We start from the raw sequence: 63376 nt of genomic DNA, 5'->3' as shown, positions 1-63376 counted from the left end.
TAAAAATAAAAAATCAGTTGTTCATCACACTCAGATTCCCCAATGAATTCGACCAAATTAAAATTCCATTACCCAGAAGAGAGCAGCTAGGCCAACTGAACTCTAAACCTTCCGGGTTTGGTCGAAGTTCAAATCTGAAGCCCGGGCGGAGATTCAGAGCCCATTGCTATGCAGAGCACAGAGCACACTAAAGCAAGACAAAGATAGTTGACTTAATTCTACAATCTGCTCCCTTCTGTCTAAGGGAAGCCAAACTACTCCCTTCGTAATTAATGGAACAAAGCACCAATTAAAGAGATTGCACCTGCTCTTCCTCTTAAGCTATACTGGCACTGCATTTTTTCATTGCTAGGACTGCACAAATCACCATTTTAAATAGCAGGTGTGCATGGAATAATGTTAATGTCAGCTTCTGGAGCACCCCACTTTCTGGTCTTTAAAAGAAGGACCAACCAAACAGCTCCAATGCAGCTGTTGAAGCTTCAGCAAATTGTGCATAGGAATGTAATGGACTTTTAAAGAAGCACATGTGATGTTTTGCCCCAAAGCATACTAAATTCAATGTCACTGGGAGGGCAGGAGGCAAGACCTGCCCTCATACATTATATTGAGAAAAGGACTAATGTGTTTGTCATGTATTGGTAACAATAATAATACAAATTCATTTCAGATTATAATTATGTGTTGGGACAAAAGCTAAGCAAAAAAATTAAAGAACAATGTGTGACAATGGCTGCGTGAGAAGAGCAAGTTTTCCCTTTTTTCTACCCTCTGTTGAAGCTGATTTTATGGAAAGGTGTGTGAAAGCAGCAGTAAGGAGCTGGGGGTTAAACTAGCTGAAGGAGGAGAGGAATGTGATGCGGAGTTACTGGTGCAGTGGAACCGATTGTGTTGAGCATACACTGCATATTAAGTAATTCTGAGTTAGATGGGTATTTGTTATGGGTCTGGAAGGAAATGTAATTGCTGCACAATGATACAGTAACTAATGCCTTGTGTACCCTGTGAAATTAAATGCTAATAGTACTCCCACATAAATGAGTGTCTGCTGTGTTACATGAAGCAGTGATTGATCCAAAATAATAACACAACAGTGGTTGCTTGAAATTGCTTCTTTATAATAAGACTGTAAATCATATTTGTGGAGCTCCATACATACTTGGTCAATGCCTCAGCAGAGTAGTCCTCTCTCAAAGGAAACAAAGCCGATCAGCGCAAGCACATAGGACTGGTCTGCTTTTGTAGGTGAAGGAGATTAATGTTACTGTTATTTAAAAAGATGTGCCCTCAGATTTCTCCAATGTTCACAAGTTGGTGATTTAACGTCCTACCAACTTAGAACAACATGGCAATTCTTAATAATACTCCAATAAAGAAGAAGAGATCATTTGTTATACGTTGCATAAAAAACGGTTTCCTAGAAAGGAAGGATTACATGATACTGATTTATCTGTTGGTAAAAACGGTTCTGAGAGAGAAGTTACTGACACTCAATTGTCTATGAATCCCGAAACTAGACAAGACTAGACTAGACATGCCCGCTCATGTCCCGCCTGTACTCCATGGCCAATCAGCATTTTCTCCTCCTCCATTGTAATCTTTGATATATTAAATAAAACTAGAGATGTTTTAACTGCACCCCACCTCCGATGAACCAACTCCTTTCACATACACCCACCCACAGACTTAAGAGGGAAGCGCCGGTCCCATCATATCACGCAAAACCTGGCTTCTCGGTGCTGTCGCTATCTGCATGCAGTTATAATATATAGTTTAGTATCACGTGTCATTTTAAATTAACACTATAGTTTGGGAAAAGTATGTTTAATTACCGTCATGGACTACATCAACTCAACAGCCGGCGACAGTAGTCAGAAAACAGGAGGCAGCAGCAGCAGCCCCGAGAATTTCAGCACCGTAGACAGCGACCCGTCCGGAGAGCCGGCATGGGGACCTGCTGTTCAAGGCATGGTGTTGGCAATGTACGGCACCATCATCGCCGTCGGTGTCTTAGGAAATGCCATCCTGATTAAAGTGTTTCTGACGGTCAGGACCATGCAGACAGTGCCCAATATCTTAATTGCGAGCTTAGCTATTGGGGACCTGCTGCTGCTCCTCACCTGCGTGCCCGTAGATGCCACACGCTACTTCGCCGACACCTGGCTATTCGGCAGAGTCGGCTGTAAGATGATCTCCTTCATCCAGCTCATTTCAGTGGGAGTGTCTGTGTTCACCCTGACTGTGCTCAGTGCGGACAGGTAAACCCTGCATTTAATCGATAAAATATGTATGTATGTATGCGTGTGTATTTTAAACTTTGTTTTTCTTTTTGTGTGGGCTTCCATGTCCATAATGTATTTGTACATACATTTAGAACAAGTGGAATTCCAAACGTAAGATGTACCCAAAAAGCTTGACTATCAAGATTGTATAGATAAAGTAACGCACACTGCAAAATAGGGTATGGTATACATAAACACCTGGTGTCACTGGCCTTGATTCGTCTGTGTAATCAGGCGGACAGGTGGTGTATTCAGATTAAATGGTGGAAACTACTGCTTTTGTTTAATATCGCCATAAAATGCGTATGATTAAGTTTAGTAAACGATTATATTTTAGGAATTATTCTTCATCGAGTCAATTGATTTTCAAGCGATTCATCCCTGCATTGGAGAGTATCTTCAATCCAGTATATGACGCATAGCAGTATCCTACGTATGATGACATCAGTTCCACTGTGGGTCTGTTTCACTCACCCGCTGGCAACCTTATTGTAGATTTTTTTTTTTTACCACCGAATGCTTATTTGCTTCAGTTCTGACCGTTAAACTTTGGTTTAATATCACTTTCAGCAAGTGAACCAGCACAGTGATAACAACAAAAAAACGGGGACAAATAAGCGCTATTGCAAAAACTAATATCATCCATGTTAGGATAATCATCAGGGCTGTTACAGGTAACTGGACTGTTATTAATGTATCCACCACCTAATATAAATCTTACAGCACTGATTATTATAACATAGCCACAAATCTGACAACAAAAGAAATGCTCATAGAATGACATTGATTGGGGAAAATATTAGCTAAAGGGTATGGCCTCAAGATATATTTTTAATGTTCTGTCCACTGGGAGGTGCTGTGCACAATACAGACATACCTGTATAACCAAGGTTTACACTACCAGTCAAAAGTTTTAGAACACTTCAATTTTTTTTTAAGTTTTTATTTAATTTACGCACTTTAATGTCTCAATGTACTCAACTGACAAATAATGCTTAAGAGGGTGTAGTAACACAGTATATAACTTTGAAATGTACATTATTTATCAGTTTTTGGTAACCTAAACTTTTGGTTATTCACTGGACTTAAATTTCAATAAAAACTGGAAAAATTGGGGTGTTCTAAAACTTTTGACCGGTAGTGTATATATAAACAAAACTCTCAATTTCAGATTATAGTAAGAAACGCAGATGCAAGGACTTGGAGGTAAATTGTTGCATTTGTTTGTATTGTCTTTTTCCCTCCCCCGTCTATTTCAGATACCGAGCTATCGTCAGGCCCATGGACCTGCAGGGTTCCAATGTGGTGATGCGGACTTGCGTCAAGGCGTCTTGTATTTGGGCCGTGTCGGTGTTAATCGCCATTCCGGAAGCCGTGTTTTCCGACCTCTACTCCTTCTCTGTGCCGGGGTTCAACCAGACATTCGAGACCTGTGCGCCTTACCCCGTGTCGGAGAAGGTTCTGCAAGAGACGCACTCGCTGCTCTGCTTCCTGGTGTTCTACCTGGTCCCGCTGGGCATCATCTCCGTCTACTACTGCCTCATTGCCAGGACACTGCTGCAGAGCGCCTGCAACATGCCTGGCGAGGAGCATGCTCACATCCGCAAACAGGTGGGCTGCATAGAAACAATGTGCATGCCACTCACTGTATGTATTTGCTGTGCTAATTGCATCACTGTCCCTGGTGTTGCAGATGGAGTCTCGTAAGCGGTTGGCCAACACCGTGCTGGTGTTTGTGCTGCTGTTCGCGCTGTGCTGGTTGCCCAATCACGTGCTGTACCTGTACCGCTCCTTCACCTACCAGTCCTCAGTGGACACCTCCATCGGCCACCTGCTGGCCACCTTCCTGTCTCGCACTCTGGTCTTCAGCTCCTCCTGTGCTAACCCTTTTGCCCTGTACTGGCTCAGCCACTCCTTCAGGCAGCACTTCAACAGGCACCTGCGCTGCCACTGCTTGCATCATCACCCCCAGCAACAAGGAAACCTGGAGCACAGCACCACCACGGTCAACAGGGCTACCATACGCCTCACTGAGGTCAACAGCCAACTGGACACAGGAGCAGGGCAAGCCAGGGAGCAAGAAGTGGGGTTCTGAGAGATACAGAGTACAAGGATTTCTACTGCACCTGTTTAATTAAAGTGCATGGGGAGGGGGGGGGGTGTATGACTTGTCAGGATGTGAACAATGAAAAGAGAAATGACAGGCACTTGTAGCAATATCTGCTGATGAATAATGCTGTATTTCAATTTTCAGATGCTTTTAGTTAAATCTAATTACAGTCACTGGTGTTTAACAGACTTTAGAGCTTCCCCTCCAACACACACACACACACCTACACACACACACAGACTTGTACTGAGTCCCAAAACAGCCCATCACCCCACCCTGTGAGATAGTGTGGCAATCCAAAGCACAGAAAATGAACAGAGGCATCCAATTTCAAAGGCTCATAGATCACACTCCTACACTGTGCAGATCAGATCTCTGTATGGAATAGATCTTACCCACACCAGTCCCACAGAGTATGTCCCCTGGCTGTGTTGCAGTATTTCAGTGTCATTCTCAGTGATGGAGTGTGTTGCGGCAGGATGATTATTGGCCGTGTTGACTGTGGAATTGCACAATTTATAACAGTGCCCTCAGAGACGATAAGAAGAGTGCTGCCAGTGGAGGACGAAAACAGAGTGATGCTCCTCTGAACAGCGAACAGGACAGTGTTGGACATCATTCTTTACAAGAACAAACCACTTTGCCACTAGCTCCCTTTCACAGAGGAGTCAAAGCTCGTATCTAGACTGATAGGAATCTGCCTGCACCAGGGCATCCTGCATTGCAAGCTACTTAGCTGCTTTTGTTTTGTTGTCCATTTAAGAGTGTGTTTGTGGAAAGGAGAATGTTTACATTATTATTAAATATTACATGTTTATAGAGGTGAGGTAATAGTGCTTATCTTTGTAATATTTAGAAAGTAACAATTTTACTTATCTTTGATTGCACTGTTATAATGTTTACATCAAATATTAATGAAACAAGAAAATGCATAACCAATCTATATATCTGTATATGTATATCAACATTATTTTGTGTTTTGTCTGAAGAACTGCTAATACTTTTGCAATGACACTTCAGCCGCCTTCTCTACCAACAGCTATAGTCTTCAATCAGTCACTGTGCCTGGACACTGAGCTCAGAGTGTTTTGGTTTTCCTTAGAGGAATGAAAAGCAGCAGGTTTGTGTCAGCATGATATAATTGACATATAATGTGAATTACAGCTTTTTGTTCAAAGGCATTCAGAATAAATGATCTGAAACACCAGCCTGTTTAACTTCACTATAAATGAAGCAGTTGCAATAGCAGCTATGCTCCTGGCCAAATTTAAACTCCCCATGAAAGGCACCGAACACTAGCAGCACTGCACAAAAGGATGGACTTCAGCATGTGGTTTTCTAGCTTTAATTAAAGTCTCACTCCTTCATATATTTACAGACACTGCTGGGAAAGACAGGGGGCATAAAAAACTATTTTGACAGACTCATTCCTGAAAAGAACACTCTGTGGTGTTCATAGCAGGCTCCCCTAATCTCACGCACAGGCAGCGTGCATGCTGTGTTGTACATTACACAGCAGTCAGGCTCTGAAATAGAGGCTCAGGACTCTGCTGTTGAAGTGCGGCCCAAGACTTGATGAAGGGCTTGTGTGCGTACAAACCAGTATAGTGCGGGTTTGTGTTCTCCATCACACTGAGCCAACCATAGGAAGGTAAGGCCCCGGCACTGTGAAAGGCTTGACAACAGAAGAGGGTTGAACTCAGAAAGAAAAACATGAATCTGACTTTGTTCCCATGGTGTGCCAAAGCATCTCAATGGGACTATACTTTCACTCAAAAGGCTCTAAACATTTCAGGCAGAGATTCAATATCATTGTTACCTGAACCCCACTTAAGGAATGGACCTTTTAACTGAACTAATAGATTAATTCATTTTACCTTATTGATCTTTTCTGGCACCATTACACATTTGTACATCTCCTACACTTTCAATGCTGTTAGGGTGGGGATTACAAGATTAATCTCCAACATGTACACCGTTTGATAGTGATAAAACATGTATGTTATGGAAACGACGGGTAAGTAATTCCTCCCAAATGTTAACAAGTTGCCTTCACGTTTACCCTGAACGTTGCTGCCACCATGTGTCACTCATGTGAGGAAACTGCCTGGTAAAAATAGACTGGAAAACCTCGTGTCAAAGATCCTATGTATAGATGGAGGATCTGTGTCATGTTGCAAAACTGCACCTCTCTTTCATATTCAAGTTGAGAGGAAGAACAAAAGGAAAACATAATGAAAGCAACGTATTAATATTTATTACAGTAAGTTCATATTTAGTTCATACCATTAATAGAAAACTTACAGTATTATGATTTAGGAACACTATGATTCGACACAAAACATTTTAATATTTATATTCAAATGTATAATATTTTATTGTGTGGTAGTTATAAAAACAACACCGACAATATAATGATTGGATATTGCGTAAAAAAACAAACAAAACAATTGACCCGATCACGGATAGTGAACTCGATGGTACTTTGACAGGAAGTGCTTGTCTAACCCGGAAGTCATTGTGAAGCTCAGAGTGCCATTTGTGAATTTTGCAGTTGCCTTTTTGGAAAAAAACACCAAGGTAATCCAAGATCCCAACAACACTCCCGTGACGTGAAAGACGTTACGAGTGACCGGAAGATTGTCACTACAATCCCGTTAATGTTTTGTGCAGTTTGTGGGTCATTTGGGGGCAGTGTAAAGTGGTCATTGGCTTCGGTTAAATGCATTCTCACTGATCACAAAACGGATTAAATCTGTAACGGTATTTTAAAAGAGTTTTCAGTTAAACAAATGTTGATATAGGCAAACCATTATATATACAATTGAATAGGCATCACACATGGTCGATTGATAATTCAACAGATGGCTGCGGCTACCCGTTACTATTCTAAATAAAGCCAGTACGCTGTCTGTGTCATATTAAGTGCATGTATATTACTATTACTAATACTAGTGTTACATTGTTTCCAAATCTGTATGTGGACGTATAGGGCGAAGCTCGAGTAATTTCTGAGGCTGCCCCGTTATTGTCCTCATGGTACTGCATTGCTATTTATAAGTGTGCAAGTCTGATGCATGCTATTACAGTCACTTACACCGTGGTGGTACAGTGTCGGCACTGTGCAGTTTAATCTTTGCACCGAGCGAGAATAGTGAGCCTTCAGCTTTACCTCAGGAGAAAAGCCCGTTTGAAAAAGTGCACATTTTCTGTGTGGACAGTGTGCGCTGGTCTGATTGGCGGTGTGGTTTGTGTCCGGTCCAGATGAGCGGCGATTCGGACGGGAATAAGGACTTCCATGAGCAGCTCCGTCTACAGCAGCTGTACGGACAGAGCCGGGAGGAGGGAAATGACCCCTACACGTTTGTGGACCCCGAGGACGGGACCGTGTACGACTGGGATCACGACAAGAAGGCGTGGTTTCCAAAGGTCAGTGGGAGTATTATTGATATCATAATTCAATAATACATCTTTGATCCTGCATGCAGTAACAGCAAGTCAGTCGCCATCGCCCGAGCACCACACTTATGTTTTTAATGTCTTGTTTTTTGCCCGCTGAAATATGTCAAGTTTAAATGAATGTTACACTATGCTGAAGCCATCTTAGAAAAGGAATTCTGTACATGGAATGATTAGTGTTGTAGCCAAAGGATTTTATTTATATGCTCGTTAGTCCTGTGTAAATCAGAATCATAGAAAGATTTGATTCTGAAGGAATGTTGTGACTCTGGTCTAATTGTATGCATATTTTTCCAAAACCTCCACCCTCTCCCTCTTTTTCCATGTACAGATAACTGACGACTTTCTGGCAGCTTACCACGCAAACTACGGCTTCAACCAGGAGGAGCCAGATAAGCCCTCTGCCTCCGGGGCGCCCAAGACACAGCCTGCAGCTGAGGATAGCAAGGCCAAGAAAGAACAGACAGAGGGCAGTGAGGCGGCAGAGCCCAAGGACGGCAAACAGAAAGGAGAGAAGCGGAAACCAGACCCAGGTAAAAGAGTTGGCATTCATTCAAATCCCAGCTTTGGGGGGTGACCTAAATGTCAACCATCTGTAGCCCAGAGATGGTCTGGGAAACTAATTTGTATTTTTTATTTTCTCCAGGTTGGTTTAGCATCGACCAAGAAAAGAACACGAATGTTTATGTGTCAGGTAAGCTGTCGGTAAATGCCTTCCTCCAACTGTGAGATTTTTCAATCCCAGATGGCTCTGAATACTAACCCAAGCTACCTCCAGGGAAGTGCACACTCCTGGTGTATGTGTGCAAGCTCCTAGATAATAAGAAAGCACCTGATATGGCCCTGTTTGTTGTACTGCACTCCAAATTGTGTTTCTCGGACAAACAAGTGGCTGCCTTCATGTTGATTGTACCTGGCAGGATCTGAGATGATGAAATTCAACATGGCCTGTCCTTATTATAACACTGAAGTTGGCATTGCATGTTTTTAATTTTGCCTGCTGGGATAAGGATGTGAATATACAGATTGGTGGGTGGGTTTAAGAAAGTAACTTTCAGGAAAGAGCAAGAAAGAGGGACTTGGGGTCATCCATTACGGTTTGTATTCATGTTTCAGTACATCTGAAACAGCTGGTGCTTTTACAGTAATGTTTCATACCAGTCAGTCAGTAATTGCATAAGAGCACTATGTCTAATATGTGCATTAACAATCTGATGTTATCTTCCATTAAGTCATTTAAAAATCTAATACTCTTATTAAAATGCTTCATGGTAAAATATGTGCATCTCTCAGGAGAAAGTACAGGACATGACATAAGTGTTCACTAACAGATTTGTCGTCTTGTAAAAAATTATATATATATAAAAACAAGGTTTACCAAGCCATGTGGCAGACATACACCTGTATTTGATTTGAATTATGAAAGACACACACTGTATTTTGTTGCCCCTGTTATTTTACAAATACACGCTTTCAAAAATAGACATGTTATTAGATTATATTTATTATTTAACTAAATGCAAAGTGAGTGAACAGAAGAAAAATCTACATTAAATCAATATTTGTGTGACACCCCTTGCCTTCAAAACAGCATCAATTCTTCTAGGTACGCTTGCACACAGTTTTTGAAGGAACTCGGCAGGTAGGTTGGCCCAAACATCTTGGAGAACTAAGCACAGTTCTTCTGTGGATTTAGGCAGCCTCAGTTGCTTCTCTCTCCATGTAATCCCAGACAGACTCGATGATGTTGAGATCAGGGCTCTGTGGGGGCCATAGCATCACTTCCAGGACTCCTTGTTCTTCTTTACGATGAAGATAGTTCTTAATGACTGTCGCTGTATGTTTGGGGTCGTTGTCATGCTGCACAATAAATTTGGGGACAATCAGATGCCTCCCTGATGGCACTGCTGGACATCTTCCAATTGCGAAGGGAAGTAAGCATGATGTGTCTTTCATCTGCTGCAGTAAATTTCCTTGGCCGACCACTGCGGCTATGGTCCTCAACGTTGCCTGTTTCTTTGTGCTTCTTCAAAAGAGCACATCTGGAAACCCCTGTCTGCCTTGAAATGTCTGCCTGGGAGAGACCTTGCTGCTGCAGTATAACTACCTTGTGTCTTGTTGCTGTGCTCAGTCTTGCCATGGTGTGACTTTTGACAGTAAACTGTCTTCAGCAGCCTCACCTTGTTATCTGAGTTTGGCTGTTCCTCACCCAGTTTTATTCCTCCTACACAGCTGTGTCTGTTTCAGCTAATGATTGTGTTTCAACCTACATATTGAATTGATGATCATTAGCACCTGTTTGGTATAATTGTTTAATCAGACACCTGACTATATGCCTACAAAATCCCTGACTTTGTGCATGTGTACCTAGAAGAATTTTGAAGGCAAAGGGTGGTCACACCAAATATGGATTTGATGTAGATTTTTCTTCTGTTCACTCTTCTTTGCATTTAGTTAATTGATAAATGTAATTAACATGTCTATTTTTGAAAGCATTCTTACTTTACAGCATTTTTTCACACCTGCCTTAAACCTTTGCACAGTACTGTACTTTGGGTACACAAATGTGTGTGTGTGTGTATGTATATGTATACATCTCTATTCATACATACACAGGTATGTAATCAGAATGTGAATGAAATATGTCCCATACTTCCGCTTTCCCATAAGGCCTGTTTTTCCTGTTTTCTATTTTTGGCAAACTAAAGCAGCACACATTTTAGTTCCTTTCTCATTTTTTCCTGTTATTAATTGATGGATTAATTTCTGTGTCAGGTTTGCCTCTGGATGTCACGCCAGATGAGTTTGTGGAGGTCATGTCCAAATGTGGCATCATCATGCGAGACCCAGTGACCGAGGAGTATAAAGTCAAGCTGTATAAAGACCACCAAGGGAATCTGAAGGGTGATGGACTTTGCTGCTACCTGAAGGTTGGTGACTGAGGTCTCATTATTGCTTGAGAAATTATCTCAACCAGTTATAAGGCACTTTCATGGGTGCCATCTAAAAATGTGGTGCAATAACCGCACAGGAGCAAGAGCACGCCTAGCGTGTTTAGGACAGGTCAGATTGACACTGTTTGATTTTAACTAATGGGGCCCTTACAACATAATAATACAGGACAGCAATCTGACTTTTAACCTCCAGAGGGTGCTATTAACATTTCTAAGATTATCATCCCTTCACCCCCCCTCCTGTATCCATAAGGAATCCCATCAAGATTACAGGTATCCTAGACAGTAATCACTGTCAGCACTGCCCAGCTATTCTGTCCTGTGCTTTAAGAGCAGGACTGTTGGAGTAAGGTTGTGCCAATCATAGCATTACTGAGAGTAATTAATCAATCAGACCTTAGTGAGTCAGTGGTGCCAAGGGAAAAGAGTGGAAGGGGTGATGATTGACTACCTGCAGTGTGTTGTTGTTGAGCACTTTGCTGTAGTGCTCCTCGATGCATGTGTGTGCTGTGCTGTAGCACTCAATCTGTATGAATGTGTTGTGCGATGATCAGGGCGTGTGTGTTAGGTGTGCCGCCATGCTCATTCTGTGTGTGTATATATGTGTGTGTGTGTGTGTGTGTTGTACAGAAGGAGTCAGTGGCTCTGGCAGAGCGGCTGCTGGACGATTCTGAGATCAGGGGGTACCGGCTGCACGTGGAGGCGGCGCGCTTCGAGCTGAAGGGGCAGTACGACGCCAGCAAGAAGAAGAAGAAGAACAAGGAATACCGCAAGAAACTCCAGCAACAGCAGAAGTATGGGCCCCCACTGCTCTCACACAGCCTGGGCTGAAAGGAGGACTAGCAGTGCTGATACATGCACACGCACACTCACACGTCAGCACACACTCACACTCCCAACCCATCTTCACCTGTGAGCGGTAGTTTTTTTGTTGATGTAGAATTATACCAATCTGGGTATTTTGTTCTTTGTTTTTTCAAGTGCTGAGTCAGACAAACTCACATCACATTTGCAAGTATGGGAAATCTTAAGAGATTTTTGATTTAAAAAGATGATCTATGCAGAATTTATAAAAATGATTTCAGAAATCAGGCCATTTTATTTCTTAGAGTTGCAATGTCCCGAGCATTGCATTCTCTAGAACTCTGTGATGGTAGAACTAGAACTAGAACTCCTTCAAGTGTCTCTTTTTCCGAAAGGAGTTTGGGAACCTGCACTCCTAGACTGGGCAATGGCTCTTCTGGAGAGAGGATTACCACAGGCAGAGCGAACATGACTTTGATGGCAAAGAATAAAATGTACATTGACATGTGAAGAAGTTAAGATTCATGCAGTGTGCATCACAAGTGCTTTTAACAGTTCAACAGAGTTTCAGGTATGGATTTCTTAAACCACTTTGAAGTGCGATTCTTTAATTGCCATCTACCACTGTGTTAATTGATTCTTTCAGGCAGCTTGACTGGAGGCCAGAGAAGAAGCCAGGTGAAATTCGGAAGAGGCACGAGCGAGTGCTTATCCTGAGGAACATGTTCCACCCCAGTGACTTTGAGGTGAGACCTACAGACACACACACACACACACACACAGACAAATGTATGTATCTATCCTTCCTTTTTGCCCCATTTTAGTTACTAGTATGCAATAATTTGGTAATGGCGAAATGGGGTTTAATGTTGTGTGGTGTTTTAGATTAATATTTTTCAAATATTTCCTTCAGCTCAGTTAAGACACAGCAGTTAAGTGTTTTCCAGAATAATTGATCACCAGAATCCTTGCCTGCAGCTGTGTGTGTCAGCGTGCTATGGAAACGGCTCCTTTGCTGCATACCAAGATGCTGCGAAATATGCAGCTTTGTTGTACACAGTGTCCTATAGCCGCCCAGCGACGTCAAGCTTTGCGGTGCATTTAGACACAACCATACACAAGTGATATTATCATACAAGGCTTAAAAGTAACTTGCAAGTTATTCCAAGATGCTCACATTTATTCTGCTTTTACAGCTAGTTATGATTGAGGATTAACAATTAATTAACTAACACCAGGGTAATATTCAGCTTCCTTTTTCAGAACACATATATTGCAAAGAGTAAATCCTATTTAAAAAAAAAAAGTCTGGGGTCAGACAGCTGTCCCCCTGGGCTCTGATTTTCTAATATTTCTCAGCGAGAGTCACAATGCACTGCCGTGTTACACTGTTATGAGTTTTACGGTGAGACTTCAGGGTTTTGGCTTGTGCCACCTAACATGCCTGGTGTTGTAAACAGCACAGTTCCATGTTACCCCTGGTCGAATAGTGAGAGAGCACCTGTATTTAAGCACCAATACCAGGTTAAGCCCGAATCCTGCAGAACTGGCTGCTCCTGTGAACGCTGTGACTGCTCGGAATTTAGGTGTGGCTCTTCAAACTGTGCTTCTTCCCAGGGATTTTTAGGCTGTTTTTTCAGATAATGTGAGGGCTTGGGTTTACCACTGAAATCCTGGTGCCTGCTGTATATCCCCAAGAGCTTATTGCTTAATTAGCTTTTTTTTCCATGTCAACCATTCTGTAAAGAACCTATATAATCCAAGCTCAAAGGCCTCACGATGTAGATATGTAGGTTTACATTCCTCCTTATGTTTTCTGAGCTCGGCAGCTTGCACTTAACATTGTAACATCTGTTGTAATTCTTCCAAACCACACGTCTTCAATGAGGCTACAGTGCGCTTTGTGTGGGGTTAGTGCTTGGTGTGTTTTTTCCGTCACATTCCTGCAGGCATGCCAAGTGCTGCTGTACCTGCAGGGCTAAACCACAAAAAGCACAAAAGACACCCCTCCCTCCCACGCTATGCTGTACTGTTCTTAGTGAACAGAATGGAGCAGCTTTGTGTGCTGTGGAGTAGTTCATTGCAAACAAAAATGAAAATGACCTTTTGTGAGTGGGATTCTTTCTTCTCTCTTCAGTGAACTCAAGGTGTTGGGTAGATGGAGATTTTATTCATATTCACATTTCTTATAAAATATCCTTGAGATTTTCTTTTTTTAAATAATATCCTCTTATTTCATTATTGTTGTAGCTTTAGATTATCAGAAAACACAAGGTCAGTTCCCCTTCCAGCAGTGGACTGTGGAGATAATTGTAAACATAGCAATGCTGTGTTAGTATTATGTGAGAAAAATACCCTGCCAAGACCAGAGATTCACAACCGGAGGTGTTTACCTGCAAAGAGTCCAGGGAAAGATTTCAATTTCAAGTCAATTTTGAACTGAATAAGTCAGTACCTCCTGATTTAACGTACACAGAGACAGGTGTGTTCTCATAGTGCTTGAGACTCCAGCACCTGGGAGAGTTGGCAGAGCTGTATGAGCCAGCAAAGTCATGTTCTCACCTTTGATGGGATTTCAGTGTGGCCTGTGGTTTAATTTGTCTTTTATTTATTTATGTTTTTACTCTACTCTTGGTCTCTCCATTTGTACAGAAAAGAGCAACCAAGTGCAGCTCAGAATAAGCAATCCCACATTCCCAGCATGAATGCTGAAACAACAGCAAACTCAGTGTAGCAATTCTGTCACGCTGAAGTCTTCATATTCAAGAATTCTCAATGCTCAATCCAATTTCAGCTTTATTACTGTATATCCCACTGCGCTTTGAACAGTGATACCAAAATTTAGTTATAATATTATGCTTCCAAGAGACAAATAAATATATGGATAAAATGACAGCTCATTTTGTTTGATCATAAAAAAATCGATCTGGTCTATATTACAAGTGCAAAAGCAACTGATTGAAATAGAAATTAGGTATGGATTTCTATGGAGTCCTCTTTCTTTGTGCCTTGTGTGTGCTGTTACCTGAGTTCTTACAGAGTGTAGGAAAACTGCTCTGTCTGATAAGTGGTTAAAATCAATTGGTGGATTTTTGCTGTGTCTTTCTGTGTGGCGGGCTTGGGCTGTTGGGCTGAGGGAGAGAAAGAGGTGGAAAGCTGACATGAGCTCTCTGTCCCCTGCAGGAGGACCCTCTAGTGCTGAACGAGATCCGTGAAGACCTGCGGACGGAGTGCGAGAAGTTCGGCCAGGTCAAGAAAGTCATCATCTTTGACGTGAGTTTTGGGAGTGTGGGGACGACCTCTTTGGAGAACACAACACTCTCATGTAATTTAGCCACAGCTCAGAGCACGCAGCAATGACCTCATAACCTTACTTGCCAAATTTGTTGCTTCCTGAATCTGCAGGCAGATCATTTTCGTCCCACCAGCACACAGTATTTCAAGTCAGACATGGGTGGTGGTGCCTACCATTTCTCCACCCTCTCTGGTGCATTTTGTCTGCATCTGTCTAGCCAACCATTGTTCGAGACTCAATCCTGTGATACCTTGGTCAATTAAGGGATCAGACTTGAACCAATACATAAAAAAAAAATATATATATATATATATCCTTTAGTTGCTCAAAATAAGTGTGTTATCTACAAATAGAAACATGCCTGTAGAACCTGAGAGAGGAACAAGAGGCTGGGCAATGCTATGCCACTTCCTGTGTGCCTTGTGACTTTGTAACGGGTATTCTTGGCTGTGCCCCTCAGAGACACCCGGACGGAGTGGCATCAGTGGCGTTTAAGGAACCGGAGGAGGCAGACGTGTGCATGCTGGCACTGAATGGGAGATGGTTTGGAGGGAGGCAGCTGTCGGCCGAGCTGTGGGACGGCACCACGGACTACCAGGTAGAGCAGGAGAGAGGACCTGCCAGGCATTGCCATGGTCTTGTATTGTAATTATTATGAGTGTTATTAAGTTATTTACCAGGTCTTTGCTTCAGCTATCAACATCCTGTTGCATCTCAAGGGTAGTAGTTACAAATATGCAATCATAAATGCATCTGTTTGTCTTTGTGAGCTGTGCTGTTGCTAACAAGGCTTGTGTGTATATATTGTTGTGCAGGTGGAGGAGACGAGCAGAGAACGAGAGGAAAGGCTGAAAGGCTGGTCCACCTTCCTTGGGGATGAGAAAGCAGCACAAGAGTCGGGGAAGGAGACCCCCAAAGACGGGGCTGACGGCATAGAGAAAGGGACCCCAGAGGAACCCAAGAACAGCACAGAAGAGCCCCCTAGCAAACCAGCAGAGGCAGGCACAGAGCGGCCAGAGCCCGGAGGGCCCGCGGGGGAGACGCAGGAAAAGAAAGAGGAGGAGCGGGAGAAGAAGGAGGCCCAGGGAAACGGCGAGGGGGATTTGGAGGAGACTGGTCTTGAGTCCACAGACAGCAGCTTAGCAGGCAGCGAGGAAGAGGAGGAGGAGGGGGAGCAGGAGGATGAAGAGGCCTAGACAGGAGTCGCACTGACTCGATCATGAAGAAAAAGAGGGAAAACACTGCTGATGAACTTCAGTTCATATTGGAAAAAAAACTAAAGCAAAAAATGCATTATGCATCAGATTTAATCATGCATAAGATCTCTTGCAATTCTGCCACTCACTGGAATCGACTCCTGCAGTATGAAGGGACAGCTCAAGAACTGATATGTTTAACACAAAATAAATACAAAATCAACAGAGGTCCTGGAGATGGAGAATTGCTGATTTGACAACCACCTGTGTGACATAAAGATCATTTCCCCCTCCCTCTAAAGCAAAGATTGAAAGCTTTTATGTTTTTTTATACCGTCGCTAATTTAATCCAGCCATTGGCGACTTGTATTTTTTGTGTAAGTAGTGGATTAAGGGCTATTGAGAGTGCGACTGTAACACTGTATCCTGTTTTGATTTGCTAGCTAGACTGTTCCGGATCACCAAAGTCTTCATTGTTCTGGGATCTGTTCAATGTTAAAGATACCTTTCGGCAGTGTATTATTTCCTGTAATCCATTACTGAGATGGTGACAAAATATATAAAATGAATTTCCCATTTACAATTAGACTCTTTTATTCTGGTTCATATTTTTTGAGTGGTGAACTGTCCTTTTATCTCATCTAAAAACAGTATAGTTCTCCCTTAGCATGCATTTATTGGTGAATCGGATCCAAAAATATATTTTGGAGGATGCAGATGCTTACTGAAATCACTGAACAATTGACAACGACAAGAGCACAACAACACAAACAGAATTAAACAGATTGGCAAGAGGCTAAATCCTATTAACTATTCAGCCTAAGAACACCAGGTTTACCATTCACCTGTTAACACCTACAGAGACCTGGAAAACCAAAAGTACATACAACATCATATCCTGGCTGTGCTTTACCGGTATCAATGTTTACTGTACATCTTCATGGGTTGCTTCCCTATACTTTACTGCTGTGTACTAAAGTCAACATTCATAAGCGATGCATGACATTGCGCCACACTCCTTAAATGTCATATTTTGGAAAAGAGTTTTCCCCGCTAACAAGCTACTGTACTAAAGAGCAGACAAATGAATTGCAGTGAGATGTTCCTCTCCCACTGATTATGCAAGCACTTGTGTTTGACATCAGTTTAAACTACCTAGACAGTGTTTGGACACGGAGCTGCGTCTCCCTCACTGTTTACGGCAATGGAGATCAGTGTTGGGCCACACTCATTCAGGAGATTGGGAGAGCACAGCTTCAATCCTATCTACTCTGCAGCAATGCTTTTTACTTATTATTGTTATTTTTATTTCTTACAACCTGTCACTGAAAGTTTATTGGCCCTGAAACTTGAAAACTGAATGTTTTAATGGCCAAATGGTTAAATGGTAAAGCTTTTAGTACTGAGGACTCTACAGTACCCCCTATTGTCAGGCATGCAACTCACAGGCTGCACATCTACCTGCCACTCTGCTGCTGTTATGGCACAATGCACTCTCCTAAGAGGAAACAAGAATGCACTTCTGGATTAACCTTCCTGTATGGACAGGCCCAGTAATAGAGGCATTATGCAGTTTAATTAGGATCACTTTTTCCCTCAGTTTGTCAGTGTAAGCAATTTGCCTTTTGTGTCCCAGATCCATTTACATTCATTAGTGAGATATAGGGGCATTTTCAGCAGGCCATCCAGATTTTTTTTTTTTTTTTTTAATATTCTACCTTACCTAAGCTCGGTCCATTTTCAGCAATTACACGTACATTTACAATTTTTATAATGTGCATAAAATTGCTCAGTCCAGAGAATATTTGAGCTAGTTAAAGAACCAAGGGTGTAGTCTGTGATGCTGGTGGCTCCTTATCTTCTTAGCCCAGGGAGAATACTCAAGAGATCTGCACATTAGTTTTATTAGTGTGACACTATATTTGTTTGAATTTTGTATTTCTTCTATACACAAATCATTTACATAAGTACAGTAAATAGACACCCATACCCCAGTACCGGATGCCTGAGTATAGGGTTGTGGGTTCAATCCCAAGTGGGGGACACTGCTGTTTGAACATTAAGCAACGTACTTTAGATTGCTCCAGTACAATGTGAATGGGTAATTGTTTCTTAACATAATGAGATCTATTGTAAACATTGTAAGTTGCACTGGATAAGGGTGTCTGCTAAGAAATGGAATAATAATATTACAAATACTGCTGGGTTTGATTGTAGATGCTATAGGCAGGTGCAAAGTCAAAGCGATTTTGTGCTTGTCCTTTTAAAAACCCAATCATAAGTTCATCAAAGGCAGGAGGATTACATTTCCCCGGACCCTGTGCAAGCTGCCCAAAAACGCAGGACACTTTCTGCACCAGGAACGGACTGCAACCTCACAGACCAGGGTTACATTTCTCTGCGTATACCAGCTTGTGCAGTACATCTCTCTGTACATTGAGACCACTCTGAGGTGGAATGGTTTTTCGACATCCATTTGTTCCCCACAGGAAGAGCACTGACTTTTGGAAGAAGTTTTGGTGTGCCCAAGACCCTGGCCAGACGTCATCTCAATTAGAAGAAAAGAAGGAAAAGTTGTTGAAAATGTCATTGTTTTATCTAAGAAAGTGGATATCATTGTATCCAAATGAATCTATCTGGATAACACACACACACAATCTTATACATGCCACAATGTAATTTGGAGGAGGTAGAACGAGGAGGGGAAGATACCTGGACTATAAAGGCTAGCAGGGCCAGTCGGAGCGCATTCTGTTCATACCTGTGGCAGGTCCCACAAACGCCCACACGGCTCCACCAATCTGCCTGCACGAATCAGCGCCGGGCTGCCGAGCCCACTTGTGCGCTCCTGGAGGAACTTGATATTCCAGCGGGCGAAGCGCGGCGGAGACGCGGCTGCACCTCCTGTCCAGCACCGGCCACACGGACCTGACGGCAAGCGAGGACCAGCGTAGCATGACCTGCGACAGACAGGAGACCGGAGCACACTGCACTGAAGAGCACAGGCACAGGCAAGTAGACTTTCAACACACACATCTGTGTATAGGTCAGGGAGATAGGTTACATGTTTTAGTATCATTCCAAAGGGTGGCATTCCAGAATTCCCCTTAAATAAAAAGATACATGCTAGTCATATTCAAATATACTTATCCAGTTAGGTCCGTATAAAGGGAAGATTCACTAACGAATATGCGAACAGAGACTACAGTAAAGGAGTTTTTGCTTCCACTAACATCAAATCGGCATCAGGACCAGCTCAGAAAGGCTTCCCTGGTGAGTCATTTTAATTAACATTTCGGAGTCTATTAATAGTTCTCAAAATGCACACGTATAACCACTAGTCTTTCAGTGTGTTTGTGATTATTTGAAGGTCATGCAGATGAGGGGATTCAAAGTTCTTCTCAGTCTAACGCTCTCAAAGTTGTACATCGAATTACCACACTCGTTACAAGCTCCGCAGGATAAAAGAAAACTACGCACACACAACTATATCGCACAGGACAATATGCGGGTGAAGGGTAAGAATAACATGACGCTAAAACTACAACCAGCTACGACAACGACAACACCATTTCGTGTTCAAACCAGCACGGCAAAACAAGAAAACATGCTTGTCATCCCTGTTTTAAATCCATATTTGTCGTTTTCAACCATTTCTTTCAAGCTACAGCTGAGTGTCTGAAGCTGTGTAGAGACGTTTCCTTGAATATGTTTTCCATCTATAGAGTCCATGTATTCAGAATGTACTATCCAATGCAATATAGTATACAACTCTGAAGCACTTTGCAGTACAAAAGCCGAGCATTAAGAATAATCCAGATTTATCTTTCAAATCTACATATTAAAAGCCTTTGAAACCAGATATGAAAATTAAAGAGATGAGATTTATAAAAATCCGTTTCAGTGCAAGGACATTAGCAAGGGCTGCACGCAAAACGTCTCTCTTTATGTGCTTTGTATTGCCAGTTTCAAATCCAGTCTATAGTGAGGAGGGGGGACAAGTAGATCTTAGAAATCAGTCAAGCTTCCCAGTAGCAGAGACCAGATCTCCGTCGTATTAAGGAATACCGATTGAGGGGGGTGTTGGGGACTAAAATAATCCAAAGAAGCGATTGATGGAATACAGTGATTCTCCCCCTGCATTAGAGCATCCTTTTGTTCTTAGTGATCACTGTCCATTTTCGTTCCAGAGCTGAGGAGGGTCTGTGATGGAGGAGAAGCACCCGTCGCCCAGAGTGCTCCAGACTGGGAAGGCTGGGGAGCAGTCCAACTGCGTCCTCTTCACTTACTTCCAGGGAGACATTAACAGTGTGGTGGACGAGCACTTCTCCAGGGCGCTCAACAAGGCGAACAAGCCCAAGGACCTCAGCACCAAGAGCAAGAGCAGCAGGACCGTACAAAAGATCGGTGAGAGTTTTGAACCCGCACCCCACTACACCCCCCAGTCCCCACCTCTTCTGTGGCCACCCTATTCCTGACCTGGATTCATGGAGTTCAAAACTCAACTTCAGGCAGAGGACAACCTCCAGTCTCACGTCACTCTTGATCCTGAACACAACCAATCAGATACACCCTCACACACGCACAGACCACATAAAAAGTTATTTTCATATGCTTCACATAGTAGCCATGCTCCCTCTGGCTTAAAACATTTAGAACAACATGCCTCCGTCTACCCAGTCTCCACCCCCTGCAGCAGCTCCTCGTCCTTTTGGCCAGGCTGTCGTTCCCTCAGCCAAGCAGGTTAAGGATAAATAACGTCCATTACTTAATTACTACTATCTTCCACCTGCTTCTATAGGGGGTTGTCTGAAGTACTGAGATTTGAAAAAAATCCAACCACCCACTGATTGCAGACAGTCAAGATCCATATTTTGAGCACTTCAGCAAGAGTATTCACTCAACAAGAGTATTCGTTTCAAACAGAGGCCTAGAGAAACACCATGGCTGTCAACCATTCATCTCCGAACATGAAACTCTATACACTGTAAGAGGCTCTTGCAGTCCCCACATGTGTACATACAGCAGATACACACACGAACATATATACACAGATACACATACAGATCCACATAAACACACACACACACACACACACACACAAGAAAGGGCGTTCTGACGTAAATCCCCTCCTAGAAGTGGTTTCAGACTGGGTGCTGTGTGCTGTGTTTCAGATGAGCCCTCTGTGCCTGTGCAGTGGAATTTACCCCCTCCCTCCTGGTCCGAGACTGCCTTCCCTGCAACCCCCAGCCGGATCCAGTTTGCAGCTGCGGAGGACCACCACTCAGTCCCGGGGGTGCTAAGCAGTCCCCCCGGCCAGCTGCCAACACTCTGGCCCTTTCCCTCACGGCATGGCGGTGGGTTTGGGCTGCCCCCGATTGTGTACCCTCCGTCCGTGTCCCCCGAGGCTCCCGTGGGCGTGGCTGAGCGCCAGTACACCAACTCCTTCCTCAACCTCCTGCACAGCGAGCGGCCATCGGGCAGCACGGGCCTGAGCTCGGTCCCCAAGCCTGACCTCAACCCTGGCTGGTCCAGCACCCCGCCTGCTGACTTCAGGGATGTGGGAAGGGGCATCAGCCTTGACTCAGGTGAGAGACAGCGAGGTGAGGCAGCCCCCGAAAGCAGCATAGTGATCCTATGTGGATCAGGGGTTGGGTGTGACGACACGCTTGCTGTCCATGCTGTGTGAGGGTCCGGTGTGTATTTGTGCATTGCGCCTTGCACAATGTCATGTACAAGTCACTGCATCTGTACTCTGTACGCTATTTGTTCTGTCCATTGTGGCTTCAAGGACATTACACAGTCACACGATGTTTTGCGTTACTACGTTACAACTGTGTGCGGCCTGCTCTGAAGCTATCAAGCTCAAGGCTGGATTGTCGCAGGACTTTACGCTGTGTCCCCCAGGCCTCGAGTGGCTCTCGGGCTCTCTGTAGGTCAGGTCTCGGCAGTGATGTAAGAAGACATGCAGTGTGAGCTCTGGAGTCTGAAGTTCACCTCACGTTGCCTGACTGCGATACACCACAGAGACATCTTCAGTGCTGAAATGAGTCTCTGTAACGCATTGGCCAGTTGATCTCAAACTGTTTTTGTGTGTGTGCGTGTGTGCGTGTGTGCATTGCTCACTTTAAACGGGTGACAGTGTGGTTGTGAAACACAAGAAGGCTGTTCCACAGGTTACAGAACACACAGCAGATTGTCCAAACAATGACATTTGAATTGAGGGGTTATGAAAAATACGATTGCGTGACAAATCTGATTTTTCCCAAACAACTCCAGCAATTATCCAGTTGAAGTGCCCTTTAAACAGAATTGATTTGACGGCCGCTTACAGGTCTTCAGCATAGCTCATTACTGAGGTTTGTTGTTATTCACCCTCTTGAAAGACAACACTCTTAAGAGGCAAGAAGCATGGCTTTATAAAAATGCTACGGTTATTAAATCCACCAGAACATAGACACTCAGTTGGACATGGTGTTGAGTTTGCCCTAAACATTTTATTTAAAATAATGCTATATGAAAATAATAGGATTGAACTGAAGGTTTAACAGTGTTTGAAAGGGCAGTAAGATAGCATAATCTGAAGAAGACCTAGTTGTGTAATTGTAGTGAATTCACTCTATTTTTAATGTTTTTTTTCCTTAGGAATACCCGCTCCAGAAAAGAAGAAGGACCTGTACTGGTATTAAGACTCTGTGGGAACAGCTTTGCGCCGCTCACGCTTCAGCAGAGCTGCCTATGGGAGTGCTGTTTTCTTTTTCAGTGACTTGAACTGGGCATTGTACGAGCGGGGCTTTCTCCTTAATGGAAGACGGCTTCTGCAGCACTCAGAGCGCCAAACTGAACACAACAAACATTTACCGCAGGAACCAGCAGTGCTCCTCTCTGTCCACAATCCACTGGCCTGCTGGGTAAGGCACAATTTGACAGGATTTAGAAAAGTGCTCCGGAACTATTTTGAAGAAAAAAAAGGTTGAGTCTGCTGACAAGCCTTAAGGCATTTCCCTGCATACAAGAAGAACCTGTTTAAAAACTTTTTTTTTGCAAACCTGATTACCACTGTAACCAGAAGGACAAGGAAACTGAAGCTTTGTTGAGCCTTATGAACAAATCAGGTGAGCTGGAGGCACACAATGCAGTGTGTAGGGCCGTTTTTATAAATATGTGTATTTGAAAGTTTGTCATATTTAAAAGCGGATAGGAGCTTTACTGGGTATGGTTAATATTATTATTTTTTTAAGTTAGATATTTATATATTTTTTGTAGCCTGCATTCACACAGCTGGGGGTTTGAACACCTTCACCTGCTCTAGAGAATGCAGGCTGCCTCTTATAGGAAGGCCATGCTGTTGCAATACCCCTAGCCCTGTGTGATAGATGTGGCTGTCTCCAGCTTTATAGTATTCACTTGGTTCTTGATCTTTTTATTTGATATATACTTTGCACAAATTGTGCTAAACTTGTCTGAAAATCCTGAATCATTAAAAACTGTTAATCTCTATCCTTATATATTGTGAGCATGAGCTCTGTTACAATACAATTTGGGTGCATAGCCACATTTGCATTAAAATCAAATGGGTGTGTGTTTACATGCATTTAAATATGCACATACTTGCATGCATGCCTTTACATGTAGGTATAGCCCCAACCATGCACTTCATATGGCTTACTGCTGTCCCCTCAATCTGCAATATAGTAGCTTCACTCACTAGATTTAACTTGTAACAAAAGGCTAGTTATTGTATTGTGCCATTTTAGCTGCATGTGTGTTGTGTACACAGTTCACTACAATGTTTCTGGCCCAATGTGTGACCCAGTTTACTTGCCATAAAATAATACACAATAAAATGCAGTAAAGCATGTAGTAAAAGCAGTTAGAGAACTCATGCTGTCCACAGAGCTTCACAGTAAAATTACCTCAGGATGACTGTACTTTATCTGTAAGCAGAGGGAGTCTGATTAATAAAAGGTTATTTTAAACACCCTGGACATGACATCTAGTTTAGTTGTTGTTGTGTATTTAAATGATAAAAAATAATATTTAACATGTCTGTTCTTTTAGATAGGGGTATGAATACTTTTTTAATATGTGAATTTCAGAGTTTGCTGTTGTAATAACATATCTACTCATGGTTGTGGTGTTATAATGAAGTTTAATAAAATTGTGTATATATAGGCACACATACAGATAAGTATAATTATAAATATGAATTGTGCTGGGTGTTTATTAAATGTTTACTGTGTCAAAACTATTTGTTTTTTTCAAAAAACAGAACAAATGTTTTGTCCTGTACTTCAGTGTGATTACTACTAATAATAGCCATAGTGGAACCCATCATAAATAAACTGAGCATCACAGGTTCTAAGGTGCAGTTTCACACAGTCACAACTAAAAGCCTTTGAAGAAACATTGCACAGTATTCATTAAGTAATACTGAATTTCCTGTGGATAAATTACCGATACGGAATTATTGTTAGTTGTAGTTATTGGAAACGGCGGTCTGTATTGTGTCTGTTGGTTATAATAAATGAAAAACTATTTTCTATGACGCAGTTTAGTTTCTGTATTGTTTCAGTGCAATTTGTAATTAACACCCGCTACACTGCAGCCTGACGCAAAAGTCTGATTAAAACATTTTATCTGCCGCATGGACAGAGCTCCCTCTTGTGGCGACAATGAAAAACGACAAAATATTGTCAAATAATAAAATGTATGTTCCGACTCTTTATAACCGATGTGAAGAATTACAAGAATTAAAATGGCAGAAAATAATAATAATAATAATACGTACATATACACTCACCTAAAGGATTATTAGGAACACCATACTAATACTGTGTTTGACCCCCTTTCGCCTTCAGAACTGCCTTAATTCTACGTGGCATTGATTCAACAAGGTGCTGAAAGCATTCTTTAGAAATGTTGGCCCATATTGATAGGATAGCATCTTGCAGTCGATGGAGATTTGTGGGATGCACATCCAGGGCACGAACCTCCCGTTCCACCACATCCCAAAGATGCTCTATTGGGTTGAGATCTGGTGACTGTGGGGGCCAGTTTAGTACAGTGAACTCATTGTCATGTTCAAGAAACCAATTTGAAATGATTCGACCTTTGTGACATGGTGCATTATCCTGCTGGAAGTAGCCATCAGAGGATGGGTACATGGTGGTCATAAAGGGATGGACATGGTCAGAAACAATGCTCAGGTAGGCCGTGGCATTTAAACGATGCCCAATTGGCACTAAGGGGCCTAAAGTGTGCCAAGAAAACATCCCCCACACCATTACACCACCACCACCAGCCTGCACAGTGGTAACAAGGCATGATGGATCCATGTTCTCATTCTGTTTACGCCAAATTCTGACTCTACCATCTGAATGTCTCAACAGAAATCGAGACTCATCAGACCAGGCAACATTTTTCCAGTCTTCAACTGTCCAATTTTGGTGAGCTTGTGCAAATTGTAGCCTCTTTTTCCTATTTGTAGTGGAGATGAGTGGTACCCGGTGGGATCTTCTGCTGTTGTAGCCCATCCGACTCAAGGTTGTATGTGTTGTGGCTTCACAAATGCTTTGCTGCATACCTCGGTTGTAACGAGTGGTTATTTCAGTCAAAGTTGCTCTTCTATCAGCTTGAATCAGTCGGCCCATTCTCCTCTGACCTCTAGCATCAACAAGGCATTTTCGCCCACAGGACTGCCGCATACTGGATGTTTTTCCCTTTTCACACCATTCTTTGTAAACCCTAGAAATGGTTGTGCGTGAAAATCCCAGTAACTGAGCAGATTGTGAAATACTCAGACCGGCCCGTCTGGCACCAACAACCATGCCACGCTCGAAATTGCTTAAATCACCTTTCTTTCCCATTCAGACATTCAGTTTGGAGTTCAGGAGATTGTCTTGACCAGGACCACACACCTAAATGCATTGAAGCAACTGCCATGTGATTGGTTGGTTAGATAATTGCATTAATGAGAAATTGAACAGGTGTTCCTAATAATCCTTTAGGTGAGTGTATTTATACTAACTTACTGATGGAAATGAACATACCTGCAATTACACTACAGCTACCAACCGACTTAACCTAATACTACTATCACTGATTTGAACCTGCATATTACTATAAAAATAATACATATCCATTCACATAGTACTGTCACCTGCAGACAAATTATCTTCAGATAATTTAAATTCTAATTAAAGTCAATTGTACTTATTATTAGGATATATTTAAAATTACATAACAACAACAACAACAACAATAATAATAATAACAATAACTGACATTGGTTTCTCTATAAACCACACACACAACCTGGACATTTTGTGCTTGACCCTGTATGTATACACTATATGACCCCACTTTGTGTATTTTCTGTGTGCTGAATGTTTTTCCTTATGTTTTCACACAACCGTTAAGGAGCAGAGCGGGTAGCTTTCAGTGTTACAGGTCTTGCCCATTATGTTGCTACAGCATCGATCCGCTGTGGTTGCTATGAGAGATGGTGTACAGCTGTGTTGTAATGGGGCTCAGTTCAGTGACCCCACTAGCATCATACTGGGGTAGAGCAGCATGTCTCCACAAGAGGGCGATTTTCACGTCACTGTGAGACAGAAATGCACCTTTTTTGTGTCCTGTGGTGTACTGTAGTGACTACAAGGCAAGGCCAAAGCCTGGCTCAGTCTGTGGAAATTAAAAACATCCTTGGGCTCTCTTTGCAGAAAACAGTGGGTGCTCTGATCCTGATGCCCTGGCACGCTCTCAAATGAGGGCAACACACCTGTGGCTTCGCATATTAGTCTTCTGACCTCCCGCAGACCCAGCATACAGCCTATGCACACCGGCACCACGCTTTCCATTTTGAGCAATTTGATGACCTCTACAGCTTAAGTTCACATCTGACTTTTCAGATCTGCTTTCATTGACGGGTCTTTAAATGTAGTTTAACAGAGGGAACGTGTCACTTTGAATTCCATTCCAATAACCCATCTAAGGGCAACATCACCTGCATCACTGGGATTATTCTGGCAGGGAGTCTCTGATTGCCTTACGGGTTGATTACTCCCTCAGCATATCAATTGGAGTTATGAGGAGCTCTCCTGAACAGCAAGCCCCACACACCCCATTGATGTAGTTGGTTTCCTTGTAGGATAAAATCGATCTCAGTAAATGGTTGTGAGACAGTGAAAGATGAAACGACCTCGGTTCCACTCACACTTCTTTGAACAAAAAGTGCCAACCTGAAGTCTCTCTCCCTCGGGTGGGTGTTATGCTTACCGCGAATGTTGTGCCACATTGAGACCACCAGATCAGAAGTCAGTGGCCAAGATCCTGCCACCTGGCGTATTCATACATTCTGACACAATCTACCATGTATTGGGATTCCTGCAGCTTGTTTGCAGTAGAATCTGTACCATCTAATGGTTTGATTCACTGTTAACTTCTCATAGTTTATGCACAGTTTCTCAAATGTGAGGTGCCTTGGATTAAAGGTTTCTCCCACATAAATAAGTCAACCTGGCAAGCAATAGACAATAACAATATAACACTCACAACTATAACAATAATTGAAGGAATACTGAAAAGATCCCAGTTAAATTAAGGGCTATTGTATTGTATCTTGATACAGGGCATAGCAATAGATAGGAAACAGTTGAGATGAGGTGCATTAGAGCCTGTTTTACCCAGAGGTATATATCTTGTCATTAGTGCTGCATTAGAAAAATCTTTAAATGCCTGCGACCAGAATACAGAACACACTTTTAAAGTGCTTGGACAGTGCACCCCATGTCTGATGGATTACATATTGTGTGAGCTAAATGTAAACAGACCAAGAAAATCTGATAGAGAAGTCCGGACCAGTTACCAACACACGATGAAGATTAATGCACAGCCAATTATCTTATTAAACAAACTTTGAGCACAATCCAATCTATTTAAAAATATATTGATTTTGGTTTCACCCTTACCATGGTTTGTTAAATAATGTAGCTTTAATTAGACCGCTGTCAAGTCTCTTTGTTTTAATTATGTTCTGCATTTTAATGCATGTGGTGCATACTAATTAAATTGTTTATCTTAATATTCGGAACGCCTGCTAGACAACTGGTGAAACACTTACATTTTGATTATCCTAATTTTGCACCTATGGAAATAATACCAAATAAATCAAAAGGCTAGTTAATTGTAGTGTCATGCAGAGAACAGATTGCAGGCCAGATCCCAACCATGCTGGAGCAGAGGAAGGATATGAAATGGACAGCTTTCTCAAGTCATTCACTCTGACTGTGGAAGCAGGAGCTATTATGTTTCAGTGCACTGCATCAACTGAGTGTCTCTAAATCTCCACTGCCATCTACAGTGAAGTCAACATACAGCCTGTTGCTGCTTGCGATTGCTTTAACACTTGCCTGCACAAAATGCAAATCTGTCAAATCACCAAAAGAAAATACACACAAAAAGAAAATAACTCAATATTCTCTTTCAGTAGAGGAAAGTAGAATGAAGCCTCTGTCAAACAGAAAATGCCAGCATGTATTGGATTTGGCAGGTGGGTCTGGTCCTGCCCCAGAGAGAACTATGATTCTCTCTTCATATGGAAATTCAGGAAACTCTAGAGAGCCACTCACAGCGTAAGGCAAAACACTACAAAGCAGTGAAAACTAGGGAATGATATTTATAGACTAAGCTGAACAGTCTCGGGAATCAAACCTGTGCTGATCGGTATCAGAATATGTAGTGGCCATGAACAAAGTTTCCCAAAAGGAGTTAAAGAAAACAACAACAAAAAACATGTTGTTTTTTATGACACAGAGATGCAGACTCAGGCTGTGCAATTATGAACATAACCCATTTGGAATCAAAACACTACACAAATTGCCCACATTTGCTAATTTGACTTACACTGGCTTAACTTCAAACGCAGAGCAGGTTGACACATCCAGGGGCTGCCCTAACAAATGTCAGAAATAAGTCATGTTTCACATGTGGTGATAGGAATGGAGGCGGCTTCCTGCCAAGTGACATTTCTTAATTGAGACAAGACAATTAGAAAGAAAATCTCAAGCCAGGCCTAACAAGGAAGCACTGCTGTCAGAAAATGTCATTTAGCCCCACAAGTTGCTCTTCTCGTATAAGACTCACGGCACTGTGGAGCGTGACATCAGATACCCGGGGAACAGGTGAGGTTCCTGCTGAACTGCATTTTGATCCAGTTGAGGACTAACTGCTGCTGTTAAATGTCTGATCATTTTATAATATTCTACATTTTATTTCAGATAAATAAATTTACTAGCATTGTTTACTAGCATTGCAAATACAGCCTGAACCCCAACCCTACGCAACATCCACATTTCAAGCTAGGCCCCTAGAAATCTACACCTGGGACTGTAACCCTAACCCTAACCTACACTAAAGTGTAACCCTAATTTGATAATTTATTTTCATTTAAGTGTAGAATTTAGGTAAATGACTCTCAAACTAAACTCTTACTCTCTAAACACTCTACATATAACAATCAGACCTTCCTGGCTTCTGTTCCATGGTTTGGGAAAAATAGAAAGTAGTACAAGAGAAAGTAATACAAACTAACTAAGGTCAGTTTAGAGGTGTAGCGGTCGACTAAGGGTTATTAGTGACTGAAAAGTGAGCCTGGCTTGCAGAAGCTCAGCATGGAAGTAACAGTATAAAAAAGTTGCCTCTTAAAATAAAAGTGCTTTGCAAAAATCGCAGACTGCAGGCACTGCAAATCAAATGAGCAGAGGCTGGAATTTCAATGTTGTTTTCTTTGCCTTTTTTCCCTTTTCACTGCCCCAGTTGCTTATAATGAGGCATACAACTGTGCATGCATGTGAGTGAAAAAGCACACACATTTCTCAGCAGAAAACAACAATTAAAAATGAAGGTGATGTAAGAGCAGCAATTCATCTTGCACATGAGTCTTCCTAAGGAGGAGCATCACCTTGGTGTTTACTGTGAATGAGGTAGAGTGGGAGGTGGGGTTGCAGGGGGCGAGACATTTTTTATTATTGCTTTTTTGTGTCATCTCATCCTACGCAGCCTGTTTTGATTTATGTGACCGTGCACTTCCCTGTCACACACATCGGACACTGACACAAACAAACACGCACACAGAGACACAGATGTTCTACATCACAGCAATGCAAAGCTACAGATATGAAGCTGCCTACGTGTCCCCTCTGTGCCCCCCCACTGTCTGCGTGCAGCTGGGCTCCACACACTACCCGAGCAGGGATTTGCATCAGAAAGATAAGCTCGTCTACAATGTGTACGTAGAAGGCAGTGGGCGAGGCACGTGTGAGCATCAACTGACGCCCCCCCCACCCTCTCCCCCTTCCAGAAAATCAACCAATTAGCAATCTGTTAACCTCTGTTAGGCACGGAAACAAGAGCAGAAGACAATTGTACCGGATGTGTACCCACAAAGAAACTGCCCTATCATTTAACCCACAGGCTACATTTGTGTTGAATAGAGCAGGGGGAGACCCTACAGACTAAGAAACGTGAGCACGCATCCCACACACAACCTTGACAGCACAATACAAAGTGACGGCACACTTTCAATGCTGAATAGTCTGTAGTTTTAGGTCAACTAAACACTATTAGAAAAAGATGCCTTCCACTTAATTCACAAATAAAAAGCGACTTTTTATTAATTGAGGAACATTGTACATTGAACATTGTGTAATCTCTGCCACCCCCCCCCCCCCCCGACTCACAATTTCGTTATTTTGTGTTTTGTATACCTTTTACTGTTGTCATTATTATTTAATTGGCTCATTTCATTTCATGGTTCATCTGGAGAACATAATATTGGCAACATGACAGGGTTTGAGTGTGAGGGCTTTGTTTCTGCGGCTGATACCCAATGTGTTCACCGGCGCATTCCAAGTGCAATAACAATTGGCTGTGCTGCTTAATAAATTGCCAGAACCCCTAATTGAGAAAAATCATACTAACACTCCCTTTGTCCTTCAAACATATGCAGCTATTTTGAAAAATAAAGGGAGGAAATGGTACTGTCCTCCCTGTCCTATACAGCACAGGTTCAATCAATAAAATGCAAAACTCTTGAGATACCATCATGAAAGTGTACTGCTAGTTGTCTAAATGCTAATGCTTTTGAGTTAAGAGAAAAAAACAATTTCTTAATCCCAAATTGCCTAATTTAAAGTTTGAATGTAAAGTGTTTTTATAGTTTTTTCCATAAACTTCTTATCTGTGTAAAATACTTCTGTCTCCTTAATACTTCTACCTACCAGGCGAGCACTGTTCCCACTCTGAGGGGATTCCCCCTGCTTCACACTCATGCCTCTTTTAGTGGGCCTGACTGCGCAGCCCGTGTCCTCTGAACTGTCACTTGTGTGCATGAGAGACACAACACCGCTACAGACTGCAGTTGCCCACTCTCTTTCCGCAGCGGAAATCAGCAACTCACATGTCTGGTCTACCTGTTGAATCAAGGCAGGCAAAGGGTTAAGAAGCAGCAGGAGCCCCTGATACAACCCCCCCCTCTACCCACACGCACACACACGCAAACACTCACACGCACACACACAGGTTTATAGCTCCCAGCAGACTTAGCTCCTTGCCCTGGGCCATCCTCCTTATTTAATTTCAGCAGCATCCCCTCAAAGTTCTGTTTTCCACACAGATTACAGATGGAAGAACAGGCTCCTCGACATGCGTGTCTATGGATTATTGATGCCTCTGAACTAAATTTAGCTACAGCCATCTGCTGCCACATGGGTCCATTTGTAAAGAAATAAAAATAAATAAATAACAAATAAAAATTTAAAAAGGGAATCTTCTTTCATTTCACCCCCCATGCCGTACCTTCTCCATCTCCTGCTGCCCCTCGGATCATCCCTGCTGTAAATAAGCCAGACATGTCCTTGCTCTCCTGTAGAACAGGACACAGCTGGACATCTGCAAAGAAGTGCTGCTCTCTGTAAACCAACACACATTCTTCATTAAGCCTACTGATCGAGTTGAGTGAGTGAGTGAGCCCCTGTTTACAACTCTGATAGAAAGCACTTTTTCGTTTATATCATTGCAGATGCATAAGATATGTTTCAGGAGTTCAGATGATCCCAATAGATGCATGTAGTAGAATGTAAATAGTGTGTAAAGAGTATATTTTGGCCTAGACTTGATTGACTAAGGGAACGAGGACCTGGCCATGAGGATGAGGGCATCAAACCCCCCCCACAAGCAGAGAGATGGAGAAGAGATGCAAAGTGATCAATGCTGGGAAAGTGTGGGTGTAGGTGGATACTTATGCATGGGAGGGCAGAAGTCAGGTGTGAGATTGAGGTTTTCTTCCTCATGAACTTCACTTCATAAACTCCCTTAATAGCGCCTGTGACCATGAGATACACCACCTGGGAACTGCCTAGCACGTAGCCAGGCATCAAGATTACCTGTAAGCACTTCTTGTTGATTATGTAACACAGAATACCTCAAAGCACTTTTGTTTCTTTGACATAACTGAGGAGTGTCCTGTACTGTAGGGAAGTGACTTTGACAATGTTTGTAATACATATTTTCTTTAATGTCCAACTATTGCTGCAACTTGGCAAAGTTAGACCTCAAAGTGGGGTCTATATTTATCTGCTTTGCATACACGATTTTAATTCTAGCCCCTGCTAACACCTATACGAACATAAGGTGGGCAAGATCTTTGCAAAGAGGGTCAAACCAGTGTGACCACATAGACAGTGTGCTTTCATTATCAGCATACTGGTGGGTCCACCATATTATTGTTTAAATCAAACACAATTTATCCGTATGATTGTTATTACATTTAAAGGGACTATTAATGATTAACACAACAGTGCTGTAGTACAGTTTAACTACAGTGGCATTATGCCGTGCACTTGCTGATATCTTGGACGATGTAGGTCAATCTCTCTTGGAGGGATGGGGGGCAGGACTGACCCCATGCACAGTGTTTCTTAGCTCCCATTTCTGCATGGGGGACAGGCATGCCTGTCTTGTTACAGTTTGCTGTAAAGACACACTGCTGTAGATATAACTCACTGTGCTGCATCATTATTCTTGGCAGAAACATCAAATGTGCACCACTGTCAGCTTTGGAGAGGTGTCTGCACTGCAGAACAAGCACTAATGACATAATACAATTTTTCACACAAACAGGAGCCACTACACTCCGATATACAGAGACCTGTGTTTCAAGAGGTCACAGCTGGACAGCAGTAAAGGTGCTGCTGTAGTAGGGGCAGCGCAGTGTTGATTCAACACTAATGGTCTTAAGCTGGCTCACAGCCCCGCCAAAAGGGAATGCTGATAACCTGTTTTGAACTCTCATCTTGACAGGCTGCTTACCTCCGCACAATGCAAAAACTTGAGAAACCTGCTGAATACAGAATCAAACCATTCTGCACGGATATCTCCGGTCTGTGCAAAAAATAATGATCATAATGTTTTCTTGATGATGCGTTGCAATTGTAGGCTTGGGTTTCAACAGGCAGGACGCTCACAGATGAATGAAATACTCGTCTCATAAAGTTTCCAAATAGATACTCAATCTGGGATTGTAGAGGTCACCAGTCTGAGGTCTGCTTGTTTCTTATTGACCTCTCCTTTCTGACTGATGCTCACACACATTCGTCCTTAAAGACCTTTTCCATTCCTCGAATCCTCTCTGATCAAGGGAGAGTAGCACTGCTGGAGTCTCTCCAAAGTCCTAGAACTTCCACTGCTTGGTCATAAACTCCTCTTAAAATCAGAAACCAAAGGCACCTAATCAGACCCCTGAGACAAAGAACCATACATACATTCTGAGTAATTTTGACACATTCTATGTTCTAAAATGTTAATCCCATCAGACACTGACAGTACAACAGTGCATCTTTACCAGCTTTGCCTTTTCTGACTGTCTTGCTGAAAAGGACCTGACAAAATGAAGACTGAAATCGCTCAGCACAGAGCACCAGCCAGTGTTAACCTGGACTGCCAATCAGTAACAGCGTTCTCTGGAATGAAAACTGTCGGTCAGCTCCCAGCGCCACTAGTCCAGGGCTTCCCATGTGGCAGCCCTTTCTGCTTACCCCATTACTTGCATGTTCCACACTGCTGACTTCCACACCACCTTCACATTTCCACCTCCAGGAGCAATTCCTCAGCCGACAAGGAAAGTTAAACATAAGTAATAAACATACACGTGAGACTGACTGATCCTACAGGGGCTTCTGCACAGTCCCACAATGAACTCAGAGAATGTGCTGAAGTGTTTTTCGATTTATTTTCTGTTCTCTTATCTTTCAGGTAACTGATCACATTTCCCATCAGTGTTCTCTACAGCAGTGATGAAGCACTCAGGCCTTAATGTAGCTCATTCCCCATCAATAGGAGTTTTGAGCCACGAGCAACTGTCAAATAAAACATGTTTAGAAGTGGAGCCCTCTAGCGATTTTACAACGTCAGGTATACATTTCTGGAAACCAGCTTCCCATTGCACTGTTAGACAGTATGAGGATGAGAATTATTTAGCATGCTCTGCAATTAAACAATAATAAGTACCCTTAATATTCGTTAAAGTACATTGTATTTGTCAAAGAATATTGCTACTGAAAGGAAGTCCCAGACAGCTGTTGTCTAATTTATATCTTAATAGTGGCACTGAACCACTGAACTTATCTTATTAAGAAGCTGAGGATTAACAGAGGACTGCGGCACACAGTGTGGAGAAACCACTGGACAACACTGATGCCTACTGCAATGTTTCATGCCCAAAGTACACATTAGATTAATGAAAATACACACATCTCTGAATTTGTATGCATACAGTACATTAAGGCATCTCTGACACGTTCGTGTTTGATGATGTCTCAAGTCAAGATACGGCACTTGAAGATAAAAGGAAATGGGGTGCTGCTCTTGACTTTCTTCAGGAAACAGTGCTAATAGGCCCTTTCCCAGTGCTCAAGCCTGTGGCAGAGAGTAGAATATCTGGCATGTCACATCCATGATATCATTAAACACAACCTTGGTTTAAAGTGGGGATTTGCATGTGCTCATTTGTAATCTGGGTGATTTTGATTTGTTTTTCTGAACATACCAACTCGTTAATAAAAATGGCAGAACTGGGGTGTGTGCTTCAATATCTTTAATAGATGAACCCCAGCAAAGCGAGACGTGAATGCTTAAAAACAAATTGCTCAATTTGGAAAGGGTGTCATTTTGTTTACCAGCTCCTGTAAACTAACCTTCTAAGGCAGTTGTGATCTGAAGGAGGCCAGTCTGTGGGTCTTTTCCTCTTCCTGATCCTGCTGCTACTACAGTGAGGGAAAAAAGTATTTGATCCCCTGCTGATTTTGTACGTTTGCCCACTGACAAAGAAATGATCAGTCTATAATTTCAATGGTAGGTGTATTTTAACAGTGAGAGACAGAATAACAACAAAAAAATCCAGAAAAACGCATTTCAAATAAGTTATAAATTGATTTGCATGTTAATGAGGGAAATAAGTATTTGATCCCCTATCAATCAGCAAGAATTCTGGCTCCCAGGTGTCTTTTATACAGGTAACGAGCTGAGATTAGGAGAACACTCTTAAAGGGACTGCTCCTAATCTCAGCTCATTACCTGTATAAAAGACACCTGTCCACAGAAGCAATCAATCAATCAAATTCCAAACTCTCCATCATGGCCAAGACCAAAGAGCTGTCCAAGGATGTCAGGGACAAGATTGTAGACCTACACAAGGCTGGAATGGGCTACAAGACCATCGCCAAGCAGCTTGGTGAGAAGGTGACAACAGTTGGTGCGATTATTCGCAAATGGAAGAAACACAAAATAACTGTCAGTCTCCCTCGGTCTGGGGCTCCATGCAAGATCTCACCTCGTGGAGTTTCAATGATCATGAGAACGGTGAGGAATCAGCCCAGAAGTACACGGGAGGATCTTGTTAATGATCTCAAGGCAGCTGGGACCATAGTCCCCAAGAAAACAATTGGTAACACACTACGCCGTGAAGGACTGAAATCCTGCAGTGCTCGCAAGGTCCCCCTGCTCAAGAAAGCACATGTACAGGCCTGTCTGAAGTTTGCCAATGAACATCTGATCAGATGAGACCAAAATCGAGCTCTTTGGCATCAACTCAACTCGCCGTGTTTGGAGGAGGAGGAATGACCCCAAGAACACCATCCCCACCGTCAAACATGGAGGTGGAAACATTATGCTTTGGGGGTGTTTTTCTGCTAAGGGGACAGGACAACTGCACCGCATCAAAGGGACGATGGACGGGGCCATGTACCGTCAAATCGTGGGTGAGAAGCTCCTTCCCTCAGCCAGGGCATTGAAAATGGGTCGTGGATGGGTATTCCAGCATGACAATGACCCAAAACACACAGCCAAGGCAACAAAGGAGTGGCTCAAGAAGAAGCACATTAAGGTCCTGGAGTGGCCTAGCCAGTCTCCAGACTTTAATCCCATAGAAAATCTGTGGAGGGAGCTGAAGGTTCGAGTTGCCAAACGTCAGCCTCGAAACCTTAATGACTTGGAGAGGATCTGCAAAGAGGAGTGGGACAAAATCCCTCCTGAGATGTGTGCAAACCTGGTGGCCAACTACAAGAAATGTCTGACCTCTGTGATTGCCAACAAGGGTTTTGCCACCAAGTACAAGTACAAGTCGAAGGGGTCAAATACTTATTTCCCTCATTAAAATGCAAATCAATTTATAACTTATTTGAAATGCGTTTTTCTGGATTTTTTTGTTGTTATTCTGTCTCTCACTGTTAAAATACACCTACCATTAAAATTATAGACTGATCATTTCTTTGTCAGTGGGCAAACGTACAAAATCAGCAGGGGATCAAATACTTTTTTCCCCCACTGTAAGTATAAATCAATGAAAGAATTTTCACACTAGAAAAAACTAAATAAATAGTTGTGAAAATTAAATCCCTGTGGAAACTGCATTCAGGAGAAAGGTGTTTATACAACTTAAAATAATATAACTTAATTCAAATTGCACCTTGTGTTGCTCCTTTGATACGAGTACAGTGATATAAACACTGTGTGTAAGAAATGCCCAGCATGCAGCATTGTTATACAGAAATCCAATAACCCCAAAAGGCCAGAAACAGAAAGTACTGACAGCGAGTATGTTCATCCAAACAAATTATTTATAATTTACCAGTAATTTTCCAATCATGTTTAATTTTTGCTTTTAATTTTGACCTATCAATATAAATACAAGCAAACTCACTATGTCTGGCTATGGCCTCCACTGAGAGCACCTTCCTATATTTTCAAGACATTGTGTCTCTTAATCGGTCCTCAGTGGGCTAGATCACCATCTTTTCTTCTCGTGTCATTAGAAAAGGCCACTGTCATTTTGTAATGCAAAGCAACATAAATTACATCAGGTCAAAACAATTACATATCGCATGCTCAGCATAAATACATGAAGGAAATTAAAAATGTATTGGAAAATGCATGTGTGTAAATCAATTAGCCTGACTGACTGACGCGTCTGTAAGGCTAAGAGGCCCCATGGGTGAAACTACCCAATTCCTGTCCACGATCCTCTTGTTTTATTAATAATGTCCTTATATACAGTACATCAAATAAGATAAATCAACAATGTGATGAAATAACTGCCCATTTAACCTGAGTATTTTTGAGGTAGACTACATTGATGCTGCTTCCTAGAGAGACCCATCACACCTGGCTGACTGGAGGGGGTTGTGCATGCCTGATGTTTGACCTCAGGGGCCTCGGAGGCACCACAAAATACAAGATCTGCAACTGTCTCCCTGGGCCAAGCTAATAGACAATTCCCTTAGAGATGAGAGACCAGGCACCACCATACAGGGTAGCAAGTGAGTGGTCCAATTCTTAGGTGTTCTGGTGAACACACTGGTTTTCAAAGTTGTGCTGTGCACAGAAAACATTAATGTTCTCTTTAATATGAAAGTGTGAATTCATTCTTTAAAAAAAATACAAATGCTGCCATACATGATAGCGTTATCTTTCGTCTGCTTTGATGAGGCGTCTTGTGAATATTTCCAATTAAAAATATAATCACCAATTAACAAAGCCAACCACAGTTTTATATTAACTTATATAACTGATTAGTTGTACGTGTGTTATTCCTATGATTGTATATGCCTTATACAGTTAAAACATTTTTTTTACTTAAAATGCAATGAACAGCAACTGACATGGTGATGCAATCGAGTGTGTTTCAAATCGGAAAAGCACAGCAGCCTGTAAAGTCAAACTGAACATCTGTTTACTGTAAATTGAATGCAGTTTTATCTTATTCTGGAAAGTACTGAGGCTAATAAAAACGTACAAATATATCGTCACCTACATTTTGATTCCATTTAAATTCTATCGGCCGCCACTTTTCTACCTGCTTAAGTCCTGAGGTCTGTTGCTGATCTTTGCCCCACAATCTACGCGGTTGACAGTAGTTTCTGGAACAACAATCACTCAAAATACTTACACTATGCACAGGACTAAAACACTTTAATGCTTTCTGTTATGGTTAAAACGACGTTCAATTCGAACACCACCATTCTTGCACCACTGTAAGATTTAAAGAGAATATTTACTATTATGATTATGCAGAGTCACTAATATTGTACATAAATAAACAAAGAAGGAAAGTACAAACACAAAGCATCACATGGCTGCTGTACTGAAGCGTCTTAACCCTTTGGTAACCAACCCACTACTGTTGCTAATAACGAGGATTGGTAGCTGTAAGGGCAATATAAGATATCCCTTCAAACACGCCCTAGCCTGCACGTCCTCCAGAAACACGGTCGCTAATGTGCACCCAGGGACCTATCAGTGTGGGTGGCTGGGTGGGAGGCTAGGGTGGCGTATTCCTTCACGGTGACCTGCCCCTAATCAAAAGTTGACGTATCACTAAAACAAAGTTGTAAGCAGGCGGTAGAGCTGGGTGAGTTGGCTTGAGGTGTGTAATAGTACCTGGCGGATGATATTTCTCATAGAACAAACCCCGCTTTCCTGCATTTTTTAAAACAGCACAGGGAGAAACTGAAACTACTAGATCTCCATGTGTGCGCACACAGGGAGGCAGCCAACGGACCTGAAAACTGCACAGCATGCATGTCCTACAGCGCGCCTGTGAGGGTGCCTGTGTGTGCGTCTGCATCGGTGCATGTGCATGTGAATCCGTGTGTGTGCACTCTTTGCCCCAATCCTAGTTACCCCCTCTCTCTCAGTAAACGAACTGCGGCTGACATGGTCGTCCTTCGCTGGAGTCTCAATTTCAGCACGTCGGACAGCACCAATGTGAGCTCCCGGGACCCCCTGCCCGCCGAGGACCCGTCCGACCTGACCCGGGCCGGGCACACGGTGGTAGCGGTATTCCTCGGTCTGATCTTCGTGTTTGGGTTTCTCAACAACCTCGTAGTGCTGCTCATCTTCGCCAAGTTCCAGCCGATCCGGACCCCCATCAACCTGATCTTGCTGAACATCAGCGTGAGCGACATGCTCGTCTGCATATTTGGGACTCCCTTCAGTTTCGCCGCCAGCCTGCACGGGAGATGGCTCATAGGGTACCACGGATGCAAGTGGTATGGCTTCGCAAATTCGCTTTTTGGTAAGTTCAAATGTGTTGTTATCATCATCATCATCAGCAGCAGCATTATTATGGTATCATCAACATCATCATTTTATCATCATCGTACGTTTGCACAAACAAGAAGAAGTATGAAGTTTCGAAGTTTTTTATGTTCTCCTTTAGTGTAAAAGTGTGTATTTTGGAAGAGAAAAGTATGTATTAGTGTTACTAAGCATACCTAAAACTAAAAACAGTTTGTTAAGCTTTTTAGGAGCAGCAAATGATTTCTGTTTATAGTGTAAAACCAGGTGGATTGGAACACAAGTAGTAGATGAGTAAGAAGTGAATTTCCTGATATCAGGCATGGGGCACTGTTGGGCTGCTGTACACGGCGAGACAGGGCACTTCACCTGATAAATCAAAATCCCCAAAGTTTATGTGTATGCATTTTATTCCAGTTTAATATACAATAATCTGTTTCGAAACCATGCAACTGTGATTCGAAACTATCAGTGCATGGAGCCAAACTATGATAGACCATGCCTGTAGTTTCGCCAGTATTTGTGGATTCTTTTAATCAGTTTAGCACCAGTCATCTTCCAGCAGTTCTTGATGGGATATGAATCTGTTCTGATCTGTTAACGGTTCCCGGTAGGCAGCTGATGGAATTTTTTATCCATACACATTTTAATTAATTACTATTAATTACCACAGAATATTTTCAACGGTATTGTTAGAAATGCAAACCAATACATTCTGATAGGGTGACGCAATCATAAGGACATATTTCTGATTTCACATTTGATTTTCAGTTCAATCAGTCTGAGACAGATTTGTTAAACAGTGCCATTAATTCGCTTGTAACTCAAATCCTCATCTACAATATCTGACCCTGAAATCCATGACCGCCGATTTACAGGAACCCTAATTAAATTCATCAAGGTTTTTACATCAATCGTAATTACAGAGAATTGAATAGGATACAAATGAAACATAAATACATGTCACAGTGTATACATTTTCATTTAAAGAAGGACGTTGAGTGTGAGGTGGTTATTTTAATACATTTCTGTGACTTTTTGTATGTTTATTCCTTTTAGAAAAAAGCGTGTATGTAGCCTAATTACGAATGTGTGTAAAACCCTTGATTAATATAGACCACTGTATTTTAAAATGCCATCAATTTCCTCATTCATTACAATTTCGTATTTCAGAAATCCGTGCTGTAATCCGTGCTGTATATATATATATATATATATATATATATATATATATTGTATTTTTTATTTTTTTGCACATAGGCACGCCTGAGGGAACGGCCTGAATGATAAAACTCCCATCTGTTGTGTCGTATGTTTTTGCTTTGCGCACTGCTTTGTGTAAGTGTTTTACTAACAAATTACGCAAGCACAGAAAGAGTAGAGCAGGAGCGCTATGATTGACAAGCCGAATGTAATCGACTTCGGGAAGCGAGACGCCACAGGTGGAAGATTAAAAGCTTTTTTGGAAACACTTCCACGCTGTGATGTTCCAATTCTTTGCATTTCCCCCCAAGCATCCACTCAGTTTCACTGCAGTCAAGTGCCCCAGATGTCTTCCCCTTTTAGATGACCTGCTATTGGATTTTGTTTTCTCTGAATGGAAGCTGATGAGTTACATTGGAGTTAATTTGCTCCTACCCCGGCTTCCTCTTCTAAGTTTCTTGGTATTCATTTCCTTCACAATATTTCACTGCTGTTGCTTTCAGCCTACTGGAGCTTGCATTGCATTGGGTCAACTTGTGAGGACCTCACTGGCCAAATTAGTAAAGAATGTTGAAGATAGAAAACTGTGGCTTGGAAGTCTGCCAATGGGAAACTAGTGTGCTTGTGCTTGTGAAAATCACTATATTCATGACAAAAAGAAATACAGTCCAATGACACAAGTGTACTGGGTGGTGTAGTGGAGTGGAGGAATGCGTGTTATAGATTTCATTGGTAAAGGTATGACACCAAAGTTACACATTCACTATCCAAACATCTGGAGCTGTCCACTTAACACATTCAACAAGTAGAAGTAAAAGTGTTTTATGTGACATTGTTCTAGAAAGGTGGGCTGTGATTGACCCAGACAATGTAGGCAGATTGCCCCAGAGAGGTACAGCAGAAGTCAAGTGTTTGTGTTGAATTTGTTCATACTTGTTTTAGTTTTTTTTCTTCATTCTGAGCATCAGGACATACTTGCTAATTTACCAGACAGATTTGTGATGAGGCCACTTGTGATAAGCCACCATGTGTAGTATCACAGTATCAGAGTGACCTTGTAATTGCAATTGAGACCCCCTGAAAGGAAAGGTCTCTTTTTAAGTGCACAGGGCAGAGGGTACGAACGACCCACTATATTCCCTCTCTTCACTCTGTGCACCAGCAGCACTGAACAAAGACATGCTGGGCTCCAGGGAGGTGCTAAATCCTGTTACAGCACAAAAGTCAAAACAAAAGACAAGAACTCATAATCTGGAGCTGTAATTCAGAACACTGACACACATTTGGGGCTCTGTAGTGCCGAGATTAAAGATTTAAGGTTTCGCACAGAGAGAGATGGCGATTCACCGAAACTGGTGGCCTCTATACCTTCTGCTTAGTCAACAAATGGGGTTTCGTAAGCAGGGCGTACATAAATACATCACTAAATATCTCAAGCAGCTTTTATTATTGTGTAATGAACATGTAGTTTAAACAGCCTCAGCAAAGGAGGTTCTCCACTCTACCACCCTTGCATGCAGATAAATAGTTTGGGAAATTTAATGTAGTGAAATTAATGACGCTTCAATGCCTTTTCTCACCCTGAGAAAACTAAGCCAAAATCCATCAGTCTTAGAGTAGGTTGTTATTTTAGAAGATTACAGTAAATCCCCAGACTGTAATCAGAGCTGCCGACTGTGATGTTAAATACTAGAGATACTGGAATATGCTGTTCAGAAATTATTTCCCCCTAAAGATATACTTATTGCTTTCTCTATATTGGTTTTCAAGCTTTGTGAGTGAAGTAATGAAGAACTGCTGTAGAGTGGTAAAAGAGCTCTTAAAAGATGATTGACTTTCAAAATATGTTTTCCTGATTATACTGTTATCTGAAGATCTGAATGCCTTCAATGAACTTGTAATGGCACCTGTCATTAAACTGACCAGTGGTGGTTCTCATTCTGGTCAGGGACAGAAGATGACAGCTTGACAATCAGAATAATGCAGTGAACGATCACAGAGTGTCCTGAGTTTGAGACAGGGACACTCACCTCAGACCTCAGACCACCACTGCTACAGAGCCGTCAGAGAATTTCTAGGTTTGTTAATTAGGTGCTGTTGTGAGCATTTGACAGGTTGTGAATTTTAATCCGGTCAAAAATATCACTTGCAATGATTACCCTTATAACAGCCCAGACAGTAAATTATTCTTGGCATTAACTATTGCAGGCAATACTACTGTTCAGAGTAAAACAGTAATTTTGAAAAATGAGCATTTGTGTGTATCTTCTTTTTCACTTTTTGCTTTCCTGTTTAGCATACAGAAAAAATACATCTTTCTCAGCACACGTTTGTTGTTTAGTGGATTTTGCCGACAAAGATCGCAGAAGACGCCTTGCTTTTGTTAATGCAATTAACCAACTTTGCGTGCTGCTGATGTTTGAAATGTCTCAGGCTCTTGGAGGTGACAGCATGCAGAGTGAGAGGTTCAATTATCTGTGTAGGTGTTTGCACAACACTGAGTTCTAGACTCACTAGACTGAAATGCCTGTTTTACCCGCCTTTCCACATGACCCATTTGCAAGTTTATCCTAGTAAATTAAACATAGGATTTTTGCATTTTTAAAATGCTTTTCTTATAGTCTGAATCAGTTGCAATTTCTATCCCTTGGTCCTGAAAACTCCATAAGCTACAATTAGTTTATTATTATATTTCTTAGCAGACACCCTTATCCAGGGGGACTCACATTTGTTACAATATATCACATTACTTTAACATACAATTTACCCATTTATACAGCTGTTTTTTTGCTGAAGCAATGTAGGTGAAGTACTTTGCTCAAGGGTACAACAGCAGTGTCCCTCACCTGGGATTGAACCCATGACCCATTTCAGGAGTCTGGAGCCCTGACCGCTACTCCTCCACACTTTTTATAGAAAGTGTACTGGTATGACATATGACCACAAAAGAAAGACATTAAATAAACAAATGAGATCATACCATACAGTAATATAGTGGTAATATAGTAATATAGTAATATAACCCCTAAAATTAGTAACTTGACTTATGCCGACTGCAGTGTAGTTCACCTAGGGGGGAAGACAATTCGCTCGCTGTCCTGCTGATCCATAGCCGAGTGCCCTCCAGCTGGTGTTGGACACAAACCATGTCACATACAAATGGTGTCTAATACAAAGGCATCTAATTCAATGATTCTTAGGATTGTTTTTTTGTCATCGCTATTGTCTCCAACTTGACACATTATTTTACTTTTTTTTTTGCACTCTGTAAAGACCAGAATAGATGTTTTACTGAAAAGCTCCTCAAACACAACAAATCATGAAAATGTGTGGAAAATGTGTGGAAACTCAGCAATGAAATGCACTGAATTTAATTTGGTCTTCATCTTGACTCAATGTAAAACCTTTAAGGGACTGGCTTGCTGTACCTTAAATACATCTAAAACACTCATACCTGGTATCCATGGAAACCATATTAGACACCCAAAATATAGATTTTTTGTTGGTGAATTAGACACACATATATATACACACACACACAAACACACACGTATATATATATATATAATATATTGTGTTCAGAGCTTCTTCACCTGCCTAATGCCTCTCTTGAGTCTTGCGACAGTAACATCTTAACTGGGTTGCCAGGGAAAGGCAGTGCTCAGTGAAGTTCGGTAATTGCTCCTAGAGGAGTGGGGAGCAGTCAAGAAAGTCTCCTGATTTCACATTCTTTGGCATCCCAAAGGAGGGGTGGAAGCAGAGATGACAGTGATAGCAGTCCCTCATAGCTCAGCAAATGGCTTTAGGGGACTGAAACTGAATCCCCTCGCACTTCCTGTCACTCGAGATTTATTTTTGTGCCGCCTGTTACCAAACAAACAAAACCCAGTCAGGAGCCAGTCAGGACCGGGCTCATATTCAACAAGGAAGTTTGATACCACTAGAACAAGCTCTGCCTTTCACCCAGACATTGTGTTAGACTCCACAAAGGTAGAAACCAGCAGGGGATGCAGGATGCAAGAGGGGAGAAGCAGAGATGCACAGGAAGTCAAAACCAAAGCCTCTTATTGACTTTTAACCTATTTTGTGTCATATGTGGGTCTGAGAGCTGGAACCCAGTGTTTTGTCCAAATAGGGGAGGAAAACACTGTGAGGTTGAATGTCTATGAAACAATCATGAAAACAAAAAGGGAGAGGAACCCACTAAACTGTCAGAGATGAATGCACTCTTTTCTGTTTCCATTCTCTGGAAATACCCTTTCTGGCCCATGAGCAAAACATCTTAACTCTACTTGCACCTCAGACTCTGTGGTCCTGGAGGCCCACAGTCAGCCCTGCAGGTTGTGTCGGTTTTACATCCCCACCTCTTGCTCACAACACAGAAACATTGCTTAATTGGTGCAATTTAGCAAGAAAAAACAGAGCTTGAGGTGGAACAAATTCCAGGACACACTGTGGCTTATCCAGGACCAGGTTTGTCCATCACTGCCAATGAGGGAATGAGAGGCATAATAAAACAACCACCTAACAACAACAACAACTATTCACTAAAATGTGTTGAAGCTGTGCCTTATGTTACTTACTCTGGAAGAATAAGCGAGTTTCTAATGAGCCAAGGCTGATCATTTTCCCATGCTGTTACACTTCCATTTTTCTGTGTTTATTTAACATGCTTTACACTCGCTTTCCACAAACTGCTTGAGAATGCGGTCCAAAGTTTCTGCGCAGATTTAAGAGGGAGTTTGCGACTTTTGTGCTGCCGTCTTGATGGGCTCTAGACACCTCTCTGACGCCCACAATCTCTGTGCCTCTGTTTGCATCTCATTTGGATGCTTCCTGCTGGGAATTTACCCTTTTGTAGATGGAGACAATTTCAGTAAAGTACCACACTGCTAAAGTTTGACCCAGTTTGTTCCTTAAATAAAACAGAAAAAATAACAGATCGGTGTTCCTACAACAAATAGTTATTTTATTGTATTGTTACACATCTTTAACACTGAAGAACAGAACAGCTAAGCTTCCTGTCTATCGCTGTACAGAAACGTGTTTGCACAAAGACATTGTGCCAGAAACGAAACCAATAAATCATACTTTTACAGGGCTGATTTCCAAATTATGGAGAGAGACAAACAGATCATGAAGCGCAGGAGCAGCGTGGGCGTCTCTTGTCCATGACTGGGAGAAACATACGTTCCTGAAATCAGGCATCTCAGGTGTTAGATTTAGCTATCAATTTTTATCTATCTTTTTCAAAGTGCTGCCGCTGACAATACAGACGACACTTATTTTGCTCAGTTGCGGTAGGCATCCCTTGTGGCAGAGCTTAATACGGGGAGGCCTGGCAGGAAAGTTTCACAGTAGAAGTGCTTTAAGAAGTAAGAATTGCACCCATTGGTTTTCACAAGCTGCTTGAGACCAGTTACGAGGTGGATAGGGACTGCAGAACCCACATCGCCAGTGAAATATAGTCATGACTGCAAACTGTCTTTTACTTGAATAAAGAACAGTTTGTAACTAAAGTTTTTTGACCGTGTTATGTCAAGTATTAATCTTAGTCATCCTGCATCTGGACTTAACAGAACTGCACAGAATTTAACAGATTGCTCCAAATGCCCGCTGACAAGCTGCTGATGAAGCAGATTAACATAAACTCACACCAGACAAGATCAAATTAAACGTCTTGTAAACGTCTTGAGGGCGCATCATTCTGGAAACATATATGATAGGTTGAAAATCTACTGAACAGTAAACTTAATTAATCTATTACTTTGGCACTACAGAGCAAGTGCTATTTTTAAAGATATTTCCAAGTGCTTTACAATTATCAAGTTAAAAAGAAAACGAGGAAATGATTTAAAACAAGACAAAAAAATTATCTAATTATCTACAATATAGAGCAACTAATTAAAGAGTTAGTTAAAAACTAAATTATACAATATCATATATGAAACAATCTCCCTTCCACAAATAATCACAAGTGGCCATGGGGTTCACAGCCAGTTGACTTCTGAATCCTGGAGAAAAGGGTTCTGTCTGATCTACCCAGCCCTGTGTGAAATGTTCATAAGAGTGCGGAAGAAGGACTGAACCACAAACCACAATAGGAAAAGAAAATGCCTGGTTACTCTTAATGTGAGGCAAATGCTACCTTATAGAAGATTCAGACACCAATCTCTTTAAGCAGAATCACACATGTATAAATTGTGAGACTATGCAACGAACAATGCGTTATGATTGGTTAGTAGCACCCAGTTAATCAGTAGTTGATGTCAGTTAGTACCCAGTTAATAACGCTCCATTAATACTTTATTAATATGCTCCACATTATAAAAAGCATTTATGCATGACATGTGCAAGTAAGTGTTACCAGAGTTCTATTTGTTTCAGTGATTCACATCTGTGTGAATTAGATCTATCTATAGATCACATTTCCATTTCTGTTCTCTAACTAATTAACAGCGATGTTGACAAGCAAGTTGTTAACAAACACGATTACATTCAAGGTGAAGTAAATAAAGGCAATCAAATTTTGCCTGGATTGATTCAGAAGGCAGCTTGGTCATTTAGTTTCTACACCCACAGCTCTCTATGCCTCATTCATAAAGCAGTGTTTCCACCACACTCAATGTACGGTGCATTCCTGAAATAGTACCCTCAGAGACTGAAATTATGAATGGACATCTTACATCTTTCTTTCCCTAACAGGAAAGAAATAGTGAACTATCACATAATTTTATGCTTTTATGTCATATGTAATGCTTGTTCTTCTTTTGTCACACAAAGTAACTGCTCATCTGGAAGGGAGCAGACACTAAAATAGGGGTCTTCAGATAGGTCTGATGCAAGTGAAAATGTATCATCTAAACAAATAAACATAGAGAGTGACAGCTGGGCAAAACAGGTGTTAGAAACAGCTCTGAAAATACCTTCCATCTCCAGCCCTGATCTGTATACTTTCCCTCCCTGGTGTAAAACAGGGAATTGGCCCAGTTGGAAAGGCAACGTCTACAATGTGTGGTGTATGTGAACAGCACCTCATGCATTTCCCTCTCTCTGTCTGTCCGTGTCCTGTGCCATGCAGGCATCGTGTCCCTGGTGTCCCTGTCCATCCTGTCGTACGAGCGCTACGTCACTGTGCTACGCTCCACCAAGGCCGATGTGTCCGACTACAGGAAGGCCTGGCTGTGCATCGCCGGCTCCTGGCTGTACTCCCTGATATGGACGCTTCCTCCCTTCCTGGGTTGGAGCAGCTATGGCCCCGAGGGCCCCGGGACCACTTGCTCCGTACAGTGGCACCAGCGCTCCCTCAACAGCATCTCCTATGTGGTCTGCCTCTTCATCTTCTGCCTGCTGCTGCCTCTTGTGCTCATGGTCTTCTGCTACAGCAAGATCTTCTTTGCCATCCGAGGGGTAAGCGGTGAAAGATCGCGGACCACGCAGTAGTGCAGCACAACACAACACCACCCAGGACAGGGTTAAATAATTTAACATAGTGCACTAGTATGAGACAGGGCCATATAACACACACAGACACTCACATGCACTTCCCACTGCAATTCCCACTGCAGTTTTAAATCTTAATTTATTATGCTATTCTAGTCTATGCTATTCCTTAGCTATTTATTAGCAGTTAAAGGAATATGCCACTGAGAATTTCACATAAAGCAGACCTCTTAGAATTGGCTGCACTCCAGTTAATGTGCTCTGCAGAAAAAAAGATTTAAAAAAAAGTGTAAGAATGTAATCCCAGGCCATCATCTGGATTGTTGTGTGTACTTCAGTTTGTCTACGTTTACAATAGCCTTGATTTCTTGTCTCTTGACATTCTCTGTGGCTTCTCAATCAAACACATCCAAATTTCACTGTAGATGAATGAAGACTTTCTAGTGATTCAATACAAAACATTTCACAGCTTGAAAGCTCTCTGCGGGGAACCCTTTGAAATGAGATAGAGTTGCATTCGTGTCTCTTGGATTTAACTGCAGTGTCCGTGTGTCTGTATGTGTGTCTGTGATACTCTTACTCAACTGCACCCACAGTTGTATTAACTCCAAATTTAACAGATATCTACAGCATCCTAATTTCTCCAGACAGGGCAGGAATTGGCTGCTTCTTTGGCACATTAATGCTCCCAAAGGCAATGTGCTTAATTGGAGAGATCTGTGAGATCAAGAAATCTGTGGAATTTCCATGCACATTTGCCATGGTAAAAGTACATGATAAGGATCCTGGCCCAGACTTAAATTTTAATTTAGTTATTCATTGCAAGAGTGTAATCCTGTCTTGGTATTACACGTGCTGCAGAATTGGATATCACCCACCATCATGCTGTGTTTTAGAAGCAGTTTCATTTATAGCACTCCCAGCTTCAAAAGTCTCCCCCTCACCCACACAGCATGCTGACATAGACACTCCAGACTGAACTATATATTATTTCCTAATGCTACAATTTACAGGTGAGTTTCTTGTTGTTTTTTTTTTTTTCCTCTGAGTGTGGTGCTGTCACTGCACTGCACCGTCCTGCCAAAATGGTATGGCACGTCACACTGAAAACAAGCTATGGCCTCTTTCCACATCAAATGGTTCCAACTGCACATACACTAACAGCCGTTATCTGAGAGTGCTCTCACTCTCTATGTCTCTTTCTCTGTCTCCCTCTTTCTCTCCACCTCTGTCTCTCTCACTCACTCACTCTGCACATTCACTTTGCCAGTCTCTCTGTTGTTCAGGTACAGACCCAAAGGCATCCTAGATATATTTTTTCTTGTCAAGTTGGGTTGAACAAAATAAAAAATCAAGCCCTCATCTGACCTGACAAGAGAAGGAAAGGAGCTGTTTAAGAGTCCTGTTTTTAATGACTCTGACCCCCCCAACCTCGTTGCCTGCTAGTGATTTCACTGGAGGTTATGCAGCTTTCCTCCTCGGAGTCCACAGGCTAATTCTCTACCCCTTCAGAGATTGTGGCTTTTGCCTCCCTCAATCCGCCAGCTTCCCTCTGGAATAATGTCTTCTCTATTGCACCCTTATTTCTCCCTGTGCCAAATCCCTGATATGTCCTTGCTGCAGGGAAATTGAAAAACAAACATGGAACAGAAAATAAATAAATAAGTCAAGGAACAAAGATACATCTAAACGAAGGCTGAACCATAATCAGATTTTGCAAACATCTCCAGTATTGTTAGGAGAGCAGAAAATAAATTACCTCTTGCAACTGACCCTCAAATACCATTTTAGACAATTCAGCTAAGTAACCTTCACCATATGTGACATGTAATTAAATATCTGCAATATTCTGTCAGCATGTCAGAACTAATAATAATAAATAAATATATAAATAAATAAAGGCTTCTATTTTCAATATATTTTTTGCTTGCTGCAGCTTTACAGATGCTGATCTTGCAGGTGAATATTTGTATTCATTTAAGTTCTTGTCGCTGATGTTGTCGACACTTCAGGTCAGCCAAGATGGATGTGCAGTGTACAAATCAAAAATTAAAAGCTTCAAATTCTCTTTCTAAAAGAAAGCTTGTTAATGAACAAAAAAAGGCCATGGGAAAACTGAACAATCCCAAACTGTGCAATTAGTATTTGTTATTTCTGGATTCACATGAGTATGAGGTAATATATGACCAAGTGCATTACAACAACACTTTTAAGCTAACAAATGTATTGCGGGACCATAAGCAGGGGAAGCAGGGCGCAGTGGGAACCAGCTGTGATTGCCTCTTGGTGTGGTGTGTCTGTGGACAATGCTGCACCGCCTGCTTTGATTGAGTTCAAATTTGGAGTGTTGGTCGAGATTCAGTGGGGTTCCAGAATAAGCACTGAAACAGCATTGGATGGACTCGGCCCAAATCCAACATCCCACCTTTTGGCAGCAGCCTAGGCGGACTGGACTGAAGGGCTGGACCAAGTTTTTAGTTTGGTGTGCCGCACGACTTCTGTGTGGGCCGGTCATCCCATGTGGATTTACGGAACGCAATTCACCGGCATCCCACCTCTTCCCCCGGACCGCACGTCACCAGCAACCCCTCCCGGACTGCACTTTGCCAGCAGCCACCCCCCCCCCCCCCCAAGTCCAGGGCCAATTTTTGGTCCCAAGCCACCACTGATCGCAGCCCTGAACCCATTTCTAACAACAGCCAGTGCAATGTGATAACTCTACCTCAGAGTTTGGCACCGTCCCTCACTTTCAGTCATAGCCTGCTCTCAGCGTCACACTGTATTTTGCATATCCTTTTCAAGAGAACATTTGTCTGTTTGTATCCAAACAGCAGAGGCGTATCTATAGTTTATAGTGAAATTCAGTCTGTATTATTATTTATGCAACTGTGCTCAATCAATTGTAAAATTATATTTATTTGCACCTTTGCAGCTCTTTTAGAATTGGTTGTAATACTCATGTGTCTATCTGCGTATATATATTCCCTTTTGCATTGTTTCCAATGAGTAAAGCCAGTGTGACAGTGCCACATATTTGCATTTGTAAGTACCATATTTACACCCTCCAGCGTATTAATTATATTCAACTAAATTTCTGCCTTTTACTTGCTTTTAAAGTGAAGAGTTGTACAGGCTGCCTACCCAGACTGCTATAAATGCAAAACCATGCCAACTTGTGTTCTCAAATGAGCCATTTAAGTGGGCCTGTAGAATTAAATGCCTCTACTGTATTGTGCTCAGAGCCTTTTCTGGGTCATTTAATTATGCTTACCCAGCAAGTCCTTTGAAACATCATAAACAGGACACTCACAAAACCCCACAAAACAATTCTGCCGGAGATTGTTATGACAAGATCCCAAAACAGCACAAGAATAAAGCCTTCCCCCCCATTCTGCTTCCCCCCCACCAACTCAGATCAATGCACAAATCAAGAAGAGTCACCCTCCAGCTGCGCAATAAATGTCACATTACAGAGCCAATTAACGTTTTATCCCCAGTTTTAGACAAGGGCCTTTAAGCTGAAAATGAGTGAGACAGCGAGAGAGCGTTGAGGTCTATATTTACCTTCATCAATTGGCTTTCCTCTAAAGCCATAATACAAACAAAAAAACACACATTCCAAGGTTCAGGTTAGAAGATGTTCAGGAGGTCAGTGAACCCCCTGCTCAGATTCGTGACTCATCTATGCCTATGTGAAGGATTATATAACCTGCGAGCACGGTGCAGGAATATATAATTAGGAGCCCAATCGGTGGCGCAGCTACTGTCGCTTCTAGTGCTATTTCATGAATGAATCACTTGAGTATTTATAGAACCTGGAACTTGTATGTTACTATTGGCGACGGTCTTTTATGTAACCACCTCATTTCCTCCAGGATTTTCCAGCTCGCTCGAGGGAATATCGGCCGATACAACAAGTGTCGGTTCATAAATTCACAGCTAGGCTGCTGGCGTGAGTTCAGATGTTTTTTTGAGAGAACAGATGATTCAACCCTTTTCTGATGTCTTTTTTGATTGAAATGTCATGACTAGTGGGGGTTCAGTGTGAACACATGACCAACTACGCCACCTCCATTGTTAAGGGAGAGAGGAACTCACAAACCCCCTAATTATATTCCCCTGGGCAGGCTCAATTGGACCCCAAAACACAACAGCAGGAGGTAAGCGATAACAGTGATTTATATTTACAGGTTGGTTTCCAGTTGCACAGGGCATGAAGGCTATGCTCAAACAAATGGCAAACAGGGAAGATATCCAAAATATAAATACACTAATAAAACTAAAACCGCCTTTAATGATCAGGGCACAATAAAAGATAAAATACCCTACCTAAATGAATCAGAATGAAATAAGGAAGCTAATAAAAGACAATAGTATAAAAGCTAAAACTAATCTTCCCAATATAAAGACAATACACAAAAGAAGCAGCAGATTCAGGAGCGTCTTTCTCTCTTAAGAGTTACTAACAGTACAACCTAAAGGGTTCATTAAAGTGCTATAACTATTTAACTTCTGTCTCGTCAGGTAGTAGTCAGCCCACAAACCACCCGCAGGTAAGCGAGTTGTCTACTGCGGGACACAATTACTCTTCGGTGCCTTCCAGACCGGTAGCTGACTTGAGCCAGGCAAAACCTGGACTGGCCCCACAGCGAACACCCAAATTCTAAAAGGAGATACAGGTCAGTAATGTTCATCCATAAAACAGTCTCTGGAAAAATCCACAATTTGAGTGTCTCTTTCTTGGTCTGTTTATAGGTTAAAAAGCTACCAGGGGAGAGTGAGGGAAAACAACAACCAATCAACGATACAGGTTACAACTAAAGTTCTGGTTCCCAAGGACGCCAACCATCCTCTATCAGTCTCTGTAGTGTGTACAATAAAGTGCTCTAAGTGCCGGTTCCTAAGCCTCTCATTACCACAATCACTCTTCCATCAACAGGAAAACAAAGTACTTATCCATGCAGGGAGGTTCTGCCTTTCTTCCATGGTCTCGTAATTCACTCACTGAAATTAAATCACTGGGTTTGCAAGCAGGAAGAGGTGATCTTGCTTTTAACTGTGATGTGACCCTTCATCCAACAACTCTGAAACACCATCCTCTGTCTCTCTATACCACACATATACACCGATCAGCCATAACATTATGACCACCTGCCTAATATTGTGTAGGTACCCCTTTTGCTGCCACAAACAGCCCTGACCCGTCAATGCATGGACTCCACTAGACCTCTGAAGGTGTGCTGTGGTATCTGGCACCAAGACGTCAGCAGCAGATCCTTTAAGTCCTGTAAGTTGAGAGGTGGGGCCTCCATGAATTGGACTTGTTTGTCCAGCACATCCCACAGATGCTCGATTGGATTGAGATCTGGGGAATTTGGAGGCCAAGTCAACTCGTCAACCTTGAACTCGTGATTCATCAGACCAGGCCACCTTCTTCCATTGCTCCGTGGTCCAGTTCTGATGCTCATGTGCCCATTGTAGGCGCTTTCGGCAGTGGACAGGGGTCAGCATGGGCACCCTGACTGGTCTGCGGCTACGCAGCCCAATACGCAACAAACTGCGATGCACTGTGTGTTCTGACACCTTTCTATCAGAACCAGCATTCACTTTTTCAGCAATTTGAGCTACAGTAGCTCGTCTGTTGGATCGGACCACACGGGCCAGCCTTCGCTCCCCATGTGCATCATTGAGCCTTGGCCGCCCATGACCCTGTCGCCAGTTCACCGCTTTTCCTTCCTTGGAGCACTTTTGATAGGTACTGACCACTGCAGACCGGGAACACCCCACAAGAGCTGCAGTTTTGGAGATGCTCTGACCCAGTCGTCTAGCCATCACAATTTGGCCCTTGTCAAAGTCGCTCAGATCCTTACGCTTGCCCATTTTTCCTGCTTCTAACACATCAACTTTGAGGACAAATTGTTCACTTGCTGCCTAATATATCCCACCACCTGACAGGTGCCATGATAATGAGATTATCAGTGTTATTCACTTCACCTGTCAGTGGTCATAATGTTATGGCTGATCGGTGTACATATATAGTCTTTTTTTTGTAATACAGATTTTATTACAGTCCCTTTCAGGTCAGCAGGGTAGTTCAGTGTGTGGTCGTTGTCTCTGCTCACATAATTCTCAGGAGTGTATGGACTGCTGGTCTGTGCTGCGGATGCCGCCCGCGAGCGAGGAAAGGGTGACACATGCGGCAGAGTTTGAGAATTCAAACTCAGCACTCAATTACACTGGCAGAGTTGTGCCGAGTGTATCAGACAGTCAGACGCCAGGCTGAGGGAGTGCCTAAGGAATCCATTATGCTGATCAAGGATATGGGAAATGGGGGCAGTATGTATGTGTATGCCATTAGGTGATCTGTGGTATCTACAAATGTGTTTGAAAACACATTACCACAATTACGTGCCTGTGTGTGCAGCAAGGACACCCTCTTATTGCTCTCTGCCACGTTGGTTGTGTCACGATCTGATTGAAGCCCTGAGAAGCATCAATACGGCATGAATCAAATCTCCCATTAGTCACAGGCAATGGCCGTTATGAAATGCTAATGTTATGAGATTATAAAAAAACAAAAAAATTATCTATTATTACATTTTAAGCATATCAAGCTTCCTCCCAGGCCACACTCCACCGACCAGATCTCAAAATGTGAGAATGCAGCACAGAGTCGAGCTGTTCTGGCCTGGCCATTTAGACAAAGAAAATAACCTTCCCCCCACCCAAAAAATAATAATATAAATTCACCAATGTAAAATCCCCAAATCCCAAACAAACACAAAAGCACTTGCGATGTTTATTGTATTTATTCTTAATAATGATGGAATTGTTATCTCCTGTAGCTCTGTCTCTTTAGTACTAGCGGTGGCCTGTGTCTGATATAGGAGTTCACCATCACTCTCCATGCTACCCTGCCTGATAGCCCTGGCTTATTAATAAAAATGGATTGGTCTCAGCTTCAAAGCAATCTCTCTGTAAACCCCCTGCCTCCAACACCTCCCTTTATCTTGATCTCGCGATCTCTCTCTTCCCAGCCCTGCTTGACTTCATTACTGATTCAATGTAGTTGTTTAGATGTATTTTATTAATTGAACCATGCTTGTGGCAGCTGGCTTCAAAGTTTATTTTTCCCCTCTTTTCCTTTTCTGTTTCTCTCTCCTTCCTTTCTTTCTTTCTTCTTGCCTTTCATGTTACAGGCCTACACCGTAGACATAGAGCCACTTACAATGTAACATGACAATTTATGTAGAATGGGGAAATCTGTATTGGAAATATTAGATCCGCAAGTTAGTGTCCTGTCATAGCCTGTGTTGAGACTGTGTTGAATGTACAAACCACTAACACAAGGGTAATTATATTTAGCTTTTTAGACCCTTTCAGTCTGTACATCTCAGAACTGATAAACATCCTATCCCATTCTGCATTTATACTATTTTATAAATAATTAAAATGTGGCTTATTTTTTATTATTCTATTCTACATGTATCTGATATATTTATATATGCACAAGGACAAAAAACATCTTCAGGATAATCTAGCAAAATATTCAATTGATTTTCGTGCAGTTTTGCTCCTGTGATGCAACTTCATCCCATCCACGATCCTAACTCTCTAAGAGGTCGATGTTTTGTGGAAAGGTACTGATTAAGCCTAGAGCCTAGATCTGACTGACCCTGAGACACTAGTTAAAATGGTTGCCATGTGTTGTATGTTGATTGGCCATGGAGATTGTACATGGGGTTGTATTCTTGGTGATAAGGTCTGAGGACCAAATATGAGATTCAACAAGTAGGACGTCCAATAAGAGGAAAAGACACATTATATAACGTGCTGTACGAAGGCAGTGATGAACCACCACTTTGAAGTAGTTTACAGGGGGGGCCCTCCTGCTGTTAACCTCATCACTGAGGCATCTTGCACAGAACCCCCTCCCACCCCAACGCTGCCTGCTGCTTGAAATGAGCACTAAAAATATAAAGCACCCACTGATTACTCCACTTGAAAGACACCGTTTCTGGATGCCTTATCCATAGAAAACAGGCAGGGGCATATCCACATCTGCCGTCGATGCAGCATCGCCAAACTACAGGATGGGAAACACGGATTGCACGGCTCCACATGTGCAAAATCAAAGTGAGCTTACATTCAAAATCCTTAATGAACAGCAGGGACTTCAACCTTGACCTGAGCCCGGACTTAAGATTAATTTGCGTAAAAATAATTTGTACTTGTAAATGCAGGTACAAATCACAAATACAAGTAAAAATCCAAAAATGACGAGTACAAATGGCATACTTGTGAGTTACAACTCCTATATTTGTGAATTAGCCTCACATATTTGTGACTTACCACTCACATTTGTGAGTTGGATAGAGCATTTAAATCACTGTCAAAAATACTTCACAAAGGTCACAGGCCGAGAATGTGGAACAATCAATGAGGATTTAACAGCGCATGCACAATTACGGAACGCCAGGGTTTTATAAATCAGAACCAATTTTGTCACAATGCCTATATGCTAATTGTTAAACAACATTATAATACTGCGCATGTGCAGGGCATACAAACTAAACATTCCAGTCTTCTGAAATATTTATAGAGAATTTCACTTTCTCATGTGGAAACGTTGCAAAACATTTTATAGAAACTTCAAGGTGAAAATGAAAAATATGGAATATTGTAAAAACAAAGAAAAAATCATTTTTAATTGGATGTATAAAGATTATAATAGCATATCGACTGCAAAATACCTTTACTGTATTTTACAATCGATGTTTAAAAGTCAGTGCAATAATAATCTTGCATCCAATTATAAATTATTCTTTTGTTTATTTTTTATTTAATTATTCCATAATTTTTATCTTAAAGTTTCTACAAAATGTCTGCAAGATGTCCACTTGATAGGCTGAACAGATTTTCAAAATTAGAAACTGGGACATATTGAATATTTATAAAACAATTACGTCACTTAAAATTATTGTATTTGTTTAAAAAAGTGTTCATTTCTGCCGCCTTACCTTTTTTTTATATCAACATATTTACAAAAATGACAAATGTGTATGACTTCTCCCACATGATCCCGATTATATTGATAAATATTTTTATCCCAGATATTTTTGATTTTTATTTCTCTGCAGAATTAAACTCGCTGTTTCTTAATTAAAAGTGCCCATTTGTGTTGCTTAAATCTTTGTGTAGACATGTGTATTAGCAGTATGAAATATACAGTCGCAACCTATAGGCTATGTTGCTAATTGGTTGTAACTAAAGTGGCACTATTCTTAATGAGAGTTAAAACATAGAATTATGAATATGCCTACAGCACTCTGGGATCCATAACTTACTCAGACTGTTTTTCACTAATTCAGTGATAGCAATTTTCCTTGGATAACCTCCACATAAGCTTAATCAATTACAGTAAGTGTTGCTAAATTAGTGAATCACACTGTAAAATTGTGTGCGGCAATTATTTTGTAGGGGTTTCCTTTAATAATAATAATAATAATAATAATAATAATAATAATAATAATAATATAAAACTTGTCCTGACACCATTGTCAGTGGATCAGGTAGTCGTTGTATGAAACACACATTTTTCAGGTAGTGATTTATTTCTGCAGTGGGTAAATCTAAGAAACATCCGACAGTCATTTGTCAAATTCACGTTGGTTTCACAGGTAGCTGCACTCTCTGGACTGGGGCAAAATAATTCAAATGTTCGCTTCTTCATGTGATCGATCACATAAAACATTGCATGTCCATTGTAAATGTTTAAAGAGTTTTAAGTGAGTGTAAACATGGGAAAGCTAAAAACCTGGAAAACGATTTTTAGATAATTGTCGGGACACCGGGATATTTACTTCAAATCATCAACGTAAGGTCACCCTGCCATTGAGGAAGTCAAATAAGCTACTACTTGTAAAAATACATGTCGAAAAGTTTGGTTTGTGAGCCCTGCGCATGTGTACTTTTTACAATAAGCATATTGCATTAGCAATCTGACAAGATTGGCATTGTCTTATTAAGATAGAAAAAAGAAAAAGAGCATTCACACGTCACAACATTAATGCTCTATCCAACTCACAAATATATTTGAGTTTTAAGTTACAAATATGTGAGGCTAACTCACAAATATGCGATTTGTAGTCGTAATTTTTGTATTTGTGATTTATACCTGCATTCTTTTTAAGCATATTCATCTTTTTGACAGTGATCTCCCTGCATAATATGTGCATTAATTAGCTCAAATGCTCAAATGAATGCTCTTCAGACATCCTAAAATGTAACTGTTAGACCATTATTGTATTTTCTTAATATGGAGGGGATGGTAACTTCACACACAATGTTATGTTAATCAGGTATGTTTTAGGCTTGAAAAACCTCAGAAACACTGGTTTAATAAACAATATTTATTTAACTATATGAATAATCACGTAATCAAGTACTACATTTGTAGGCGATTCCTTCTAAATTTCTTGCAAAATATTCCCCTTACTCTTTCTATTTGCATCTATGTTTAAAATGAAAACCACCAATTACGTAGGAACCTTCTGAAACTACATAAACCTAGTATTTCAGAATAACCTGGATAAATAACCACAGTGAACTAATTACAAAACAAAACAAAATTGCAATTCAAAACAAAAGAGTTAAATAATGCAAAGAACTAATCAATTAAACCTTTTTCTTTTTGGCAAGTGAAACTTATATCACTACGCACCAAAAGTGAGCAATCAATGCAGATATTAATTATGCAGTGTGTAATTAAGTAACACAGAACACAGTTAGCCTTTGATCAAGCTGACCTATTCCTGATTCTGTCTCATTGACATTTTGGTTCTCAGTTGTGTTTTTGTTGCTACAACATGCCAGTGTCTGTGTTGGGCACCTGTCTTCTAGGAGAGTTGAGCTTGCTGTTTCAAAAGCATTTATTAATAAAGCTGACTTGCTTAAAAAACTGTAGTGTTACATTTCCATTTTCACTTACTTGCTTGTGTCATTCTCCAGAAAAACACTCTTCTGCGTATAATCTCTGTGTAATTATTAATGATTGCGTCACGGAAAGATGTGAAACATAAAACTGCTTTGCAACAGTGGAAAAGCATAACCTGACTAAAGACGGCCCTTCTAGGTTTCCAAGAAAGCCAGCTATATTTATATTATATTTTTCACATATACACATGCATACACACCTCAGACACACGTTACATATTAGGCTGGGCTGGTTCAGTAAAGACCCTCATCGTTGTCTGACATAAACAGGAAGAAAAGTAAATCGCACATAGGAGAGGCTAGCTCAGAATGTATGAAGGAGACAGTACAGAGGTTGGCCTGAGAATGAAAATGGGTTAGAAGCAGAAGACAAAGGAAAGGATTTGAAAAAGAGAAAACGCAGCAGGAATGCGTGCCAGCCAGCGGAAACCCTAATCTTTTGGGCTGGAGACAGCAGCATATATTATGCCACATGTATACAGTAATCCACAGAGCAGGATAAACCAATGAGCTGTCATCTGAATGTAGAAAAGGATAAGGGGTGTTGGAAGAAGGCATCTGAGCCCTTTTTGGATTCATAGGAAAGGTTACAATCCAAAGAAGCTTATGGATCCAAATCGCTTATCAGCCCGGTCCTTGTAGGATCAAGATGAATTACATCTCTGACACAGCTTGGCAATGTGATTCATAAAGCCCGGCACCTATGTGGGTGAAGCTGTGGTTAAACTCTGGGGAACACTGTGTGAAAATGTGTCAATCACCTTGCAAAATGTATTGTGCTACATGTTACTGTAATCAGCTAACGGGAAAGTTTTGCCCCATCGCTGCAGGTGGCCAAGATCAACATGACATCAGCACAGCGCAGGGAGAACCACATCCTGATGATGGTTGTGTCCATGGTGTCCTGCTACCTGTTGTGCTGGATGCCATACGGGGTGGTGGCTCTGATCGCCACCTTCGGCCAGACTGGGCTCATCACACCAACCATCAGCATCATACCATCGCTACTGGCCAAGAGCAGCACGGTGCTCAACCCTGTTATCTACATGCTGATGAACAACCAGGTGAGCTGCTACCACCACCACTGCAAATTTTTGGTGCTAGTTTTGGAATTGGAGTCATAGTATCCTTCAGGAACATGAAATTCGCTGTGCTCAAATCTGTAGGGGACTTGACTTGATTCTATAGGGGTTAAGAAAATGATTCATTACACAAGGGTGAACCCGCGCTCCTGCTGTCCGAGTGTAAATGCCAGTTCAGTGTCAATGTGTATTTTCTCTCTGTGAAGCAGAGCACACACCAACACACAGCTGTCTAACTCACACAGGATTGCTCGCTGCAAAAAGGTCTGTTCTCCAAGCTGGTGAAGGCCTTGGTAGTTGACCAACACTTCTCAGTTGTACTCATAAAGAGGAACCAATCTTCCATTCCATTGAATTCAGCCTCCACAGGGTGAATGGATAACCCTAAAACATTATTATTATAATTATTTATCAGCAGACTAACAATTTAAGATCAAATTAACAATCAGCATTTTAAGCATTACAAATGTGCAGTAATACAATCAATACAAAATACAATAAGAATATATCCTAGAAAAATTTGCTAACATGTACAGACAGAAGTCCTAGTTATGTGATAAAGGGGTGGAGAGCAGCATGAGATAAGTCACATTAAAACAGTAAAAGTTCCAACAATACATAAGTAAGCAGGAGCATAAGTAAGCATATATACATAAAGGGCTTACTTACCAGAGTGTTGAACAGCTTCTGGAGAATAAGCTGCTGTATTACAAGTATTCTGAAAAACATGCCAGGGTCCATGAAGCAAAAGGCACATTACAGCCTCCTGCACACAGAGTCATACGCTCACACTCACTGATAAGTAAAGCGTAGTGTTTTAGGCCAACTGTCTCTTGCTATGAAGCTGGTATGGTGGACAGGTCTTGCAGTGTTGTATGAGGGCCTACAGTATGATCAAGTCTATGGAGTTTAGGCAACAATGACCAAGAATGAAGGCTGTCCTAGGGAGCTATTTCAGAAACCATGTTGTGACATACGAACCGATACGCACATGGCACAACATACAAACCCATTGTAATGATCCTGCTACGCAAAGACAAAGAAACAAAAGCATAGCAAGAATAGCATGCGGGCTAATGGCTCTGTACGTCCTTTATCAATATTTCCACCCTGGCCTTTACAGGAAGAACAATGCTTTTTAAGCCTGACTTTATATCCTGCAGGTATGATGATCTCATGAGTCACACAGAACGATGACTCCATCATTAACACTTAGAAAGTGAAGGACAGCCGCAAGAGATCGTGCAGATTAATCAGCGAGCTGTGGGAAGAAACAAGAGAAACTGGTTCACGTGGTATGAAATGAGAGGACATCTTCACAAAGCCACATGGCGGGTGTAGCTTATTACTAATCCTTTTCACATGCAAAAGTAGCGTCTTTCACATAATTAAACACATTCCCAGTAATACGAAGTGAAGTTAATGCACAAACACTCTTCAGTCAATCATTCCTCAGCTCCTAACAAGCTAACTTCTACACAACCATTGTTTGGACAAATTCTGGTATTGGTTGTACCCTAAAGCATCCTTTCCCCCCCAGCAGCCCAAGTGAGATGTCCTCAGTGCCAAGGTGAATAAACCCACCCACAGAGGCATTTGTCAGGGAATAACAAAACAAATATTACACTCACATGTATGTGTTATTACATTGCAACAGCAAAGCACTGCATAACTTATATTGCAAGTGACAGTTTCCTCGTTTTTGTACAAATATCCAATCAATTATGAAGAGCTGAACTAAATCAAACATTAGTGCTCAGAGGCAGGGAAACTAGCACTTTAATTTTCTGAAGGCATGCTTCTCCCTGATTGCTACACATATACCCATTATTGCTCCAGTGAGGTATTCTGCAGCTGATCACACTAAGCAGCTATTTTTAGATAGAATAATTCTCTCCTAGATAGCAACTCCTAATGTGGTCTTCTAGTAAAAATAATTTGTTCTTGAATGCACATGCACTGTAGTTTATGCTTTTGTCTCTCTGTCGGCTTTTTGTCCAGTTCCTCAGGCCCAAAGGACTACGACCACTTAGTCATTATCACAGCCAAGCAGCCTTTTGTTCCAACCGCTCATCAGTAAATTAGACATCCAAATGTCTGACCTGTCCTCCTGCATGTTAATTACACAGAGCAGACCAGGCAGGGTGGGGGAGGGGGTTGTAGGTTTCCAGTTGTGAGTTCCAGAATAGGAAGGTTCTGGAATTCTGTGAGTTAGACAAGCCCGGGGATGAAATGATCAGGGACTTACCGCCCAGTGTTATGTAACCATTAAAAGGTCAGGAAGATTTCATTAGCCCATTACTAACAAGCATCAAAACGGATTGGATTGTTGGTCGTGATTTCAGATGTTCAGTTGTTCCATACCTCCTGTGAAAAGCGTGCTGGGGTCTGTCTTTTCTCTTTGTGCCCACAGACTTGCATGGGAAAGCGTCTTCAGTCCCCCGTCAGTAACACTCCCCTACTCTGTTGTCCCCTTCAGTTCTACAGGTGCCTCATCGCCTTCGTGAAATGCGGCTCGGTGCCCCACTCCAATAACACCTGCACCAACTCCCATGCCAGCAGCAAGGCAGAGGACCACCCAGGCAATGGCATCCAGTTGCTGCCCGCCGCCTCCCGCAACACCCGAGGAGCCCTGCCCACCGAGCTCTCCTCCCTGCACCAGGAGAGGCGCACCCTGGTCCTCATGGTCAACTACACCCCCTGAGATATGCACATGCATACACACACACACACAGGCCGGGAAGAGGCTTGCTGCCATTGTGAGTTTCTGCGGCGTCTGCATTTGGACCAGTTATCAGAAAAGCTCTGGGCTTCGTATCCCGATCGAAGGGGTGGTGCAGGATTCTTGTGCTTCAAATAAAAGTCAGTGTGGTGTCCTGCACAGGCTAAATAGAAACAGATTTCAGCTCTGCACATTGCTTA

General features: G+C 41.9%; 4 protein-coding genes across 5 annotated transcripts; all 4 read left to right on the top strand.

Moving 5' to 3' along the window:
- Positions 1-1910: 1910 nt before the first annotated feature.
- On the top strand, positions 1911-4377 carry LOC136759667 (phe13-bombesin receptor-like). Its single transcript, XM_066714631.1, has 3 exons — positions 1911-2258; positions 3542-3893; positions 3976-4377. The coding sequence occupies exons 1-3, from the start codon at positions 1969-1971 to the stop codon at positions 4375-4377; spliced, it is 1044 nt and encodes a 347-aa protein (XP_066570728.1). The 5' UTR covers positions 1911-1968.
- Positions 4378-6891: 2514 nt separating this feature from the next.
- On the top strand, positions 6892-16683 carry htatsf1 (HIV-1 Tat specific factor 1). The gene is made up of 10 exons (XM_066715183.1): positions 6892-6972; positions 7657-7821; positions 8183-8384; positions 8498-8545; positions 10627-10781; positions 11436-11599; positions 12256-12355; positions 14793-14882; positions 15365-15502; positions 15720-16683. Exons 2-10 carry the CDS (start codon positions 7657-7659, stop codon positions 16098-16100), a joined length of 1443 nt encoding a protein of 480 aa, XP_066571280.1. The 5' UTR covers positions 6892-6972; the 3' UTR covers positions 16101-16683.
- Positions 16684-18851: 2168 nt separating this feature from the next.
- vgll1 (vestigial like family member 1) lies at positions 18852-24648 on the top strand. Of its 2 annotated transcripts, none has more exons than XM_066715181.1 (4): positions 18852-19111; positions 20291-20507; positions 21275-21703; positions 22746-24648. In XM_066715181.1, exons 2-4 carry the CDS (start codon positions 20309-20311, stop codon positions 22787-22789), a joined length of 672 nt encoding a protein of 223 aa, XP_066571278.1. In that variant the 5' UTR covers positions 18852-19111; positions 20291-20308; the 3' UTR covers positions 22790-24648. The 2 variants fall into 2 exon arrangements, with proteins under 2 accessions (XP_066571278.1, XP_066571279.1); XM_066715182.1 differs by having other exon boundaries at positions 18856-19111; positions 21275-21688.
- A 14720-nt stretch (positions 24649-39368) lies between these two features.
- On the top strand, positions 39369-63158 carry tmtops3a (teleost multiple tissue opsin 3a). Its single transcript, XM_066714596.1, has 4 exons — positions 39369-39729; positions 48016-48344; positions 60203-60436; positions 62934-63158. The coding sequence occupies exons 1-4, from the start codon at positions 39369-39371 to the stop codon at positions 63156-63158; spliced, it is 1149 nt and encodes a 382-aa protein (XP_066570693.1).
- The last annotated feature ends 218 nt before the right edge of the window (positions 63159-63376 follow it).

The sequence above is a fragment of the Amia ocellicauda genome, chromosome 10 (assembly GCF_036373705.1).
Source record: "Amia ocellicauda isolate fAmiCal2 chromosome 10, fAmiCal2.hap1, whole genome shotgun sequence".
NCBI classification, from domain to species: Eukaryota; Metazoa; Chordata; class Actinopteri; order Amiiformes; family Amiidae; genus Amia; species Amia ocellicauda.
The sequence above is the reverse complement of the archived record's forward strand: the minus strand, read 5'-3'. Positions and strand labels throughout refer to the sequence as shown.

Bases quoted from the DNA above. Each gene is read 5' to 3' on its own strand.
- htatsf1 (XM_066715183.1), top strand. From the start codon at position 7,657: ATGAGCGGCGATTCGGACGGGAATAAGGACTTCCATGAGCAGCTCCGT. The intron at 10,782-11,435 runs GTTGGTGACTGA...TGTGTTGTACAG, and splicing joins GACTTTGCTGCTACCTGAAG to AAGGAGTCAGTGGCTCTGGC. The intron at 11,600-12,255 runs GTATGGGCCCCC...TGATTCTTTCAG, and splicing joins AAACTCCAGCAACAGCAGAA to GCAGCTTGACTGGAGGCCAG.
- vgll1 (XM_066715181.1), top strand. From the start codon at position 20,309: ATGGAGGAGAAGCACCCGTCGCCCAGAGTGCTCCAGACTGGGAAGGCT. The intron at 20,508-21,274 runs GTGAGAGTTTTG...GCTGTGTTTCAG, and splicing joins CAGGACCGTACAAAAGATCG to ATGAGCCCTCTGTGCCTGTG. The intron at 21,704-22,745 runs GTGAGGCAGCCC...TTTTTTCCTTAG, and splicing joins CTCAGGTGAGAGACAGCGAG to GAATACCCGCTCCAGAAAAG.
- tmtops3a (XM_066714596.1), top strand. From the start codon at position 39,369: ATGGTCGTCCTTCGCTGGAGTCTCAATTTCAGCACGTCGGACAGCACC. The intron at 39,730-48,015 runs GTAAGTTCAAAT...TGTGCCATGCAG, and splicing joins CTTCGCAAATTCGCTTTTTG to GCATCGTGTCCCTGGTGTCC. The intron at 48,345-60,202 runs GTAAGCGGTGAA...CCATCGCTGCAG, and splicing joins TCTTCTTTGCCATCCGAGGG to GTGGCCAAGATCAACATGAC.
- LOC136759667 (XM_066714631.1), top strand. From the start codon at position 1,969: ATGGTGTTGGCAATGTACGGCACCATCATCGCCGTCGGTGTCTTAGGA. The intron at 2,259-3,541 runs GTAAACCCTGCA...CGTCTATTTCAG, and splicing joins ACTGTGCTCAGTGCGGACAG to ATACCGAGCTATCGTCAGGC. The intron at 3,894-3,975 runs GTGGGCTGCATA...CTGGTGTTGCAG, and splicing joins ATGCTCACATCCGCAAACAG to ATGGAGTCTCGTAAGCGGTT.